We start from the raw sequence: 72,089 nt of genomic DNA, 5'->3' as shown, positions 1-72,089 counted from the left end.
CTTGATTGTATGTTTTTATTTTTATCTGTTTATTATTAGGCAGTTTTAAGTTTGTTGTACAGTTTATGCTAATTTCGAACATTGGCTTCATTAACATTAAAATGCCTTCCGGCAGCTCTTATGTCATGTTCAAATGCATACTCAACATATTTAATTTCTCCTTCACTATAAACGATTCATAAGTTCTGCCCATACTGACAATAATGGTAATGACAAATTTTAAAGTTCACTTGACATTTATATTTATTTATTTATATATTTTTAATACAACAATTATTTTTCACGTGTGTATATCATTCTGAGGAGATTTGATATTGATTTCCTAATATTAATAATAATATCATCATCATCATTTAAGGTTGGACTGTTCAACTGGAGTCTGGGAAGCCAGAAGGCTGCACCAGGCCCAGTCTGATCTGGCAATGTTTCTACAGCTGGATGCCCTTCCTAACGCCAACCACACCATGAGTGGGTGCTTTTTACGTGCCACCAGCACGGAGGCCAGGCGAGGCTGGCAACAGCCATGATCGGATGGTGCTTATACATGGATGTGACAGGTTCATATATATATATATATCCATGGATGTGACTAGTTCATACATATACACTCACACACATACAAATGTTTCTGATTCTGAAAGAACACAAGAAAATCAGTACAAAGTCAACAATGTGATGACTAATTACATTTCAACAGATCTAATTAGTGACACAATTTAACAAGGTGAAAGAAGAGCAGACATTCTTCTAAATATCTCTAAGTCTCTAATAGCTGTTTGTATATATGTGAGTGACGAGGAGTACTTAGTGCTCAAAAGAAGTATGTCTCCAATAACATAACAGGGATACATATGCAGAAATACATATACCTACGTATGTAGAAATACATACACATACACGCATATAAATACATATGCATGTAAACGTAGACACACATACATATATAAACTCATATGAATATGCAGACACACATAAACATACTAACACACAAACATATATATTCTATTGTTTCCTTTTCTTCATCTCTATGTACATTTTTAGTATATAACTGGTATATACACATACAAATACGTTTAAATTCTAAAACATTACATTTATATGTGTATGCAAGTACATTTACATATATGTATGTGTGTGTGATACACACACACTTAAATGTGTGTATATCTTTTTTTTAATTCTTTATATCTGTTGAATTGCCCAGAAGCGAATGGCAAGAAAAAATGCCAAAGACATGGCAAGCAGGAAGAGAACAACACCAAGAAGAGGCATGATGCTACTATAAATGAATGAGTCTTCAAATGCAAATTGTCGATATCAAATAATAGCAAAGAGAATAATAAGGAATGGATAAACAACCCTCTCTATAAATGTCTCTTGTCTACCCTCATTTATTGGGGGAGGCACAAATGCAGCACCGGCTTGATTTGATGTCGATTCCTCATTTCGACGAGCAAGGGAAGGTGTAATCAAACAATGGATAATGGAATTTCCCTTCACGTTACATGAACTCAATGTGGAAGTATCATTACCAAGAGCTTTCCCATTGAAGATGAAGCATACCATTTTGTTATCTGAAAGCTCTTTTCTAAAATGTGACTGTCGAAATCCTCCAATTGTATCAGATAAATATGCATCAACAATGCACTGAGTATTGTTCAAATACATCAGCTTTATTTTTACTTGTTTCTCTTTCTTTTCTTCTTTTTCTTCTTCTGTCACAGTCTCAGAAGAATTCTGGTCACTGCTCACCGGACTCTCATTAACTTGAGCTGATGCAGATTCACTTTGATCGTCACCATCTTCATTTGAAGCAAGATTTTCTGAATCTTTGTCAGCATCTTCCAATAAATTACTTTCCGAAGAGTTGTCTGTCGTGTCGTCCTTTAATATTACTAATACTTTGATACAATTGAGCACTCAATATAAATTCAGTATATAATATTCTAATTGAATATATTTAACTAAAGATTTATATATATATATATATATATATATATATATATATATATATATATATATATATATATATATATATATAATATATATATATATACATATATATATATATACATATCTCTTATTATAAAAGGCAGATTTTATCTGCCTCCCTTTGGGAGTTATACAAATCTACAATATAGGATTTCTTCAATTACAATTTACCTAGTATTTTTAAGAGTACAATGCATCGCGTCATGCCAGGTCCAGTTTTTAAAATTTAAACTCCAATTAAGCAAAATTTACAGAAAACTCACATTCTGGTGTGTGTGTCAAATGCTTTTCTTAGTCTGGTTTACACCTCACGCAAACGCACACACACAGTGTGCTACGAATAAAGTGAAACTAATTCAGTGTGTTGACAGGTAGACAATAGAATGCAATGACGACTATGACGCTGATAGATACATGAGTAAAATGTATGGGAAGCTAACACATAAGAGTGAGTGAAAATGTTCTTGGAAGAGAGTAAATAGCCAGAGAGTAATAAAGTAAACATACACTCATACATACATACATACATACATACATACATACATACATACATACACACATATACACACACACATACATACATACACACACACATACATACATACACACATACATACATACATACATATACATACATACATACATATACATACATACATACACACACACACACACATACACACACACAGTATTGAAGCTTGAGAACAATCAGATACATCTGCAACACATCTGTTGAAAATATTATTGTTCACACACATACATATACATATATACATACAGAGAGACAGACAGATAGACACACACACACACACACACACACACACACACACACATGATCCAGCATGGCCACAACCTCAAGGCTGAAACGTATAAAACAATAACAGAATATAAATGTGTGCATGTGTGTGAGAGAGAGAGTGTGTGTGTATATGTATGTATGTATGTATGTATATATATATAATAATGCGGTTTTTTCAACAGCTTGAACTAAATGTCAGAGGGGAATGGGATAAACTACTTATATTAACTTGCTATAAAAGCAGGTAGTAATTTTATCTTGTCCTTATTCATAGTGCAAGTTTTGAAGAGTGCATTTCGATTTTAACAGCTATTTTTTTCAAAGCTATATTGGAAGTAACAAAGGAGCATATTTGGCATATTTTGCTTTATGAGTTCAATAAAGACAACAACGCAACGGAAAGTACAAGAAATATTAATGCAGTATATGGGGATTGGACAATAAGCGTAAGGCAGTGTCAATGGTGGTTCCAGAAATTCCGAGCCATAAACTACAGCCTAGAAGACGAGCCTCATCCTGAAAGATCTGTAGAACTCGACAAGGACATCCTGAAAACCCTGGTGGAACAAAATCTCATCGTAACTGTTGAGGAACTAGCAGAGAAGCTTGGATTAGGTCATTCAACCATTCATTGAGATCTGTGTGCTATCGGAAAAGTCAGCAAATTGGGTCAATGGGTTCCTCACGAACTTTCCGAGTCTAATTGCATGCAGAGAGTGAATGTATGCTTTTCTTTGCTGTCACATCTCACCACTACTGCGCTATGTATATCTATATATATAAAACTGTAGTTGTGTGAGTGTCTGTCCCCTTCGATTTAGATTCCTAACTACTCCCACATTTTGCGGTGCAGTTTAACCAAATTCGGGTAGCTTATAGTCGTGATTCATATCGAGCCCGTCTGACTATTAGCACGCGTCAACGATGAGTCTACGATTTTAAAAGTAATTTAACATCATTTTTTATTCCATTTTTAATGCATAATTTTTCGTGTGTCGATGGCGGCGGAGTTGGCGTCCACGCTCACACCTGCACCTGTGGGGAAGGGAGTGTAAGGAAATCAACGTCGTAATGCGTTGTCAAGGAGACCAGCGTTCTTTTAGAACAACGACTTCATGGCTTGAAGACACCAAAACAGAAATGGCTAAGAAAGCGTCTACATGAGTCTACGATTTAAAAAAGAATTTACCATCGTTTTTTTCCATTTTTAATGCATTTTTTCGCTATTATATAAGGGAAGTAACTCTCTAAAAATGTCTACGATGAGTCAACGATTTAAAAAAAAATTTACCATCATATTTTTTCCATTTTTAATGCATTTTTTGCTATTTTTTGGCTATAACTCTCTAAAAATGCTTATATAGTTATTTCCCTTACAAACCCGAGCAACGCCGGGCGATACTGCTAGTATATATATAAATCAAAATCAAAATGAGAGTGAAAAATTGGATATTAATTTGATAACATCAATTTTAACACCAGTGGTCTAGCATATAAAAAAAAACTGAGATTCAGGAAATAGTATTTCATACATAAATATAAGAGGGAATATTTTTAACCACTATGTGGAAACCCTTATGCTAGAAGAAGATCTGCTATGGTCTTAACCACTAAGAATTGTTCTCTAGCAAAATTCAGCACACCAGAAACGTAAGTGAGCAAGACAAATGAAAAGTAACAAAAATATAGATTAATCATAAACAATTGTTTCACTATCAATAAATTATGTAATTTTACTTACACAATTTATCTGTAGATCGTCAGTATGATCGTCTATGCAGAATATAATTTGCAGAACTTCATGCCATATATCAACACGAGGTTGAAAATGCATATAGTTCTACCTATAACATTTGCGGTTTTTTTTCAATAGTCTTCATTTAGGCACGCTAAATTACTGGAAATAAATACTGCATAATAGTTCACTGCAGTAGTTTTCGCCGGTTTGAGAACATATTAATTTAAAATTAAAATCAAAATGAGGGTGAAAAATTGGATATTAATTTGATAACATCAATTTTAACACCAGTGGTCTAGCATAAAAAAGAAAAAAACTAGTTTGGACCAGATCTCCAGATGGAGAAAAACTGGAGCAAGGTCACAGACAAGGTGATGGCCATAACCCAGACCTAGTATGAGAGGATGCTATCCTTGTTAGGGAGGGTGGAGGTTGTACAGGTGTTTATAGCATCTATGATAACCTACTGCCTAACCGTTGTGCCTTGCCCCGGTGTGTGACTGGCCAAGTTGGAATGGATCCTTTTCCGCTTCTTGTGGAAGGGAAACCACCATGAGTGAGACACTCCATCAGCTGCCAGAAACCATAAAAAGGGTTGATTAGGGATGCCTTGGCTGATGATGCGCAAGTTTGTGCTGAGGCTGAGACATCTCTGGCTCTACCTGGATGGTGAACAGGTGTGGCCACTGCACATCAACTTCTTTTTTCTGCAATTAACATCCCTACAGGGTGTAGGTGCTTGGATCAAGCAAAGACCTAGAATGGGTGACTGGCAGAATGAGTGCAGACAAGCACTCACTTTGTTCTCCTGGGCGAGTAGTACCAGCAGCGGGGCTACCACTGTGGATTTTTATAGTGGGTTAGTAGATCACAAGTCCAACAAAGTCCTGGGGGAGGCTCTGGGCTTTGATGGGAACCAGCTAATCAACCCATTCAGAAGGACATTCGGGCTGAGGTACCTGGATAATTTCTAGAAATCCTAGGCTTGGCTGTTGTAGCAATCAGCCTTACCAATTCAAGAGAGTTTATCAAGGCACGGTTTTGACCCCACCCCCATGCCCGAGGTGCGTGCGCATCAGTGAAACTGTTGCACATGTCTTCGTACATTGTGAGGAATTGAGGGGGACTGATAGCCTATATCAAACAACTGATGTCGGAAACGGAAAGAGTACGGCTATCAACTGAGTCCAACATTAAGATCGTACCACCTTCTTCCTTTAATAAGGAAAGAGAGGTGTCCTTTTTTTGTGTAGTAACCATACTGAAACACACAGTATGGATGACATGTAGAAGGGGAATTGAGACAGGCAACTTTGTCTCCAGACACAGGTTGGTAAGTCATTTTAACTATCACCTGATAAGAAATATTTATCAGGAGAAAAAGGGCCTGCCTCAAAGAGTGTTCGAGAAAAGATGGATAACTGTTATAAAGAAGCTGAGATTGAATGAGGCTGTGCTTGTGTAACTGGTCAAGGTGAAAAAAAAGGAAAAAAAAAGAACGGAAAACAAAGTAAAAAAAAGGAAAAAGCCGGTGGCTTAAATAAAAAGCCAAGAAATGTGCTTATTATAATCATTTTATTCTCATTCAACTTTTCGATTTAACATACCGATTTAATCAATTTTTATCCTTATGATTGTAACCCCAGCCCTGTGTAAAGACTGTCCTTGTTTTGTCCCCTCTATGTATGCCCCTAAAGGCAAATAAAGAAATTCTTTGGACACGCCACTGACAACATGCAACTCGTCTCCAGCAACAATGTATCTGACACCAGCCAGTCTCCGCTTTCGTCTACACCAGACACCTGCCTACATCATTGCTGTATGAAGACCACACAACCAACAGACCAATGGCTGCCTCTACATACCACCAAACAGTATGCCAACTATGTCTAGCAAATAAACAGTCCAGCCTAACCACAAAGTTCTCTTATACATCTTTGTTATAACCTGTTTTATTTCATGTATGGCAATCATTGTATTTTGTAACAGAATAAATCGTCACTTACCAGTTCTTTTCATCATATATCCATTTTCACATTTACCTCATTTCACATACTCGTTACAGAAGTATAGAAAGAAATTGGAAGCAGGGTTTAACAGATTCAAAAAGTGAGCATTTAAAGAAACCAACAACAAATGTGAACATTCAAAAGAACTAACAAAGGTAAACATGGAAGAAAAGAAATTAACAACAAAGGTGAACATTGAAAGAAACACTACATAAAGGTAGGGTAACTGCAACCAGAAATGAACAAGTAGAGAAATTGTAAACAGAAATAGGAATGGTTATAAGTGAGCTAGAGAAAAAAATAAAAAGGGACAGAGAGAGAAACTGTAAATGTGGAGTGTACAGTGACAGAAAAACTGTACACATAAGTGACAGAGTATGTAATGTGGAATGTACAATGACTGAAAAACTGTACATGTAAGTGACAGAGAATGTAATGTGAAATGTACAGCAACTAAAAAACTGTGCACATAAATGACAGAGAATGTGATGTGGAATGTACAGTGACTGAAAAACTGTACATATAAGTGACAATGTAATGTGGAATGTACAGCAACTAAAGAACAGTACACATAAGTGACAGTATGTAATGTGGAGTGTACATGGATTGAAACTGTACACATAAATATGTGATGTTGAGGATACATGCACTGAAACTACAGATATTTGATAGAGTTGGTAATATTGAGTGTATAGTGAGTGAAACTGTACACATGAGTGACAGGGTGTAATGCAGTGTGTACAGGGATTGAAACTGCACACAAAGTATATATAGGTGACAATGTGTAATGTTGAGTGCACTGTGATTAAGGAATCAGACAACTGTTTTCTAAAGACTACTAATCCTTATAATGAAGCCAAAACAAGTAAAGTTTAAAAAAATTAATGGTTGTAGGAAGGGGAAGTGAATAAATCAAATATCTTTGCTATTACATCAATTAAGTTTGCGACAGCATATAGATAAAAACTATCAAATGGTATATAATACTGCATGTCATTTGCCCAGCCTTAACTATAATATACAGAATAACAGAGCCAAGTGATCTTTTCACATTTAGACATTTAGAGACACAACGTGAATATTAATTTCCAAGGCTGTCAAACACATAAAGAACCTATTTCAAAAGAGGAAATCAAAGAAATAAAAAAACTTGATGTTTTTCTTTGTTCTTTTCTTTTCTTTCAATAAATAAACCACATATCCAGCTCCAGGTTAAAAACAAGGTTTCAGTTACAGACGTGGTGGGCTCAAGTGCATATGTTGAGATAGTGCTGTCGAAGTATACTGTCATTTAAAAATATGTCATCTATTTTATAAGACAAATCCTTAACACTTTTTTTTTTATTAAAAGCCATGAAGTTGTAATGCTAATATGTTATTCTCACTGGATAAATTTTTAAAAATCACATCAACCTTGAATAACTAGCATTAAATTCAGTTCTCTCTCTATATATATATATTTTATAAGCCATTGGGGTAGAAAAACAATCTATATTGTGACAGATGTAAAATTATCTCTTTCTTACACTTTTATTTCTTCCCCTTTCTCTTGTAATGCTTAGGTAATTTGGAATTATATTCTCTAATTAAAATATGATACAAATTATAGTAATGATGAAAAACAGTAGTTTTCTAATAAACAACCCATTTAATTTCATGTATAACTTTTATTCTAACTTCACAAGGTTACAAATAAACAAAAAGGGACAAATTTTACTTCAAGTTTCAATATGATGTGATGTTAGTCCTTATAAACATTTGTAACCCCAGCTTAGACATCTATTTTATAGAATTTTAAAAAGTATCACATAAGCCTACAAATCAAGTTATTTTTAGCAATATGTCACAGACATACTTTAACTAACCTAAAGTTTGCTAATGCCAAAACACTGCTTGGTGCTGATACTGCTAAATTTCTCCTGACCTGACAGTCCAATAGCACAACTTAGTCAATGTTGTTGATTGTGTTTCCCTTTCATTACTGTATTATTTTGAGATACTCTGTGTTTCTTTCAATTACTTTAAATGTAACAAAGAATTTAGAAAAATAACTTAGTTATCATTCAGCTAGTGTTAGGAACATAAATTGTGACTAAGGTTTGGTAGAAGATTTTAATTCAAAACTTATGAAAACAAGGCATATGTACTCAGAACCCGAACTGGTTTCATCCGGGTTGGTAACAAAAGGGTTAAATTTGCCCAGAGCTACCTCTCTTTAGTATTTTTCATTGATAATGACTAAAGAGCTAGAAACAATGTGTCTGGGAATCTGATAGAGGGTGACAATGAGCAGTGTTTTTACCTTTTGAGAGACATTTATCTCCATAGTAACTGCAGAGAATTTGCCTTTAGAAGTTGAAATATGTCACAAACATATTTTAACTAACCTAAAGTTTGCTTTTAACAATCTTTATATCATATTTAAAGCATATTTACTGATGAAAGTCTTCTAAACTGCAGCATTATTTGTCTCAAGAATGCATCTCTTATAAACATGTCATAGTCTCTTAAAAAGAAAAAACAAATATACCAACAGCAGGTGATGCCACAACTGGGCAATTTTTGCCTGCTGCAGTTATATTTCAGTGCTCCTTGACGCTATATCATCCTCCTCCTCCTCCTCCTCATCATCATCATCGTTTAAGGTCCGTTCTCCATGCTGGTATGGGTTGGATGGTTTGACTGGGGCCTGGGAAGCCTAGAGGCTGCACCAGGCTCCAGTCTGATCTGGCAGTATTTCTACAGCTGAATGCTCTTCCTAACGCCAACCACTCCGAGAGTTTAGTGCTTTTTATGTGCCACCAGTATAGGAGCCAGAGGGGGCTGGCAACGACCACAATCGGTTGGTACTTTTTACGTGCCACCAGCACGGAAGCCAGTCAAGGGGGCGCTGGCATCAGCCACGGTCGGATGGTGCTTTTTATGTGCCACCAGCATGGGGATCACAACTACAAATTCCTTTTGATTTTGGTTTTGATGTACTTGACTCAATAGGTCTCCTCAAGCATGGTATCTTGCCCTATGATCCAAGGTACTTTTGAGTGGGCTGGTTATGCGACACTGGTGTAGGTTACAGCTGTGAACTCACTTTATTTGCTGGGTCTTCTCAGTCACAGCATAACTCCAGAGGTCTCAGTGTTTTGTCATTGCCTCTGTGAGGCCCAATGTTCAAAGGTCATACATCACCACCTCATCCCATGTCTTCCTGGGTCTTCCTCTACCCCAGATTCTTCCCACTGTTTGGTAGTGGCATTTCTTCACACAGATCTCCTCATCCATCCATAGTACATGACCATACCAACATAAATGTCTTTCTTGCATGTCATATCTGATGCTTCTTATGTCCAACATTTCTCTCAGGGCGCTTACACTCTATCGTGTGTGCACACTGACATTACACATCCAGCAGATCGTGCTAGCTTCATTTCTTTTGAGCCTACACATGCCTTCAGCAGTCATGGCTCATGTTTCACTGCCATGAAGCATGTCAGTTCACACACGGGCATCACACAATCTACCTTTCACTCTGATCAAGAGACCCTTTGTCACCAGTAGGGGTAAGAGCTTTCTGAACTTTGCCCAGGCTATTCTTATTCTAGTGGTAACATTCTCTGAACATCCACCCCCACTACAGACTTGGTCACCTAGGTAGTGAAAGCTATCAACTGCTTCTAGTTTCTTCCCCTGGCATATGATTGAATCTGTTTTCTGAGCATCTGTAATGTTTATTACCCCTGTGCATCTGCCGCTCATGAAAGCTATCTTCCTATTTAATCTTCCTTTGATGTTACTGCACCTCTTATATGTCCATAGCTTACACTGGGTACATCCATGGAGTTTCTACCTATACCTTTTCTACAGATTGAGCAGGGTCACCTATCTGAAGGGGTATGTGATGTGTTCGCCTTCCTACTTACAAGAACTTTGGTCTTTGCAACATTGACTATAAGGCCCTTCGATTCTAAACCTTGCTTCCACACCTGAAATTTCTTCTCTAGTTCCGGCAGTGATTCTGCTATGAGGGCCAGGTCATAAGCATAGAGGAGCTCCCATGGGCAACCTGTCTTGAATTCCTCTGTTATTGCCTGGAGGACTATGATGAATAAGAGGGGGCTGAACCTTGGTGGACCCCTACTTCTACCTGGAATTCTTCACTATACTCATTGCCAACCCTAACCTTACTATTGGCATCTCTGTATATGGCCTTACCTTTACAATTAAAAAAAATAGAAGTTTTTATGATTTTATTACAAAATCTTGAAGATTTTACCATAATTCAGAATCTCTTAAAAATAAATTTCATAGAAAACGATCAAAATCTGACTTTTCACTGTTTTCTTTTAAGGTTTAAAATTTAATGGTACTAAAACAAAAAAAGAAAAAGACACAAAGAGAATTAAGACAGATAATTAGGAGTAAACAGGATATTTAAGTGTTTCTAGAGTGAAATGCCTAGTTTCTTACCTTTCGGCTGTTGCATGCTGACTGCCGATAACGGTGCCATTGACATCCTAAGGAGCCAGTTATGCAAAGAAGGCAATAATTGTGTTTGTAATATTGAAATCGCATGTGAGTAACCATAGCAACAAGAATGAACAGACAGTAAAAGCAGTCAACAGAAGTAAACAGCAGATCTACCAACTCTATAAACCATGTTTCTAGCCTGAAAAAGAAGAAATTCAGAAATTAGTCAATAATAGAAATGGAACAATAATAATTTGATTCATTATGCATTTAACATCTATTTTCTTTTCTGGCACGGGTTGGACAGTTTGACAAGAGCTGGCAAAGCCAGGAGTCACACCAGATTCCATAGTCTGTCTTAGCATAGTTTTTACAGCTGTATACCCTTACTAATGCCAACCCCTTTACAGAGTGTACTGGATGCTCTTTATATGACACCAGTGCTTTTTACATGACACTATCATTTGTAAATAGAAAAAAAATTTTAACATTATTATTCCTAAGTAGAAGCTTTTTACAAATTGAATTTTTTTAATAATTGTAGATTAAGATGAGAGTCAGGTCAGGGACCTTATCACAGGCTGATGAGACCAGCTACTGGTACCATGTAAAGCAGTACTACATGTTCTATGGTCAAGTAGACAATGACTAAAATGGTTTCCCCTCTTTTGCTGAGTACTATTATATAATTAGTAGTAAATTATAGATCTATTTATCATAACTAGCTGGACATGTGAAAAATTCACAGAAGATATAAAAAATGTAAGCATTTTCAGGATGTTGACAAAATGTGAAGTCATGCACAAAATGGAAGCTTCCAAATCCTGTTTCCTGACTGAGTGAAAATGATTAAACTTTAAACCTCTATAACTTTTTAAAAGCACTTTTCTGGAAAAAATGAAATAACTCCAGCAATTCATTTCGGGCAAGTGTATTATTGTGCCAATGATGGAGTAACCACTGGACATTGAAGGATCAACATCAAGAAGGAAGAAATATTTACATATATTTATTTGTTTGCCCAACAGATAGTTAGAGAGACAGTAGTACTTGTAGTGATAGTGAAAATTTTTTCCGATAGTCTGCCAGTAGACGGAGAATTGTTGTCTGCCAATAGAGAGGGAAAGAGTAAGGAATGCATGGTGCTGACTAGAGAGGAAGAAAGGATAATAGTGGCTCTGCTCTGATTGGCTGTATGCAAATAAGTTCATTACTGGGGTCTGGAACTCTGGTGGAAAAAAAATTTTCATGTGCCAAGTGAAAGATAGTGTTTCTTTTTGACTCCGTGTGTGTTGTGCTTACAAACGTGTTTATATTCTTTAATGTGATAAAGTGTTGAATTAGATTATTATCCTGCCTCCAGCTTCAGTGTTGCTGCCAGGATTTGAAAAACAGGGTATATTTCTCCCCTCATTTTGTGACTTAGGGGGAATTTTTGAAAAACAGGGGAGAATTCACAGTGGTGTTCAATGAACAAATTAAACACACTACCTGGCAGTGGCTAAAGCACAAACTGATCAAGTTTATGTATAAATGTTCTTTTTATATGTTTGTTTCTTTCTAAACTACAGCTAAAATTTTTCTGAAGCAGCACCCCCCACTAATTTTATCTTTGAGCTGCCACTGTTCAGGGGCAATTTAAAAGTAGAGTGAGATGTTCTTCCTCCTGGAAGTAAAGTAGCAGCAATACCTGGAAGAAGCAACAGCCAAAGCCATTTTTTTCTCTTGTTGCACTTTGGCAAGTAAAAGCTTTGTGACAAATGTTTTGCCAGTGCCTGCAGAAGCATCAAGGTAAAAAAAATAGCCCTCCCATTTGATCAAAAACCTTTTCTAGTATAGTATTGTAGAATACTTTTTGCTCAAGCAACAATTTCAGTTCATTTTTCACTAACATATCTTGAGAGGTCTTCAATGTCGTAGGAAGTCTCACTTAATAGATATGTTGTTAAACTATCGAGTTTAGAATGATTGGTATGAGATAGTCCATATCCATGTAATTCATTCCCTTTCATAGAAACAACTTTCTCTTCAATGGCAATTAATGCAGCATTGTAGATTTCATTACTGTATTCTATTTTCGTGTGAAGACATTGTAATTGAACCTGGTATATGTAATCATTCACGAACATAATCCATACAGGATATAGGTCTTTTGGAAGTGATTCCTCCAACTTGTGATGTACCAAAGTGGTATCCATCTTCTCTGTTAGCAAAAAGCAAGGGACATTGTAAAGCATCATATGAATGATATGTTTCAGTTATGAACATGATGCTATTGTCACAATATTTCAATATTGTTCTCCAATCATAATAATAGCCATTTCAGTACACTCAGGAACATTGAATCAATGAACATGTTCTTCTGCTGGTGTTTTGTTGGCATCAATGACAACTTGAAAGTCTGCAGTTGAAGTATATTCTAAAGTGTAGCATACACTCAAGTGAAATTTCTCTCCCTTTTATTATATATAGATACATTCGAACGTAGCAGATAACAGATAACCTTTGGCTGCTATTTGGACCCTGTTGTGTCCACAACCCTGATTGGTTGGTATTAGTGCAATTTGTCTCTTACTCTGTCGCACCAATATGCAGCATAAAACCAATCAGAGCCCCTAAATAAGATTATGTGAGACAGCCTTTTCTCAACCCCTTTTGAACGTACTGTTCATTATAAAAACTCACCTTCTCCTCATCTTGAAGTCTTTGGTTCCAGACCTTTTAAGATCTAGCCACTGACTACACAAGACACAGCCAGTTCCAGCAACAATGCCAGACGACAACACCTGTCCAACAGCAAAACACCCAGGTTTCAACATAGCACTGTTAGTGAATTACTTCACCATGAATCAACAACAAATATGCAACCTGCGAGCCAGACGACAACACCTGCCCAACAGCATAATGGCAACCATCGATTTCGTCACCACCAGCTTCTTAATGGCATCAACATCGTCTCTAGGTATACAGCTCAACAAGCAACTTGCAGAGGTTCCAATATTGCACTGTTTGTGAATTACTTCATGGTTAACAGCAAATATACAACCTGCAAGAACTCCTGTACAAGTGAGCCAGGCAGCAGCATTACAGCCACAACTTCATATGACACATACTGCAACTGGCTCTGCATCACCGTCTCTTCTTGATAGAGTATTTCAACTACCGTGTACAATTGACAACAAACTGGTATTTTCTTTCTTGTGTCTACAAACATTCGTCTAACTTCTCATATTAGACTCTTTCACTTTCTTCCTCATTTTTGTTCTAATATGTAGCGCACACATACATCCATGCACTTTGTTCTCATGACAGCTTGTCTATTATTCTGTATACATGATGCACACACAGACACATGCCAACGTATCAATAAATCATCTCTCAAACATTCTACTCAGTTGTCTCTCTCTTTTCCAACTAGCAAAGTCGTTATTAGATGGTTTCACCACACTTCCATGACCATCTAAAAAAGCATACTGAACGCTTCTCACATAAGAATTCTTTTCATGATGCATTTCTCGCAGCTTAAAAATAAGTTCTAATCTTGTACCTGGACAATTCTTGATGTGATACTGTGCTTCCTTTTGAATGTCACCTATAAAATATATTTGTAAAAATTGTGGATCTTTATTCTGTAAAGGCTTAAGAGAGCCAATTCTGTGATAAATATTTCCTTGCACTTTAAAAGTTGACATAAACCCACTTTCCCTAATAATTTTTACCCTAAATGATGTTATTTGGAAAGTAGAATTGTATGCTCTAATATTTTTCAGAAAGTATTTTGATTCTGAAGCGACACCCAAAAGATGTTTTATAAGTTCTGGAGGCTCAATTATTGGTAAATGGACTTCACTTTTAGAACAACACTTACCTAATAATTCCTTGTCCCACTTCCTAGCACCACATTTTCACATGTTTTGCACATAGAGCCCAGGGAGACAAGTTTTTCAGATGCATAATTACAATCAGGAACATAATTAAATGCTACACCTTGCCTCTGAAATCGTCTATACTTTTTCTGCTGATTTTCTCTGAAAAGCTTTCTTCTTTTTAGTCATATTTTTCAGTCACTTACACTCTCTTCTTTTCTATTTATTCTACCTTTTTCTCTCCTTTTCTGCAATCATATTTCTTTATTTGTTTCATTTTCTTGTATGTTTTTATTTCAGTAATTTTCCTTCTTTCTCTGCAATCTTATTTCCCTATCTTTATCGCTTTCTTTTTCTCTTGTCCTCCTCTCATATTCCTTCATTTTTTCCAATGTTTTTATTTTTTACGATCTTCATTTTTAGTGTTTGAATTCTCATTCTTTTGCCTTTTTCACTGTCTTGTGATGTTTTATTTCCTTCTTCATTTCTTTCAATGCTCATGATTGTTTATGGGAAAGAGAGCATCGTAATGGTCGTTGTCAAGTTCGCCATTATATAATACTAAAACCTTCCTTTGCAACATTGTACAATTCACTAATGATAGCTAATTCAACAATACCGCCGTATGTTCCATCCCTACTCATGTATGTTTGGTATTCCTGCATTTTACTATTAGGAATAAAAGAACGAAAATACTTCCAATTATTGCATATGTATTCCCGAAGAATTTGGTAATTTCTGTTGTTTTTGAGCAAGAGTGACACAGCTCTGGCCATACAGTTACCATCACCCATAACTTTATTAAAAGACTGAATTAATAAATTAATGTAATTGTTGAATATTTTTCAATAAATTCAGTAAGGGACGTTATCTTCAGTTCAAACTTTACATAGTTCTATGAAGAGAACGTGACGGAAAATTACAACACCAAAAGGGATAAGATACTAAATGATAGCAAAATCCCCTTTAGAAATCTGTATTTCTATCTTTGCGATAGATGAATGAGTGATTATAATTTTGTAAATAATAAAAACGAAATTAATAAGCTACTTCACCTTCAATGTTGACTTGAAACGTGGTCTTCATGAAAGAAAAGTGAACTAAGTATTTAGCAGACGATAACTTCTTTATCAACTTTTCACAAATGGAAGAAACGGAATACTTCGGTTATTTCCGGATAATTTCGGTTTAAACGTTGTCCAATACTTGTCTAGAAATTTGTGAGTGTGTGTATGTGTGTATGAGAGAGAGGGGGGAGAGAGAGAGGGGAGAGAGAGAGAGAGAGAGAGAGACTAACAGAGGGAGAAAGACAGAGTGAAACAGACTGAGAGACAAAAAGAAAAGTGAACTAAGTATTTAGCAGACGATAACTTCTTTATCAACTTTTCACAAATGGAAAAAACGGAATACTTCGGTTATTTCCGGATAATTTCGGTTTAAACGCTGTCCAATACTTGTCTAGAAATTTGTGAGTGTGTGTATGTGCGTGAGAGAGAGGGAGGAAGAGAGACAGAGTAAGAGAGAGCGAAAGAGAGAGTGAAACAGACTGAGAGACAAAAAGAGACGCGAGAAAGAGATTGACTTTGTCGCTCACACAACTCTGTCCTCCCCTTCCCTGATATCAGTCACACTCTCTATTCCACTGCTTCTCCTCACACTATTGCTCTTGCTCCTTTCTCATTTTATCAAATGATAGCCCAACCTACCACATCGATTATATAATTCTTTTTTTTTTAATTCTTTTATTTCTTCCAGTCATTTGACCGCGCCCATGCTAGAGCACCACCTTTAGTCGAACAACCGACCCCAGAACTTATTCTTTGTAAGCCTAGTACTTATTCTATCAGTCTCTTTTTGCTGAACCATTAAGTTTCGGGGAAGTAAACACACCAATATCGGTTGTCAAGTGATGGTGGAGTGGTGGTGGTGGGAAACACATACACACACGGCGATCTTTCGTCTGTAGTAGACCTTTCCGTCGATTTCCGTAAATTTTTTTTTTTTTTTTTACATATGGGCTTGCGGGAACTTTTGAAGTAATATACATACATATACACATACACCGAGTAAAAATTTCAGTTATCTCTTTCTTTCACACATTACTCTGTCTCTTCACACACACTAACAGAAGCACTTCACTTACACAACATACTGTCTGTCTCAACATACTGTCTGTCTCCCACACCCCATCAAACACACACACACGCACACACATACACACACACACATGTACATCAATGCTTCCCCTGGACGGTAACTTCAAAAGAACTTCCCTCGTCATACAATCGCTTTCTCTTAGTCTCTTTCGCTCTCATTACTTCAAAAGTTCCCGCAAGCCCATATGTAAAAAGAAAAAAATTTTTTACGGAAATCGACGGAAAGGTCTACTAGAGACGAAAGATTGCCATATATATATATATATATATATATATATATATATATATATATATATATAAGAAATATTAAATTTCTAAATATCTCATATACGAGCAAAACGCCCCCCCCCCCTCCAATGTACGGTGGTGAGTTGTCAAACATTTAAACCAAATTTTCTCAAAACAACTTGTCCGACCGTCCCATAGGCCTCCCCTTTGAGAAACACTGATTTAACCTAAACTTGAGACACCAGCAAAAGAAGAAATAAAGATAGACTTTTTTCTATTCCAAAGAAAAACGATTTTATTCACACAAATATGCAACCGAAGAGTTTAAACTACCAGTAATGATTGACTGGCTGTTGACTGAGAGAACACAAACATGGTTTATACAGTAAGTTTGGCAGGAAAAAACCGTGCCTTTAAGCAGTACAAAAACAACAAAAAATGGAAGGTGCAGTTATGTACAGGTTGACGGAAGAAAAGCAGGACAAAAACAGCTTTATCGATCGCATTCTCACCTGGAATCGATTTCTGCAATCTTTTCAAGACTTATTCATGCCCTGATACCGTTGATATTTACACATCAAATTTGAGCACAATTGGATGGAGGATGCCCGAGATCCTAGAAGACACACACACAGACAGACAGACAGACAGAACGGATTTTATATAATAGATATAGGATGGGCTTCTTTCAGTTTCCGTCTACCACTCATAAGACTTCGGTCAGCCCGAGGCTATAGTAGAAGACACTAGCCCAAGGTGCCATATAAGATACAAAATTTTATATATATATATATTATATATATATATATAAGAAATATTAAATTTCTAAATATCTCATATACGAGCAAAACGCCCCCCCCCCCTCCAATGTACGGTGGTGAGTTGTCAAACATTTAAACCAAATTTTCTCAAAACAACTTGTCCGACCGTCCCATAGGCCTCCCCTTTGAGAAACACTGATTTAACCTAAACTTGAGACACCAGCAAAAGAAGAAATAAAGATAGACTTTTTTTCTATTCCAAAGAAAAACGATTTTATTCACACAAATATGCAACCGAAGAGTTTAAAGTACCAGTAATGATTGACTGGCTGTTGACTGAGAGAACACAAACATGGTTTATACAGTAAGTTTGGCAGGAAAAAACCGTGCCTTTAAGCAGTACAAAAACAACAAAAAATGGAAGGTGCAGTTATGTACAGGTTGACGGAAGAAAAGTAGGACAAAAACAGCTTTATCGATCGCATTCTCACCTGGAATCGATTTCTGCAATTTTTTCAAGACTTATTCATGCCCTGATACCGTTGATATTTACACATCAAATTTGAGCACAATTGGATGGAGGATGCCCGAGATCCTAGAAGACACACACACAGACAGACAGACAGAACGGATTTTATATAATAGATATAGGATGGGCTTCTTTCAGTTTCCGTCTACCAAATCCACTCATAAGACTTCGGTCAGCCCGAGGCTATAGTAGAAGACACTAGCCCAAGGTGCCATATAAGATACAAAATTTTATATATATATATATATATATATATATATATATAGTTGCGGCCAAAATGTTCAGAAAGGCATTGTTTTCGTCAGAAAAGTAGATATAAGTTTTTATTAAAGTTGTTTTATATTCTATAATTTTCACAGACAATAAATACGATATTAATTGGTATTGTCTGAGATTTTGGTGTAATTTGAGTGGATAATACAAAAGTTATGGATGATATAGTGATTTACTGCAAAACCCATGGTGGCCAAAATTATCAGAACGGTTGAAAAAATAACAAAATTATCAAAAAGTGACAGAGAATGCTGGAATTATTTCATATTTAGTGTGAAGCCCTTTAGCTTCAATCAAAGTTTGACATTTTTTACTGCATGGGGAAATTAAATTTTCAATTTCTTGCTGGGTGATCTTATTCCATTCTTCCTGAAGGGCATTCCATAATTGCTCGGTTGTTTTAGGATTTCTGGCTTTCAAACGTTCTCCTAGAATATTCCACATATTTTCAATAGGATTGAGGTCTGGGCTCTGAGCAGGCCAATCCATAACAATAACCTTTTCAGCCTTGAGGAACTTCATGACCACCTTAGCCATGTGACATGGGGCGTTGTCCTGCATGAATATGGGTGGTCGCTTAGTTGAATTTCTCAGCACAGGCAAGACATGATCTTACAAGTTGTTTATAAACTCCTGCATTTACCTTTCCATGTAATCGCAGCAAAGGGCCCACAACATCTCCAGATATCACCCCCCAAACCATGACACTTCTTCCACCGAATTTAACACTAGTCTTAAGGCATTTAGGCGACAATTTTTCACCTGCTTTTCGACGAACGTACCTTTTCCCATCTGAGCCAAATAACATAGACTTAGATTCATCACTGAAATGCACCGTTTGCCATTTTTCTTGAGACCACAACACATGTTCGGTTGCAAAGGTAAGACGACACTTTTTATTCTTGGAGCTGATCAGTGGCTTCACTGCAGGTGCTCTTGCTTGTAGGTCATGTTCAACTAAAGGACGAGACACAGTTTTTCGAGATAAAGTTTTCTTCAGTACAATGCTCATTTCCCGAAAAACAGCAGCAGCAGTTTTAAATCTGTCCTTTTTAACCAACTTTACTTCTCTTTTGGTCATTTTTCTTAGCCTACCTGTAGACTTTCTTGCTTCACACGAACCACAATCATCGTAGACCTTAAGAATACCGTGAACAACACTTTTTGACTTGTTAACAATCTTTGCAATAGACCTAATACTTAAATTATCCTTCTTTCGACGCTTAATAATCTGCTGACGAATTGGTAACGGAGTAAGTGGCATTATATTAACAAAGTACACTGCAGATATTCTTACTAATGTTTAGTAAACGAACTGTCACGTAATCAAATTCAAAACATTAGAGTTCGACGGTTAAATATACTAAAACATGGAGTAAAAGCAACCGTTCTGATCATTTTGGCCGCCGTGGGTTTTGCCGTAAATCACTAAATCATCCATAACTTTTTTATTATCCTCTCAAATTACACCAAAATCTCAGACAATAACAAATAATATTGTATTTATTGTCTGTGAAAATTATAGAATATAAAACAACTTTAATAAAAACTTATACCTACTTTTCTGACGAAAACAATGCCTTTCTGAACATTTTGGCCGCAACTGTATATATAAGGTAAGCTAAGATTCCAAATGGAATTATCAAGTACTACCTAACAGTAAGTATAGGCATGAAATTTATTCGGTCAACACAACTATGACTAAAGTAACAAGAACATGATGTTAAAAGCAAAAGATTATTCCGGAATCTAAACAAAGATATTAGTCATTGTTTGTTCTACCTAATTGTTAATTTAATTGGGAAGGTAAAAGACAAGTTTAAGCAAGTCTCTGGTTTGAGTAGAATATTAGACAATTTTATATCCTTTGCTTTTTCCCTAACTTGGAATAATTTGTAATATTCAACTTAGCAAAGCAGTTAAAGGTCGTATATCATAAACTCAGAAACAGATTCTGTAATAAACTAAAAGAAACAAGATTACCACCTTTCAGTAAGTTTCCACTAGAATTTAATCTAACTGCTATAATCAAGACTAGTGAGTAGAGGGAAGTTCGTAGTCATTCTGTGTGTCATCATTGTAAATGCTTACATTCTTCAATGCAATATCTCAGTTAAGTATCAGACAGTTTATTCATATTCTATATCACATGCTGGAGCATCTGCCTTGAAAGGTTTAGTAAAACAAATCAACTCCAGAACTTTTTTTTAATTATTTTTAAAGTCTGGTACTTATCTTATTGGTCTTGTTTGCTGAACAGGGACATAAACAAACCAACCCCAGCTGTCAGGTAACGGTGGAGGAAAAACACAAACAACACATCTATCTATCTGTCAGTATATCTATCTATCTATCATATATGATTATATATGATAGGCTTCTATACAGTTTCCATCTACGAAATTCGTATTTATTGGCCCAGAGTGGGTAATAGAAGACACTTGCCCAAGGTGATGGGCAGTAGGACTGAACCCAAAATCACATGGTTGCAAAACAAGCTTCTTAATCACACAGCCATGCCTGTATGCCTGTGCCTTGTCATTTCTTATCAAGTTGGGATGAGATATGAAGGTAGACAACATCTCGGCTAAGTTTTTTGATTCGTTTATCCTATGATGTTTTGCAATCACCTGCAAATCTAATAAGATGGAACGTCTCAGAGAATGATATATGCAAATGCGGAAAGGTCGGAACACTGAAACATATTCTTTACAACTGTTCATTAACATTGAACAAGTATTCATGGAGACACAACCTAGTCCTTAAGTTTATCTTCAATGCAATAAAGCACCAAATTGATCTCAACATCAGTGAAAAAAAAAACCGTCGAAAGTACCAACTAGAGATTTCATTACCTTCTTGCGCTCAGGACAGCGGATCCGTTTCAGGAAGAACAACAAACTTCCTGTTTGCGATAAAAAATGAAGCAGCTATTTGTAGGTGACTGCAGATTTACCAGGGTGCCAAGGACTCTTTCCCATCCTAGTTACGTAAAAACTGGACATTTCAATGTGGTGTGAAGGAAAGAAAGTTATGAATCTAGTCGAGTTAGCGGTTCCTCATGAAGATAACATGGACACCGCTCAGGTTCGAAAGATTGACCGTTATGTAAACCTTCTTGAGGAATGTGAAGACGCAGGCTGGATAGCGGAACATTTTCCAATCGAAGTCGGACGTATAGGGTTTGTTGGACACAGTGTGAGACGATTGTTGTTATTATTAGGCTGTGGATCGAATCCACTTCATGCATGCAAGATCCACTGCAAGGCCTAACTCATCGTAACGCAAATACCTATTTCTTTATTACCCACAAGGGGTTAAACACAGAGAGGACAAACAATGACAGACAAACGGATTGAGTCGATTATATCGACTCCAGTGCGTAAACTGGTAGTTAATTTATCGACCCCGAAAGGATGAAGGGCAAAGTCGATCTCGACGGAATTTGAACTCAGAACATAACGGCAGACGAAATACGGCTACGCATTTCGTCTGCTACCACCATGACCGATAGGCGAGCCACTGGATTTGGTTAAAAAGAGACGATGAGCGATGACTAGAAGAATATTGGGCTTTATTTAATAACCAGTTGATCTAGTAAGCGGGGCCTCATGTCAGTAAGTGGGACCGGTACGCACTGATGCCGTCGAGAGATAGGCCCTGAAACGGCACACATTCCCTCCTGATAACCCCATACACTTGCCGGCTTCCGGTATGTGGAGTTCTCGACTGGTAGCACTTGGATGTGCAAGTTGTTTGCAAAACGTCTTTTCTTCCTTCAAGTTTGTTTTAAGTTCTTGCCGAGTGTCTTCCCGGCACCTACAGCAAATAAACTCATTGTGTACATTGATAAGTCATACACCAAATTGTTCAATCCTTACAATAATGACAGCTACGTAACGTCCATTTTGTTCCGTGTGTCCGAAGCCTTCAGTAATTAAAGGAAAAGAGGTGAATTAAATAGAGAGTGAAAGAAAGAAAGAGATATTGAGAAAGAGAGGAGAGAGAGGGAAGATAGACAGACAGAGAGACAAGCTGCTGGTGTTAAGGAAAACAGAAGATAAATAGAGAAAGTGAAAGAAATAAAGGAATAGCTCTGTCCACGTATCTCTCTCTGCCTCATGCTGCCATGTGATCTTTGAATTCTTTTTCCTATCATACTCGCCGATACAAAACGTCTAAAATAGTTTTTACTTTAACGCTTCATGAAAACAGCGATTCAAAATGGTGTTTCCAAGAGTTGGTGTAATTCTTAATATTTACCGTTACATGTGGGTACCGTTTCAATAGCTCTGTCAACGTATTCGTTATACTTTTTGATGTCCTTTCATTCCTATTTGTGAGTCTCAGATAAAAACAGTGTGTGTGTGTGTCTGTGTGTGCGTGCAAGTATGTATGAGAATGTTTGTGAGAAAGTTTGGTCATTTTTATACCTCACGCTGTGTAAATAAGAAACCAATTTTGTCATCATAATACAATCGCCTTTCTCAATATTATGTTGTTGTTTTTCCATACTATTCTATTTAATTAATAAATATATAATTAATATTTGTCCATGGAAGAGGAACGGTCCAATTATAGAAGACCCGCAAAATGTTTGAGTCAGCAATTACGAAGATTGAGGCAAACTCAAGAACAGAAGGAAGAGCAACGTAAAAGGAATACAGAAAGATGGCGTCAGCTCCGTTTAGTGCAGTCACAGGAGCGAAGAAAGCAAATTTTAGAACAAGATGCTGCTCAGCATAGAAATGCAAGACATCAACTGTCACAAGAGCAACGTGAGCAGATTTGAGAACAAAATGCAGCAAAACACAGAAGACATCGGCAAATCAATAATAGGCTGACTCTTATTATAGCTCGACAATATGATATAGATCAGTGGTTTTCAACCAGGGTTCCGCCAGTACAGTCCAGGGGTTCCGCAAGAAGTTACAAAACTGCTAAAATCAGCAGTAATTTTTAATTCTCCTGTGCAGATATGTGTGCATAAAACTATTAAATTATTGCACAGGGGTTCCTCGAGCCAGTGGAATGTTTCCTTGAGGTTCCGCTTCAGCAAAAAGTTTGAAAACCATTGATATAGATGAACTTCTACAGGCTCCCATTGACGTTGCTCGCCATAGTTGTGGCTTCATTGAAGTACGTTGCCACCACTTCAATGCTTTGATGTTCATTGGAGAGCGTACAGGAGGAACAATCAACAATCCCAGTTTTGGTATATGCTGTAAATCAGGAATGATAAAAATCGAAAATATCCCTGAGTTACCGAACGAACTTGCTGATCTCTTCCTTTCTAATACTTCTGAAGCAAAATATTTCAAATGTAATATTCGAACGTTCAACAGCGCAATGGCAATTTGTTCTATGAAAGTAAATGACACTTCAATACTGAGAGGGATTACAAATTACAGATTACGTGGAAATCTTTATAGATTTATTGGAGCTCATAGAAACCATATAGGAACAGTCCTGTCTAGCTTACAAACGTATTTCTATGATCATGAAGAGCAAATAAGAAGACAAATGGAAAGAATGCATTTTAACAATGTAAACCAAGCCTTCGATGTAAACATATTTCGAAAAATTCATTCTGCTATGATATCTGCTGGAAATACAATTTTTTCTATACGTGCAAGAGCAAATTGACGCTGGAAATATTCCTGCTGATATGTCAGTTGGCTTACATGTGGATAAAAAACCTCATGGGGAACACTCCAGGAGATATAATCTACCAACTTCTAATGAGCTTGCTATTCTTATACCAAATAATCTTGATGAGGAAACGAATGGTCGTAACAAAATTCAGAGCAGAGAATAACCAAAAATCTTTACAAATAGCGTAGGAGTGGCTGTGTGGTAAGTAACTTGCTTACCAACTACATGGTTCCGGGTTCAGTCCCACTGCATGGCACCTTGGACAAGTGTCTTCTACTATAGACTCGAGCTGATCAAAGCCTTGTGAGTGGATTTAGTAGACGGAAACTGAAAGAAGCCCGTCGTATATATGTATATTTACTTATGTGTGTGTATATGTTTGTATGTCTGTGTTTGTCCTACCAACATCGCTTGAGAACCGATGCTGGTGTGATTACGCCCCGTAACTTGTGGCTCGGCAAAAGAGAACTTAGAATAAGTACTAGGCTTACAAAGAATAAGTCCTGGTGTTGATTTGCTTGACTAAAGGTGGTGCTCCAGCATGGCCACAGACACATGACTGAAATAAGTAAAAGAGTAAATATTAAGTGACTCGCATCGATCATACAACACAATGATGTACCCGTGTTTTTTTTTCCTTCTGGCCAAGATGGGCAGCACCTTGGATAAATGAATGAAAATGGCAACTGTCAAATTTCAATAGTTTAATTTTATTGTTATCGCATCATGAAAAGAACAGGATCTACAAATATATTGCAATTAGGTCAGCATTTGTTTCAGCAATACTGTGTAGATCAATCTTCCAAAGTACCATCCACCCGTCTACGATATGTTCGTAACAATCAAGCAACCTTAAGAGCTGATTTATTTAATGGCTTACAAGATGCTATGCTTACAGTGATACTGATCGTACAGGTTGTAAATGTATATTGCCAAGTTCATTTACAGGAAGTCCATGATATGTGGCAAAACACTACCAGGATGCAATGGCCATAGTTAGAAAGTTTGGCAAATCTACTTTATTTTTGACTTTTATATGCAACCCGAAATGACATGAAATAGTTAACGAGCTTTCTGTGAGCCAGACGGCGGTTGAACGACCAGATATCACTACAAGAATATTTAAATTAAAACAACAGCAACTATTGCACGATATTAGGAGTCCTTGGGAAATTTATTGCTCATGTGAACACAGTGGAATTTCACCTCATTGCCATTTCTTATTCATATGGTAATAAATTGATAAAATTGTTACAGCTGAACTTCCTAATACTGAAAACCCATTAACGTCATATCTTTATTCTTTGGTGAAGAAGCACCTGATACATGGACCTTGCAGAAAAGAAATTTAAATTCTCCCTGCATGGTGAATGGTGTTTGCACTAAAAGATATCCAAGAGATTACAGATCACAAACTTTAATTGGAAATGATTCTTATCCACAATGTCGTCACTGAAACCCTCGAGATGGTGGCTTCACAACTTCAATGCGTATTGAAAATAGCGAAATTGTTGTTGATAACCGTTATGTAGTTCTTTATAATGCTTGGTTGTTGCAGAAGTATGAGGTGCATATTAATCTTGAATGGTTTGTATCTATTAAGGCTGTGAAATATCTTACAAGTACATTTTCAAAGGTGATGACTATGCAACAGTTTTTTTACACAGACAAGAAGATGGCGTGCGTTTTAATGTTGGCAACGAAAATCAAATGGATGAAATTTCGAATTACGAAAATTACCGCTATATTGGAGCGGCAGAGGCTTATTGGAGATTATATGAGTTTCCAATTCAACAAAGGTAGCCTGCTGTTGAATGCTTGCCGTTACACTTGTCAGATAATTGTGTTCAATATGGCGGCGAGCTGGCATCAGCGTTAGCACGCCGGGCGAGATGCTTAGCGGTATTTCGTCTGTCGTTACGTTCTGAGTTCAAATTCCACCGAGGTCGACTTTGCCTTTCATCCTTTCGGGGTCGATAAATTAAGTACCAGTTACGCACTGGGGTCGATGTAATCGACTTAATACCTATGTCTGTCCTTGTTTGTCCCCTCTGTGTTTAGCCCCTTGTGGGTAATAAAGAAATAGGTATTTCGTCTGCCGCTACGTTCTGAGTTCAAATTCCGCTGAGGTCGACTTTGCCTTTCATCCTTTCGGGTCGATTAGATAAGTACCAGTTACGCACTGGGGTCGACATAATCAACTTAATCCGTTTGTCTGTCCTTGTTTGTCCCCTCTGTGTTTAGCCCCTTGTGGGCAGTAAAGAAATAGATGATTGTGTTCAATCCAAAACATGCACAAGAAGCTTTAGCAAAAAATAGATCGACCAAATTGACAGCATATTTCAAGGTGAATGAAAAAGATCCCCTTGCAAAAGATATTCTCTATTGTGACTTCCCACAACATTATACTTGGTGTAACAATAATAAAAGTTGGAGGAGAAGAGTTAGACAAAGTGACGATATTCCAGAAGCTATTGGTAGAGTGTACTCAGTACATCCATCGCAAGGGGAGCTATTTTATCTTAGACTATTACTTCAACATAAAGCGGGAGCGACAAGCTTTGAAAATTTAATCACAATCAACAGTGTTGTTTGCGAAAATTTTAAGCACGCATGTCAAATGATGAATCTATTAGAAAATGATCAAGAATGGGAACTTTGTCTAAATGAGGCAAGAACAATATGTTCAGCGAATGATTTACGAAATTTGTTTGTCGGTATTCTTCAGTTTTGCTCTCCATCCAGACCACTAGAATTATACATGTTTCGCGAAGATCTTTGCCGAGGTTACTCCCATCAAATGAGACAACACAATTTTTCTAATGAAGCAGCTTTGGATATTGCCCTGAATGATATGCTGTGTGAATCGGATCATCGCATGGGTCAGCATAACCGTAGTACAATATTTTTTTGGATTGCCTGCTGCTATTCATGATCTCCGAATGAATAATGTTTGTTGTGTAGAATATATGTTCAGTATCAAGTATTGAAATGGATGCGTGTATATTAGAAGAATTCTTACAAAGAAGGAGAATAAATTTAAGAACTATATATTTACTACATAAAAATATTTTTTATTCATTGGTTGTTGATGAAATATAAACAAAATGTAGAATCTAGTTGAATGAAGTAATCTATGCAGGGAAGTTCAGAAATGTAGAAATAACAGCTAAGTGGTAGTTTTCAGTCATGTGATATAGAGAAATAGACAGGCATAGCAACGACGTGAATGGCTCAGAGTCTAGTCGACTAAGAAGCAAAGAGCAGGGCAAGCGGATCTTTTCGGTTTGAACGGCAGTTTTTTAAAATAATTTCCACGTAACTAAACACTTTTAAAATTCGTATACTGGTAGAATGTGTTTATAAAACATCTTTTTTTTCTTGGCTTTATTGAGAAAATTCTATAGTTTGTAAGATATTTGTTTTTTTTCTTCAATTTCTGCAATTTCAACCAATCAATGATGTCTATTGATGTGAAAACATTCTGTGCCGTATGAATATGTCCCTCGTTTAAGAAACAGACTGGGTTTATTTACATTTCTGAAGAAAAAAAGATACCCTTAATCCTAACCCTAAAACAGATTGAAATGCAATAGATCGATGATACTAGGGTCATCATTATGGGTGACAATTTCATATGACACCGCTAGAAAAACTGCCGTTCAAACCGAAAAGATCCGGGCATTATTAATGGAACGCTAGACATTCTAGAAACTTCCAAGAGAAACGCGAAGCTTCTTGAGTAGTTAAGAATTACTTATGAAGCAGAATCTTCCGAGAAACTTATTGAAGGAGATTACTCTATAACACTGCTTGCAAGATAGATCATTCAACTATTTTAGCTACTACATGTTCTACTTCATGAAGATGAGATGGATCCAAATGCAGAAGTATTTTTCAATGCTAACATCCATATGTTAAAGAATGACCAAAGAATCATTTTTGAAAATATTCAACAGTAAATTGATAGAAATGAAGGTGGTTTGATATTTATTGATGCACCCGGGGGTACTGGCAAAACTTTTCTTCTTAATATATTACTGTCTTATGTGCGCAAAAACAACCAACTAGCTATTGCGGCACCATCAAGCTAGGTCACACTGCTCATTCTCGATTCAAGCTCCCCATACTGGTAAACTGTAATTAAACATGCAAAATATCTTTTCTTGATGTCACTGACCGTTTGCTTCACGATGCACGCTTGATTGTTTGGGATGGGGCACCCATGTATCATCGTTATCTATTTGAAGAGTATATGCATATTAAAGATTTAAATGCATTAACCACCGGAAGACTCACAAAAGAGACAGATGTTCATTGAAACTGATTGATGATTATAAGGAAATAACTAAAGTTATGACGTAACTATAGATACCACCCTTTGTTTCAGAAAAAAATGGTATATTATTTTAATGAATTTTCCTGGGAAACATTTTGATGGTATAGATTAAGTTATATTGGAATTTGTTGTGAAAAATTTCTTCATGGTAAAAGAGAGGAGTTTTAGATAATTTGCACTACTTCAATTTGTTTCTTGATAACTTTCTGGAAAAAGATTTCTTTTTTAATAAAATTTTCTACAAATATGTTTTTGACAATGCAGATGTTTACAATTATGTCAGAATTTGATATGAAAACAGAAAAAAAACTGGGGTGGGGGTGAATAATTCCCACATCTCAACTTTGTTTCCTCATTCCGTTTTGATAAAGTGTGTGAATTATCTGCCTCCACATTACTTCCTCCTTCCACTTTTTTGCACATCAAATTCTGACATAGTCCTAATCCACACCTACTGAAACATATTAGTTCAAAATTTTATTAAAATGTACATTTTTCAGAAAGTTATGAAGAAATAGAGTCGGTAGGAGTATACATATATAATTATACCAACGTTATATATATTATTTGAATTGACTGTATATATGTGTGCATGCGTGTGTGTGTATGTGTGTGTGTGTGTGTGTGTATACATGGGTGTCTGTATTATATCATTTTTATCGATAATGCAGTGAATCTATCAGGATAAAATTCTTGCTTTAGGAAGGTACCAATAAGTCATGAGGAGTTGCCTCCCTTGTTTCAAGTGCTCAAATTGTGTTCACTAATATGCATAATAATTAAATTTGAATACAATTATACCCTTAATAATTTTTTTAGAAATTCAAGTATAATTACAAACTTTTGTCAAGAAAGCAAGGAATTTAAATTAATTAAATATAAAATGCTGTGGGATAATGAGTCTGATTTTTTGGGGGTGTAAATTTGGATAAGTTTGTATCCCGTGGGGAGAAGACGATTATGGGGTCTCCCGAACATCCTTCAACTCAGAACGAAAAAAAAATTCCTTAAAACAGAAGAAATGTTTCTTTCACAAATGAAAGAACCTAAAACCTTTTGATTCCTCTTCTTCAGCCACGTAAAATTGACATGAACTTTACTGAATAATTTTTCATGATAAAAACAATCCCCAGCTTCCTTAGATTCCGTTTTTCGCATACTAGATAAGATGAATAAGATAGAAATTGAATGTATAGAAAGCAATTCTGCTGATAAGATTTGAAACTAGCAGTATAACCCGGCCTTGCCCGGGATTAAGTTACGATTATTAAGCTAATCAAGTTCTTTATTTCAAAACAAACTAAGTTATATCGACGACAAATTTGGACAAAATCTGTTGAAATTGGTTATATTATATATATCATATATATATTATATATATTATATATATTATACATATATAATATAATATAAATATATATGGGCATACATACACCTATTGCATGTTTTGTGCATGCATACACATTCATAAACAGAAACGAATGGAAAAATGTTAAAGTTGCAGATTAACACTCGCACGATTTTCACTAAGAAAAAAAATCGGGTTTTTTGCATGGAATCAACTTCTCTGGCACCCTAATATGCTACAAAACCCTTTGTGTGGTCCGTGAAACAGAGTGGGGTGGGGTGGAAGCCTCGGAAATTGTACTCATTTATATTGTGTAATTCACTGACAAATTGTTACTCACCTCTTTGTTTCTTTTTTGTTAAATAAATGGATTCTCAACAAAATAATTTTTACTCGGCATAAAATAAAAACAAAACTCTTTCGCACCCAAAGTAATGTGTGTGAGAGAGAGGGGGAGAAATATGAACGATTTAAAATAGATAAATGATTTTAAATAAATATATTGTAATTGTTGTGTGAGAAAGTATATATACTATGATTATAAAATATAGTGTCTTTCAAAAACAAAAAACAAAAACTTTACATTTTATTTTTTATGAACGTCGTCACTTACTTTCTCTCTCTCCCTCTCTCACTTTGTCTTTCCCATGAAACTCTCTGCCCCTCTTCCACTTTTCTTTATCTTATTTCTTTTGTTAGACGCCATCAAAAATTAAGGCTGAAAATAGATTATCAACGTCATCACTTACTTTCTCTCTCTCTCCCTCTCTCACTTGTCTTTCCCGCGAAACTCTCTGTCACCTTCTTCCACTTTTTTTTTGTTAGACGCCATCAAAAAGCAATGGCTGATATTTTTTATGAACGTCGTCACTTACTTTCTCTCTCTCTCCCTCTCTCACTTGTCTTTCCCATGAAACTCTCTGCCCCTCTTCCACTTTTCTTTATTGTATTTTTATTTTGTTAGACGCCATCAAAAAGCAATGGCTGATATTTTTATGGCTAAAAGCTATGGTTGAAAATAGAATTTAATGCTATCCGCGGGTACCTCGGGAAAAAAATAAGTTGACAAAACCAGATAGGATGTTGACGAATGTCCTCCTAAAATTTGAGCGACATGCGTGCTAATTTGTGGATGTGCATAAACTACAATCACGTACACACACACGCACACACATCTTGCCTTATATATATATATATATATATATATATATATATATATATATATATATATATACAGATATATATATATATATATATATATATATACAGATATATTTTTTAAATTCAAGGGAGATAATAAGAAGCTATCATGATGTCATCTGTGGTAAGGAATTTGTGTCAAGAAAATAAAATTTTCAAAATAATCTACATATAGGAAAAGCAATTCAATTATCATGTAAAAGTTGAAATGACATATTCAAAGAACATGGTACATCTGACAATGTTATGACACAATTTTTGAATTGTTTAAATAATTCAAATTTGCTATAAAGTAGTTTTTAGTATTCTTTTGGCAATCTGGAAGTTATTTTATGTGCACAAAATTACTTTCTTTAGTATTTTTTAAATTTGTAACATAGATAATGCAAAGAAAATTAGGCAGATTATTTATATGGAAAGACAATAGAATTTCTTATTATCTAAAATTTGTAGTTCATCGTAACTTTTATCATTCAGTGTTACAAGTTGCAATTAACATTTACTCTGGGGTATTAAAAAGAAACAAAGACAATTTAGCAACTATCATTCAGGGAGGTACAATAAAATAGCAAAGTTACAAACATATTCAACAAAAGACCTAAACAACTCAGCAAATTCAAGAATAGAACGGCACCGTGCTAGCAACTATCAAATTGTAGATTGAACATCCAGACAAATCTGGAACCCTCTTTCTACTCAACTTTCAACTCAGGATCATTGAGGAAGGCTCCATATTTACCAACTTCTTCAGAAAAGCCACTAGCAGAAAACTTTTTGTCCACTACTAATCAGCCTTACCTACCAGAGACAAAGCTGCTTACATGACAAACCAGAGTGCGCATATAAACAACAATTGCAGTGAAGGGACTGACAAAGCCATCAACACCAAACAGTTCTTCAGAGACCTAACCCTGAATGGTTACCCACCATTCTTTAGCAAAACAACAGCACCTAAAGAACATCAGGGTCAATAAACACTGGAAGAACCATCGAATTCCCAAGTCTGGCACGTGCTTCGTAAAGTTACCACATTTTGATGACAGAACTACTGCAGTGGTACAAGACGCAGTCCGCAGAGAAGGACGCGACATACAGAGAGTGCACACAGCCCTTCCCTGAGAAAAGCTCTGTCCAAGAACAACACCTCTCACTACTCTGAGGAGTGCTCCATCAATAACACTGATTCATATTCGAACTGCTCCATCAATGACACTGAATTGTGCCAGAGGACCCAATGTTGTATATGAGATCATCTGTGGCAAATGTGACGCATCCTACATAGGAAGCACAATAAGAAAACTGCATATACGCATAAAGGAACACATGCAGGGAGACACTTCTGTAAGGAAATATCTATGGAAATGCCAGACCCAGAAATTCACAGGGCACATCAGGGCAACAGAACAGAACAGGGCAACCTTAGAATCTCTGAGGCCATCCTCGTACACCAAAGAAAACCAAATATCAACAACGGAAGAGAGTTACAGGAAGCTAGCTGCTTGCTATAGCAACACCTTTCCGTGCATGTCCACTCCACACACGCACATGCTCACACACACGCACATTGGCAACATTCGTTAATTTCTTGAAAATGGGGTCATAACCGTGAAATATTAAATGCAAGGTAAGTACATTAATTCATGTATTTGTTTTCTTGTGATTTACCTTGCATTTACTTTGCATTGTTCTGGCCTTACTCACAATCCTTTATGCAAATATTCTACACAATGCTTCATAGTAATTATTCCATATATATATTGCTCTTTGCCCTTTGACTAAGCCATTAAAAAAAAAGATCTTAAATATTCACAGAATAAAACACATTAAGATAGAGCTAAAGATTGCTTTCTGGTATATAAAAAAAAAGGAAAATAAATGTGCCAAAATCCCATCACAAAGAGTCATTCATAAAATATATATTTTTTTTTAATTATAAATTCCATATTTTCCTGGAAAGTAGTATAACAAATGGAATTTCGTTTGGAATTCTATGAATCTTTTGAATTGTCTCAATGTTTTCAGTAAACTTGTATCTACTGAGGAACACTGATGACAATAGTATCTGCAGCTGTATTCATGTAATGATGGGTTGGAGAATCAGTTGTTTCCAGAACATCTTCTTCAAGTTAGTCAGCAGTAAATAATAGATTTTCTTTCATAGGTCTTGAAGTAGAATGATACTGGTCTGTAAGGATAGTCATTGTCTGTTGAGAATGTAACGAAATTGTCTCTGGATTGAAGCGTGTTCCCAATAACCGGACCCTGCAAAGATTAAAGTTTTTAAGTAAGTGACCAATAAAGGAAAAAAATCACTCGATAAACATTGCAATAATTTTCCATTACATGCGAAACTTTACATGTAATACATTGACTTACCATTGTACTATAAGTATGGTGATGATGATGATAGCAGATATTATATCAACTGAAACCCATGTCATGAGATATGTTCCTGGAGTCTGGAAGATAACATAAAAGAAAATTAAATATTTGGACTGTTATTATTATTAGTATTACTCAGGCAATGAGCAAGCAAATATGTATGTTAGCATGTCAAACAAAATGTCTAGCAGCATCTCTTCCAGCTCTCTATGTTCCAAGTTCAAATTCTAATGAGGTTACCTTTGCTTTTCATCCTTCTGGGGGTCAATAAAATAAATACCAGTGAAGCACAGGTTGATGCAAACAACTAGCCCCTACCCCTAAAATTGCTGGACTTATGCCACAACATGAAAGGATTATTTTATTATTATTATTATTATTATTATTATTATTATTATTATGAAGGTGGCGAGCTGGCAGAATCGTTAGCACGCCAGGTGAAATGCTTATCAGTATTTTGTCTGCCACTGCATTCTGTATTCATATTCTACCAAGGTTGACTTTACCTTTCATCCTTTCAGAGTCCCTGAAATAAGTACCAATTACATACTGATGTCAATGTAATCAACTAGCCCCCACTTCCTCCAAAAATTTTCAAGGCCTTGTGCCTTAGTGTCAGGCAAATTTCTACTGTATCACCTGCTACACCTCCATGTATGTAGCATTGTGTGTTCTTTTTGGGGGGAGTGCAAACTCTTTCCAATATTGTACTGCATTAGTTTGTTTTATTATGGGTCTAATTGCAGTCTTTCATTGTATTAGTGTTTGTATTGTGCATTTTGTGTATAGTACGAGTTGTGTTCCTTATATCAGTATTTCTTCTTCTCGATATTTCATGCTTGTTTTATTATCTCTGTGTTTCAGGTATAGATTTGCAGTGCAGAATGCATATAGTACTTCAATGTAGTTGTCATTTGTCCACTATTTTCTTTTGGCTTTGCATTTTGCTTGGGCAGTGAAATTAAGAGTCTGTCTGTTTGATGTTAACTTTTTGGCAGAACACCATCTATGGACATGTGCTAAAGCTTCTTTTGTATCATGATCACCTGAGACTCACAAATCGAAATTCACCTCTATTTGTCTTCATAGTTTTATTACTGAGCATTTCAGCCTTTTCTCTATTTAAAATAAAACATGTTGCATCCCATAGTTTTCAAAATGATTATTACTATTACTATTGTTCTTATTTCATTCTTGGATTTGGCTGTGTAAATAACAGAGTCAAGACTATTGAAAAGGTTGCAAGATGCAACGAAAATTTTAGGAAAATAAAAATAAGAAATATGGGGAAATTTTACCGGTGAGTGTTAAATTATAAGGCACAAAAAGAAAATTATTCTCCCCAGACACAACAGAATATTGTTCTTATTGTTTTCTAGTAGTTTTCTTTTTGCAGTGTGCTTTCTCTGCACTATTGAATGCAGCTGTGTGTCATGGTTACACATGGTGTTTTGCTTTGGTTTTATTATCTTTTACTGAATTAAAAGTGTTCTACATAATATGTGTGTGGTGCATAGCATTGCAATCTTCTATATGTTACACATTATTATTATATGCCAGGGTCAACTTAGCCATTCATTCTTTCAGGATCAATAGGATAAGTACCAGCTGAACTCTGGGGTTAATATAATTGGTTTGCCTTTCTCTGAAACTCTTGAACTTCTTCCAAAATTTGAAATCATCATCATTATTATCATTATTAAGGCACTGAGTTGCCAGAATCATTAGTACACTGGACAAAATGCTTAGTGGCATCTCGTCTGCCTTTATGTTCTGAATTCAAATTCTGTTGACGGTGCCTTTCATCAATGAAACAGTGGGGTCAACGTAATCAACTAGTCCCTTCCCAAAAAAATTTCAAGTCTTGTTCTTGTAGTAGAAAGGATTATTATTATCATTTGTTGGTGTCAGTAGCAGTAGCAGTATGATCATCAAAGATCATCAAAGATGCTTATTTTTCTTCATTGAAAGAAATTAAATTACTGAAAATTTTAATGCATATTAGAATGAGAAACAGATTCCTAAGAGATTTCAAACTAAATACAAAACATAAAATTAGACACAAAATTTCAGAAACTTCAAAAGAATTGGTTTAAACTTGCCAAATGCCATAATGGTTTTTCAATTTTATTGAGGACATGACATTCATCTGTTGTTACAGATTGTACACCCAGACACCAATACAGGGAAAACAGCCAGTATGAATTAACCAAGTAGACATTAGTAGTAATGTTGGATTCACGATATTGTCTGAAAACAATAAAAATGAAAGTGAATAGTCACCAGTTAGAGAAGTCTAAATATGATTTAACTCTATAGATTTATACCATAGTATATAACACATTAGTGGGTCCTATAATTAACATTAATTGGCTAACAAAGGTAAATAGCCAAACTAAACTTTTGCAGGTGCAGACTTAGTAAGAAGTTTGCTTCCCAACCACATGGTTCCAGGTTCAGTCCCACTGTGTAGCACCTTGGACAAGTGTCTTCTATAGCCTTGGACTGACCAAAGCCTTGACAACTGGTATCGGTGTGTTTATGTCCATGTGACTTAGTTGTTTGACAAAGGGTCTAATAGAATAAGTTCCAGGCTTAAAAAAACCCAAAAAACTAAGAACTGGGATTGATTTGGTTGACTAAAATTCTTCAAGGTGGTGCCCCAGCATGACCACAGTCTAATGACTGAAACAAATAAAAGATAAAAGATGAATCACTGAATTGAGATATCTTGCATTAACCCTTTTGGCAACAACCCACCAGAGACTACCATCAGTTCTATCATGTTTAACTCATTAGCGTTCAGTTTCAAATGTATTCAGATTTCAAATGTAATGCTCATTTATTCAGATTGTTTTCAATTAGTTGTGCATTATCTCATACCTTTGAAATTTTGATGATGTGATTGTTTATTGTTTGAATGACATTACAGGGTAGATGTGAGAGACTAGTATTGGCCAGTTTGAACATAAAACAGGTAGAATATTTGTGTCAAATATGGTTGGTTGAAATGTTAAAGAGTTAATGTGATCTAAATCTATACATTCCTTCAAATTGTTCTGTTAATTTATGTTCCACACACCAGCTTAATAATGATTAAATTATTTTACTAAATTCTTCATTATTTCAAAATTAATTGAAAAAATGGCAGTGTATTTTGACAGAAATACGGTACCAAGTGAGTTAACCATTCCGTTGATATATCAGTTTAGATGATTAAATATCTTTACTAGAAATCTGTAGATAGGATAGACCCAAAAAGATGTGGGACGAAGTGGCAAGAAAGGATCTTCAGATGCTGGGCCTCAATGAGGAGATGACAAAGGACCAAGACTTGTGGTGAGTTGTTGTACCTCAGAAAACACATCAAGCTACATAAAATCTCAGCCATCCATACATATAGGGATGTCCTTTATAGCCATGTCCACACTCCCTCTCTCAGCTAAAAGGTGCTTGACTTGCAGGTGCCAGTACCATGTAAAATGCACTCATGCAGCTGCCACATAAAATGCACTCATGCTGGTTCCATGTAGGAAGCACCCAGCACACTCTGTAAAGTGGTTGGTGTTAGGAAGGGCATCCAGCCATAGATACCATTCCAAAACAGACAATTGGAGCCTGGACAACTCCCCAACTGGCCAGCTCCTGTCAAGCCATCCAACCCATGCCAGCATGGAAAACAGATGTTAAACGATGATGATAATTACTATACACTACTGACTACCAGTAACATATCAAGCTATCAATAACATGACGAGTTTATTCACTTGGTCAGCTGTGATTCTCAACAGTGTAAATAACAGGTAAATACCAGAATCAAATTGGTAAAGAATTCAAAGTATATACAACATAGACATTAACTGCAGCGGCATTTTTAATGTTTGTTTGAATGTTCAAGGTAAATTAACTTAAATTGTAAATTCAAAGAGTATGAACAAGAAAATGAAATTTGAGAAGAAAAAAAAGCAAGAATAACTGAGTAATGAAACATGGGATAAATAAGTATAGAGAAAAAGAATAATGATAAATTGACAAAGCTATAAAAAAAAATAAGAAAGATTAAAACTTACAGGATTTCATCTTCACTAAGTGAATCATACCTAGCATTGAAATTAGAGATATGCAATTTTACGAGATCTTCAACTGGTAGATAACTTGTCCCAGTTTGTGTAAAATTGGTGGTATATGCTGAATGATAGACTTTTGAGAACCACCAAATCTATAAAAAGTGAAACAGAGGACAAAAGGTTATTCATAAAATTAGTTGGGATTATATTGGTTTTAAATTTTGGCACAAGGTCAGCAATTCCAGGGAAGGTGGGTAAGTTGATTACATTGACCCCCAGCAACTCAACTGGTACTTATTTTATTGTTCTTGCAAGGATGAAAGGCAAAGTTGACCTCAGAAGAATTTGAACACAGAATGTAAAGGCAGACAAAATAGTGCTATGCATTTTGCCTGGCATGCAAACAATTCTGCTAACTTACCACATTAAATTGGGATTATATTAACTACATATTGGACAAATCAATTATAGACGTAGTAGTTGTGTTTAAAAGATCTGAGTAGAATAGAAGCCTGGAAAACAAACAAGATAGGAAACACAAGATGCAAATCTTGCCTCAAGGAAGGATACTTTGTCAAAGAGAAAGGATTTGGGACAATAATAGAAGAGTAGAAACAGCGTATCATAGCACAAGCAGTTGTGTTTAAAAAGTGTTAGAAGAAAAGTTTGGTTTGATGTTTCCAAATGTGTCAGAGCTAATATTAAAAAATTACTGCCAACCAAACATCATTAAACATTATGAATACAACATTAGACAACAGACAATACCACCTCTCTACTACAAACTATTATATTAGCAAAATCACAAGCTAGGGAGAGTATATTACTAACAGTAGTTGCTAAAAATTTTACACGAAAATAAATAATTTGAAGAATATGTCATTAAAGGAAAACACTCTAGATTCATGTTATAAGTTTTAGCAATATTAACTACTGTATTTTCCAGCCTGAGAGCACATAGACTACTAGTTAGGGTGTTACATTCATGATTGTGAGATTGAGGTTTCAATTCTTAGACCATGTTGTGCATTATTGTCTTGAGCAAAACACTTCATCTCACGTTGTTCTGTAATCACTTTAACACCTGACATGAGCCTTGATTTGTTGAAAGGAGTGAGCTAATGTACAACACATACATTAGATCACTATAAACAAATCAGCTGTGCAGTTTGTTTAGCAAAAAAGCTGAACATTCATACATCATCTTTGGCAGGAGAGCCTATCATTTTCCAGTACAAAAGTTAATGTTGTATATTGTGTAAACACATAGTGTAAACATTTCATCCTGCTACATTTTGCATAGAACTTTTGGTCCTCAAAACTTGTCCAGTATAAGTTGACCTTTTTTTTTGGCTGTAACTTTTGGGTTGAAAATTCAACTTGTATACTAGAAAATATAATATGCTAATATTGCTAGAACTTTCAATTTTATGTGCAAACTTTTATCCAGGATATCAATAATGTTCGTAAAGCACTCCGTACAAAGAAGGAAACTGTGTCATCTATCAACATATAAATAACAGAAACTAATTGACATGTCAAAACTAGCATATTTCATACAGATGCAAGTAATAAGAAAGCAAAAAAAAAATCTACCTGTTTAGGAAGAATTCCAGTGTTCAGTATCACATCAACAGCTTTTTTATAAGCTGTATGGTAATAAGGATTTTCCTTGACTGGGATTTGTACGTCTATAAAAATATTCTTCCCTGTCAAGTTTGCTAAGTCAATCAATTCTTCCAAAGACATAATGGTTTGGTTATTGTAGATTTCCTTTGTTTTGTCAGTAAGAGATCCAACAACATCCATTGGATCTTCCTAATATGCAGACAAATATATATAAGAAAGCAAGATCAGCAGAGAAAACTTGAGAAAGAAAATTATCATATAAAATATGAATCTGTTTAGTAAAATTCTTGGCTTTGGGAAGGATTAACTGGTAGAAATTTAAGATTGAGAATGTAATGAATATCATGAAGTAAGCATTATCATTAAGCATTATTCATTTGTTTAGTTGTTTATTTTATATTTGGTTTTCTAAACTGGCTTAGGTTAGACATGTACTTATTTGAGACAGTATTTTATATTCGAATGCCTTTCTTGTCACCAACCTTTAATTATATTACAAGTACAGGTGTTATTTTTATATTTCACTACTTCCAAAATTCAAAGTTATGAGACTTAATGTAAGCACAACACCATATCATTATTCATTTTAATGTTGTTGTTATTATTATAATTAATCAGTTTAGATAATCTCATGCAAAGAAGTGGAAATAACAACTACCCACACATACAAATATGTACAAATACTCACACACACACACACACACACACGCGGGTGCGCACTCACACACATACACACATGCTCTCACACACACATACACACACGCTCTCACACACACACACACATGCTCACACACACACACGCTCACACACACACACTCTCTCTATATATATATATATACTTTTGCTGCTTAAAATAAAGCATATTACTCTACCACTGGTATTTGAGTACTCTTTTTTCCACCTTGTTTCACATTTATGTGTTTACTCCGGTATATATATATATATATATATATATATATATATATATATATATATTTCTCTCTCTCTCACACACACACACACACATGCACACAGGTTTAGAAATAGTTTCTGTTTATAAAATAAATGGATAATACTTAATCCTGTTAGCATTCAGATTACACTGTCAAATATAGTCCTTCCTACTAAAGGTACAAGGCCTGAAATCTTGTTGGGGCAGGACTAGATTAAATTAACCCCAATGCTAAACTGATTGAGTATTTCATCAACCCCAAAAGGATGAATGACACAGTTGACTCATTTTACTAAACAAACTCAGATTCTAAATGATAGTTTGAACTCAGAATGTAAAGCCAGAAGAAATGCTGCTAAGCCTTTTGTCCAGTATGCTGATGATTCTGTCAGCTCACCACCTTATTCTGTCAAATATAATGCTTATTTGCATTGATTTGAATTAATCGTGCATTATTTTGCAACTTTTAAAAATATAACTTATCTATGGAATGACATTGTAAGGTAGATGTGAGAGGCAGGATCTGGCCTGTTTGAGCATAAAAGATGTAGAATATTTGGGCCAGATATGGCCTGTTTAAATATTAAGGATATCATACCATAAAGAGTGTAGAACATATGAAATAAATTTAGAACAGACAGCAAAAATGCTGGAAAAAAATCTAGCAGTAAGATTAAAATAAAGCTAAATAACACACTCAAAATTCAACATAACAGAGACATGAGATACCATCCACACTTTTTCCAAACTCTATTATTAGCTGCTAAGCTGGGAAAGTATTGATTTTTAATCATGCTTTGACTGTGGTATAACAAATTGCTGGTATCAAAACTGAAAATGAGTCATATCTATAATTATTTATCAATTTCAGTAAATTTAACATGGTTAATCATCAGTTATCAGAGAAAGCAACTGCAGAATATTTAATTATATAACTAGTTTAAATGAATAAAAAGAGCCACCAAGTAGATGTTGTAAGGTGTCTAGTAAATATACTCTAAACTGCAAAAGAAATGTGATTATTTTTCAAAATGTTGGTGCAGACAGAGAGAAAGGCATCAAAGCGCAGCGCTATGTTGATCAGATCCTAAGACCTTACATCATGCCCTTCTTCACATGTCACCATAGCCACATGCTCCAGCAGGACAATGCTCCTTCCCACATGGCCAAGTTCACCATGGACTTCCTGCATCAGTACAACATTAGAACCATGCTGTATCTGGCTCTCAACCCAGATTTGAATCCATTTGAATACCTGTATGATGAAATCCAGAGATGGCTGAACCAGGTGGTCCCAAGGCTGGCAACACATGTGGAGCTGGAGGCAGCTTTCCTCAGGGTGTGGGCACAGGTGCCAATGGCTTTTGTGAACTGCCTCAGGCACTCCATGTACTGATGGTGTACAGCTGTTTTTGAGTGCCCAAGGAGGGCATACACGGTATTGAACATGTCATGCCCTACAATCTCAATGTGCTGGATTCGCCCACTACCAGAACACGTGATGATGACTCATAGATTGAGGTTAAACTGCATTCAAGAAATTGACTTTATCAGATTTATCAAAATTCATCTCTGACATAATGAAATTAAAACATATTTCACAGTCATACACGTCTCCTGTTTCTCTTGCAGTTCAGTCTACAATGATCACATGGAAATATATAAAATTCCTGGATTTGAGTTGGTACAATAGAGTTGTGTAGCATTTGGGACACGTGAATGATTTTCATCATCAATTACAAGGATGTTTCCACTTGCACAACCCTATATACATGCACTACACTAACACACACACCGCTACCCCTTTATGCTTCTTTCCAGACATGGATGCATTCAATATACTTACACCTGCACACCTACCTCTTCTCTTTGAACTCCCCTATAATATCACAGCATTCCCACTTGGTTTCTAACCCTTTGCCTATTTCTTTTTATTGAATATATCTCTTTCTCACTCCCATATATGCTTTTCCCTTTCTTTTCTTCTGATAAAGGACTAATGTCCAAAACATTAAGACACTCTCTCTTTCCAATGAAGCATTAGGCTAACATTGGGTTTGTTCAAATTTGTTCCTCCTACATTTTCCTTTTTATTGTTCACTGTGTGTGTGTATGATTCTTCTTTGAGCCTTATTTTCTTCTTAAAAGAGTTCAAGCTGGTCACTAACAAAGCAACAAAACTTTTTAGTCAAAAGAGTTTCCAGTGTTTGTAAATATGAGGTTGAGTTGGTGTGTTGGTTGAGCTGTTGATGCACCCACCCAGTTGTGTGCATCTCTTCACCTAAAGAATCTCAAATGGACATTCTTCAAAATGTCTAACAAATCTTCACTGTGTCACTAACAGACTGGATTTGGAGAATTCACATCAGTTTATTTATTTATTTATTCATTTATTTATATGTGTGAGTGAGTGTGTATGTGTATTCAAACATACATACATACATACATACAGTGGTTCTCAACCAGGGTCTATATAAGATTTTGTTGTTAAAATTTATGAGCAATGAATTGGTTATACTTCTACAATACACAAAGTGTTTTAATATTTTTATACAATTCCTACTAATATTTAATTATAGAAATATAATAGGATTTTTTAAACATCAAATGACTAGGAGGATCCATTGAGTAAAATAGGGATCAAAGGGGTCCATAAGTAAAAACAAAATGGCCAAGAAACACTGTTGTAAATGAATGTCACTGTCATACAAGCAGTGTTATTCATTTCCAATATTCCACTAAAACATGTCTGGTCATGGTGAAATATTTTTTTCTACTCTAGGCACAAGCCCCAAATTTTTGAGGAGGGAGCCAGTCAATAAGATCGACCCTATTACACAAATAGTACTTAATTTATCGACCCTGAAAGGATAAAAGGCAAAGTCGACCTCAGCGGAATTTGAACTCAGAACATAAAGACAGATGAAATATTGCTAAGCTAATGTTTCTGCCAGCTCACCACCTTAATCATGGGTAAATATTACATTGCTAGGAAACAGGTCACAGTTGGTGACAGAAAATGCATCCAGCTGTAAAAAATCTGCCTCAATAAACTCTGCCTAACCCATGCAAGCATGGAAAAGTGGATGTTAAAACCAAGATGATGATAATCATAAGAAATTTGTATTTCTATATTTATGAATATTTTCAGAAAGTATTAGAAATAATTAAAAATTATTACAAAAATAATGTCCATACAAGAAACTTTAAATACTCTTAGATAACTTACCTCTAAAAACCAGCTTCCAGCATTGAGTTTCCGCAATTCATCAAATGTAAATGTAGAAGCATCATCATCCACTCGGTCGGGATATACTTCTTCAATATTGGTTGTCCGTCGTAATGTTTTGTCATGTAAAATAAACGGAATTCCATCTAAACTGTAAGAAAATATTTCAAATGACACATGTATGATTATCTGTGGTCAAACTTCCTTACTATCACTTCTAACCACACACATACAAGAACTCCATCGGTTATGATTACAAGGGCCCCAGTTGATCTGATTAACAGAGCAGCCAGCTCATGGAATGAACATGCCTAGTGGCTGGGACCAATTAATACCATGTGTGTAAGTTTGATTCACAGAAACTGTAGAAAACCTATATGACATCTAAATGCACACATACATACCACCACCACCACTGCTATATATATATAGTCCTTTTTCGGATCTAGTTTTTTTCATTAGCAAAGTATGTATTTTTTAAAACGAGGTAAAAGGTCTGAAAATTGGCTATACTAATGTAGCCTTCCAGTCTCGTTGTTTTGAAAGTATGATGTTGTGGAGAAAAAAGTTACAGGGGCTTAAAAATTGAAAAAACTGGATATTTTTAGCCAATAGCAAGACATAAATGTGTCAACTTTAAGGTTGTACCCTGTGAAATTTGTAGTTTAGCATCTAACTTGTTCATTGTACGTTTTTAAATAAACAGAAATACCTAATTTTATTGTAGGTTTCTAAATAAACATGTATCATCTTACTGTTTCTTTTGTCTCTTCATTAATTTTATGATTTTATTATTTTTTTAATTTGTTATATTAATATATTTGTCTGCATGTGTTTATTTTATGTGTACTTCAGTATTATGTATACCTGCCATGTATTTATGTAAATCATTAATATATATATAAGTACATGCCTCTGTGTGTGTGTGTGAGTGTGTGTGTGTGTGTGTGAGTGTGTGTGTGTGTGCATGCATGTGTGTGCATGCATGTGTGATGCATGTATGTGTGGGTGGGTTTTGGGGTTTGTGTGTGAAGGGGGTTTGTGTGGGTTGGAGGGGGGGGGCGTGTGTGTGTGTTTGAAAAGGGGGTGTCCCAATTTGTCCCAAGGAAAAGAATACCTGTATCATATATGTTTTTTGCCTGCAGAATTAAAAAATAATGTCAAATTATCTGCATCACCCACAGTTTCTGTTCCACGATATCCCTCTCAGTTCCTGTAACGTGTGCTAAATCTAAGTTAAGCTGTTGAAATGTGAAGCTAACGGTTTAAGAAATACTCCTAATTAAAACTTTTATGAATAGAATTAACCTAGTGAAATCATAAATCCAGCAATCTGAGTCAATGAGTCCCAAAAATATATGAAATGAAAAATATGTAAAAATACTAAGTGTAAAATATCAACACAGACAACAGTGAACCACAACACAGTGTGCGGTTGTCATGGTAACACGCTACTAATGCTATGCTGTCTGTTGATTGGCTAAAATTACCCAAATTTCCCAACTTTAATTCCAATTAACATCATATTCTTTAATTTACGAGATAAAGTAATTGGTTGGTCGCAATCAAAATTCAGAGTTGTATCGATACACCAAAATTGAAAGCAATCTTAGCAAAATTAAGAGGGGTACTTATTTTGTGAATGAGAAAGAGCAGATCCCCTTTTTCCTCTAATATATATACATGTAATTAAGGTTCCATTTAATTAGGTACTTAAATTGAGGTACCTTACTAGGTTGGTATAATCCATACACCCAAGCAATATCAATTGGATATTGAATATCAAGACTCCATGCAGGGTTGTTTGTACCTGAGATTCCTGCCATATGTGCAGACAATGCAACCTAGCTAAGTGATGATATCCACTCCTGATATCCTGCTACAGCTATGTCAAAAGAAACAATATAAATATTTTGGGTTTGGTTATTAATGTGAATATATTAAGGAAATGGTTATATATCCTTTATGTTTGAAGTCTATGTGGTCACCTGACAAGAATGGTTTCTTTTGAATGATGTAATGTTTTCATTAATCAATTAAAGGAGTCGCTTGTAACAGCCATAATGATTTGACACCTGTACATCTTTGTTACTCATTTAATATAAGCTTATCTGTACAGATTATTTATAGAGTGCAGAGCTTCAGAGCCAGCACTCAAAGTTATGATATTTTGTATACAATTATGTAAACTATGTGACTGAAGATAGCAAAATAGGTAATGAGTGTATATGCATATTTCAAGTGTTCTTGTTTTTTCATCAGTACCACATCCAACCATCCACAAATACACAGCTTAAATACCCACTAAGTTTAGCCGTGTAACACTACTGGATAGACCAATTTACATATTAAACACATTCCTGGCAAACAGTGTATAAATATTAATTGCTAGCAAGGACACTGTATTTCGTTTTGCAATCATAATATACAACCAAGTATATTAAAGGTTCACAAGTCAATACTATCTTGCTTTTTGTTTTAACAGTGTGATGTTCTCGTTTTTAATCTTATCTCTATTGATTTTCTATAGAGTTCAGAGCCACCACTGAAAGTTACAATGCTTTGTATACAAATACATTTACAAAAACAATGCAACCAAAGACAGAAAAATAGGTAATGGTTGTATATGCATGTTTCAATGCATTTGTAGACAGTTGATGGGTTGGATGTGGTGGTAGTGGAAGAGCAATAACTCTTGAAATAGGATCACCAAACTCTATCAAGAGAGTAACTGTAATGTGTCCACGGGGATGGTATCTATGGTTCTGTAATCAACTATGATGCAAGCTCCCAATTCAAATTGATAATAATGGAACTGGATGGTGACAGAGAGTCATTTTCTGTCACTAATTCTCACCTGTTTTTAAAGGGAGTTTTCATTGCACTTGTCTCTGAAAGCATAACTGTCAAATGATTTGTTTACAGGGAATTGGCAACAGACAACAATGACTCTGGCTCAGCATATTTTCATTCAAGTGCAGAATGTAAACACACACACACACACAAACTTTGTACAGATTCCATGTATCAATTTAACTAAGAAATCATTGGTTAATCCAGGACTATAATAAAAAACACTTGCACAAATTGCTGTACAGATGGACTGAACCCAAAACCATATGGTTGAGAAGTGAACTTCTTGACCACATAGCTATTACTGCATCTTATTTAACCACAAATATTTCTAGTAGGGAAAACTGAATCACCAGTTATCAGCAATGGGTCATAACTGAGAAATAACTTACAGAATTTATATTTCAAAATGTAGAAAGAAACAATGTAATTTACCTTATTCGTACATCTGACTCAAATCCATAGACACTTTGGTTCGCAGCTAATTGGAATGCAACTAAAGTATTCTCAGGTGCAACCTTGCAAGAAAATTTTTAAAATACAAAAGAACTGAATTTAAATTTGGTTAAATATAATCCAACAGTAACATATTGAGAGATTTCTAGCTAAAAAAATACTGTGTCTAATTTTAAAATATTGGTGAACTTTATTTATTACAATTTAATTACAAGGAAACAAGAAACAGAAAAAGAAATATAAGATGGTGGGAGAGGAAGTAATGGGCCACACCCCCCAGAATAAATGGCATGTTCAGCTACATCCCACAGATATGACCACAATGGTATTGCTGCAGAGAATGGCTAGTGACACTTGCTACAGCAGCCACTTCACCTTGTAGGGTTCATTCTCATACAGGCTACCATTATCTCAATTTTGCAGACAAAAACAGTAGTGCAGGATCTGAGAACAGCTGAGGTCTCAGCAGTGACCAACACAAACTGATAGCAGCCCATCAGACCCCTGTATTTATTGATTCGTCTTTCCTTTGCATTACAGACAATCTGTTGCTCCCCCACTCCATTTTCTGCTACTTTATTCCCATCCTACTTTTTCTTCTCCTGTTTTAAATTCAAGTGTTTTCTCTCATCTTCACTGATGAATATGGCCAAGAAATGCAGTACATTAAAATGGAATGTCAATCTTTTAAAAATATTATTATTATTACTATTATTATTTATTGTTAAGGCAGTGAGCTGGCAGAATTGTTGGCATTCCAAGGCTATAGTAGAAGGCACTTGCTCAAGGTGCCACACAGAGTGACTGATGTATACTTCTATCACATTTCAATCATTTTCCCATTTCTTCCTTCCTTTCCTTTATGTATTCTGTCCTTGTGATGTCCCCACTCATCTTATGTCCCTCTTGCTAATAAAAGAAATTAGTATTATTATTATTATTATCATTGTTATTATTTACATAGGCTCAAAACTGGAAGTTTTGGAGAAGTACTCTATTCTATGAACCCTCAAAAAGATGGAAGGCAAAGTTCACTTCAGCTTTGAACTCAGGAGAAAATACCACAAAGCATTTATTCCAATATTTTGACGATTCTACCAAAACCACAACAACAATAATAATTATATTCATTCCAACTCATTGCTTTGTTTCTCAGTTATATTTGTATTTGATAGAATAAAAGATGCACAGACATATTAGATGCATCCCAATTTCAGCAGTGCATGTTCAGGAAAAAGCAAGTATCAGGGACAAAATTAGCATATGGAAGGTTCAACTCCACATATAGGAGCAGGGGTGATTTTTTGAGACATCTTTTTGGAACACAATGCATCTTATATTCCATCAAATATGGTACTTCTATTGACATGTATGATTTCAGACACATTCAAAGTTATCTCCCTTACTCACTCAACTAATAATATTTTACTTTAGTCATGTGATCTGTAACGGAAAAAATCATGAAAATAATAGATTTATTACATATATTCAGTCAACACCTCTTTATAATTACATTATAATTACTTTATAATTACATTTGGGTTAAACTATATATTATTATCATTATAAAGGCGGCAATCTGGCAGAATTGTTACCATGCCAAACAAAATACTTAGCAGCATTCCTTCTGGCTGTACATTCAGAGTTCAAATTCAGTTAAGGTCAACTGTATCTTTCATCCTTTTTGGGTCAATGAAAGAAGTACCAGTTGAGCATTGAGGTTGATGTAATGGACTGTCCCCACTCGCACAAAATTACAGGTCCGGTGCCTAGTAAAAAGGATTATTATTGTGGATGTTGCTCTTATTACTTCACTGTTTTCAATTTCCTGTTTACTCATAAAGTCTAGAAAGAAGGACAATACCCATGACCTTTGCAGCACCTTCAAGACCAGTGAGTTTCATGAAGCTAATTTTCTGTTTCTATTGTCTTCAAGGACAATGTCTGATTGTTTGTATCTCTATTTCTATGAGTATTGATGGAACATGTTACAGAGAATTGTGTAGTGATATTAATTGGTCACTGGTTCTCAGACATGCTTAATTAATAAAATATCAATGATTTTGATTTTCATTTCGTTGAGGAATTATACTGAGAAACCTAATTATCTAAGTTTACACATTTAGATTTGGCCAATAATAAACATCAACTTTTACTGTATTGTAACCACAAGGCTTACATTTAAAGTTTCCACAGGTTTTAAAGACTGTATGCCTTGTGACCCTGGCTCAGTTTTGAGTTGTTAACATGTAACTTAGTTTCCTTGATAAGCACTTTTCACCACCACCACCACTACCATCATCACCATCATCATTTAATGTCAGTTTCCCATGCTGGCATGTGTTGGATGGCCTGACAGAATTGGCAAGGTTAGGGGCAACACCAGGTCCTATACCTTGCTTTTGGCTTTGTTTCTACAACTGGATGCCCTTCCTAATGCCAAACACTTTACAGAGTGCACTGGATACTTTTTATGTGGCACCAGCACCAGTGTTTTTTACATGATACCATTACTACTGTTTTTTCACATGGAAGCATCACCACAGTTTTTTACATGGCACCATCACCTGTGCTTTTTATGTAGCACCAGTAAATTTTTACATGGCACTGTGGTTTTAGGATATCAATTCTGTTATGGAGAATGGGTCTTCTAACCTACATGTGAGTTTCTTGTTCTAATGTTCTGAAAAATTGCCCATATATGGGCTTGTCAATCAGTACTTTCTTCATAAAAATTTGAATTGCTTTCTTCACTTGCAGTTTAATGAGGTTAATAGTAGTGTCACTACAGTAGGTGAGATGTCTCCTTTACAAAAGTTGAATTTGTAATGTCCTGGCTAATGTGGAAAAGGAACTGTTATTTCATTTCTAGATAACCACACTTCTTAGTGGATCTTTAACAACTAAAAAATATTTGCCTAGCTAGGATTGGCACAGGCTACTGACTGGTTTCTTCATATTGTTATGACATGCTCGTGTTAATCAGAAAAAAACGTTTACTGCTCTTTGTAAACTAAATAGCTTGAGTTGTATTGTGTCAGATGTTGTTTGTAAGGCTGTAAAGTAATTATCATCAGTGTTGTGGTCATCACCATCATTGTTTTAATGTCCACATTTCAAAGCTAGCACGCTCAGATGCCCTTCCTGTTGCGAACCAGCACCTGTCTCCATGCAAGATATTACCCCTTGGTTAGATATGGTTTTTTCTTTCACAAAAGACAACAAATGAATCACATCCTTTGTATGTTGGTGATGCTTGTTGACAGCTATCATGTGATGTCAAGACAAACACATACACACACAATCAGATGCATGAATGCATGCATATATATATATATATATATATATATATATATATATATAGTCCAACCCATGCCAGCATGGAAAATGGATGTTAATCGATGATGATGATGATACACATGTTACTCTTTTACTTGTTTCAGTTATTTGACTGTGGCCATGCTGGAGCACTGCCTTTAGTTGAGCAAATCAACCCCAAAACTTATTCTTTGTAAGCCTAGCACTTATTCTATCAGTATCTTTTGCTGAACTGCTAAGTTACAGGGATGTAAACACATCAGCATCGATTGTCAAGTGATGTTGGAGGGACAAACACACACACACACACATATATATATACACACATTGTGAGACATGTTTTCTTAGTTTGAAATTTTCTTTTACAGTTTGCAGTCACTCTAATTTATTATAATGAATCTCTTATTTCACTTTAATATAATTATTATTATTAATAGTAAAACTGTGAACTCTGAAAACTATTACATACCACACAATAAATCAGACACTTAACAATTGTACAAGTGAAAAAGGTAAGGAGGAAGTAGCTGCAGACTATTCCAGAGTATTTTAGAGAAGGAATGGTTCAGCATCAGCATCATCATCATCAGCAGCAATTAATATCCACTCTCCATGCTGGCATCGGTTAGATGGTTTGACTGGAACTGATGAGCCAGAGAGCTACACCAGGTTCTAGTCTGATTTGACATGGTTTATACAGCTGGATGTCCTTCCAATGCCAATTTGACAATTCAAATTCTTTTTTAACAGTTCATATGAAGAACAACTAAGTATTTTGGTTGAATATGAAAGCATCATGGTCAGTCATCAAAGCAACATGAAATTTTCAGCTAAATTTCCAACAAATAAGATATCAAATTCAGGCCTTAGCATAAAATTACTAAATATGTTAAGCAGGAGAATACATGCCCACCATGTTCAGTACTCTGAAATAAACTGATTTAGTGTCCAAATGTAGTATCATATTTGTAATCATCAATGAAACAACAGCAAAGGAAACAACAGCTAGTTTAGTCAGCAGCCCTTTAGCACTTAACCAGGCCATATCCAGTCAAAATATTCTACAAGTTTAATGTTCAAACTGATCAGATCTCGCATCTTCCAGAATGTCATATTGAACACGAACAATCACATCATCAAAATCTCAAGCCTAGAAAATAATGCAGTATTAATTCAAAACGATGTGAATAAATACACATTACATCTGATTGAGTAATCTAAACTCTAAAAGGTTAAAATGGCAATGAAACACGAGCCACATCTGCAGTTACTGAGAATGACTCAATCAACCTTCTTGTAAAGAAAGACAAACCATAAGAAAACACACAATTCACTATCATGGTGGTTGTTTAACCCCAGGTCGGTTGTGACTGATTAGACCTATAACCAAAAGCATTCAAGACAGGACAATCCTGTCCTTTCAAGGGTATCTAAGAGTACATTATCCAATGTAACCTTTGGCTGCTATTTCTAGCAGGTCAAGTGACCTCATAATTCATTTAGCATTTAAACCGGCCATATCCATATTATGTTCAAACTGACCAGATGTATCCTCTGACACCAACCTGACAATATCATTCTAAAAATTAACAGTTACCTCATCAAAATCTCAAAGCTGCAAGATAATGCATGATTAATTCAAAACAAAGTGAACAAATAAGCATTATTTTTGACAGAATAATATGAATGCTAAAGGATTAGTTTGTTGCTTACAGGTTCATTAGACCAGAGTTTCTTTCAGTTTCTATGGGGTTTAAGAGTACAACACTCCTCCACTATAGAGAACTGCAGCCCATTTCAGGATTAAAACCACTTCCTCTGGGATTACTTTTCAGCTGAATGAAATGGGGCATGTGAAATGAAATGCCTTGTTCAAACACACTATGCACAAGATCAAGAATTGAACCAATGCCTTTATCAAAAGGCCACACACCAACATAATTGCAAAGCGGTCACATTGAATGACTAACTATTCATTAGTTTTACAAGTTGGGCTTATGTCTTTTAATGGGCAAAAGCTGCACCAGACTGACACCTTTGACTTCCTTAACAATGTAAAAGCTACAATAACCTCCAGCGTACACTATTTATAATGAAAAATGCTGTTCGCTGCTAAAGTACACTCACACACAAATTCAGTAAAATTAGATTCTACTCAAATTACATTCCATATAGCAACCCACCCAACTCCATCAATTTACAAGCTGAATATTGATCGAAAGACAATAAATGGATGTGTACTAACGATGTGTCTACTAACACCAAATATTCATTACTTTCTAAAACAAATAAAAGGAAATCTATTTTAACAAAAAACAGAAAAACAACAAGATACACTGAACAATGGTGAAAATACTATTAATAGATTTGTAGCAGAAGATATTCTGATATTTTTAGACTTGATTATTTAAAGTTCCTGGTTCTACAAGACATGTCTGAGACATTTGAGAACCAAACTTGATACTTTGCAATATTCAATATAAGTGTAGACATCACTGTGTGGTTAAAAAGTTTCCTTCCCATCTGCATGGTTTCAGGTTCAGTCCCACTGTGTAACATCTTGGGTGTCTTCTACTTTAACCCTGTCAATATACATATGCTTCAGAGAAAAGCATTAGTCAAGTAGAGAGTGTAATGAGAGATTACATAAATGACAAGAGAACCAGAAATTACGTTATGAACTTCATTATCTTACAGCTGTTTCTGGTACAATATGCAAGGAACTCATAGTTGAGTGTTTGAGTATCACTTTATAATAGAAACAGTGGTAACCTAATGAAGTTCATTACATCATTTCTTGTTCCTTATCATTTATATTTGTTTGTTTGTTTGTTTGTGTGTGTGTGAGAAAGAGGGAGAGAGAGTATGTATACATTTATGTCGCCTTGTCTTGACAACACATGATAGTTGTGTCACTGTCATACAAAGTAGTATCATTCATTACCAATATTCTGCATAAACCTGTCCACTGATGGGGTAATAGTGATTTGCATGGAAGCAGGTAAGGGTTGGTGACAGGAAGGGCATCCAGCAATAGAAAAATCGGTCTCATTAAGCTCCATCTGACTCATGTAAGTATTGCAAAGTGGTCATTAACTCTTTCGTTACCAACCCGGCCAAAACCAGCTCTGGCTCTTGTTTTCATAAGTTTTGCATTAAAATATACCACCAAACCTTAGTCGCAATTTATGTTCCTAACACTAGTTTAATGATAACTAAGTTATTTTACTAAATTCTTTGTTATATTTAAAATAATTGAAAGAAACACAGAGCATCTCAAAATAAATACAATAACGAAAGGGTTAAAACTATGATGATGATATTGATTTTCCATTTCTTTCCATTTGAATGTTATAAGAGATAAAATCTTCCATTTTTATCTTTCTGTAGTTAATGAACCAAGAACATACTACTAAAAATAATCATTATTTTAGAGCTTTAAAATAAATAAGCGAATACATACCCCTGACGCACCTCGGTGGGCAAATAATCTTGGTTTGGAAGGCAAACTATCTGCTGGTCGAACACATGGAGATTCAATAAACAGTGGAATGACATACAGGCCAACTAGAATTGCCATGTATGCTACTAAAGTTAACAGTTTTAAACCTATATGGGAAAGAAAACAAAAAGCAATATTATATTATTTGGTTCCATTCAATAGTGAACAAAATTACAAGGAACAACGGTAAGCTTCTGTGTGAAGGTAAATGTGCATGAATGCAAGCATGCATGCATTCATATATACATACATAGATATGTATGTACATACATACATATGTACATATACACACACATACATACATCAGTACCGGTGACATGTGACAGCAACAGCACTGGTAACACATAAGAGGCACCCATGCCACAGACACATAAAAGGCGCCCAGTACAGAGTGGATGGTGTTAGGAAGGGCATCCTGCCATAGAGACCAAGCTGAAATAGACTGGAGCTTGATACAGCTCTCTGGCATACTAGTACCTGTCAAACTGTCTTACTCATGCCAGCATTGAAAATGGACACTAAATGATGCTGGAGATGATGGTGATGATATATATATATATATATAGGAACAAGCAAAACATGTTTGGTCATGGGGAAATAGTCCATTGTTTGGAAACTAGTGACAGTTGGCAAGAGGAAGAGCACCCAGCCAAAGAAAATTTACCTTAATAGACTCCAACCAACCAATGCAAGCATGGAAAACAGGACGTGATGATGATGATGATGGTGGTGGTGGTGGTGATGCGTATGATGATGATGATGATGATGATGATATATTTGAAAACACTGAATAAGGGTGATTTTTCTGATAATTTGATGAGTAGATGTTTGCAAAGTGTCATTTTGTAAAATTCTCATCATTAAAGGAGAAAATAACTGGTTTACAGAGAAATTGAGGCAAACATAAAAATAGTTGTCTAGTCTAATTTTGGGGTGCTGTGGAAGAGGTAAACCTATGAAGATATTGGATCTTCAAATGTGGGGTCTCATGGAGGTAATGACAAGCAATTGTGACCTCTGGTGATTTGCTGTGCTTGAGAAGACTAATCAAGTGAAATCATAGTTGTGGGTATTGTTGGTGACACATAAAAGGCACTAACTAAACTCTTGGAGTGGTTGACATTAGGAAGAGCATCCAGCCATGGAAACCAAGCCAAAATCAAACTGGAGCCTGGTACAGCTCTCCAGCTTATCAGATCCAGTCAAACTGTCTAACCCATGCCATCAGGGAGGAAAGTGTACACTAAATGATGATGATGAGTATGTATGTGTATATATATAAACTAAGTCAGATTAAAATGTAGGAAGCAAGATATGGTCACCTGGCCTGTCTCAGGCCATTACAACCTGCTCTGCTCACATTATGTTGTGGCAAGAGTCACAACAGCCCCTGCGAGAATAGACTTGATTGAATCACTATAAACAGTAGCGGTCTGAGTGAAAGACAGAGAAGAGGCATTAATTGCAGGAAGTCATAAGGTTTCGTTTTGGTAGTTTGTCAGAATATCATTTGTTGATTCATGAACAGTTCAAGGAGAGTTTGTTGGAATGTTATGTTGTTACCCTGCTTCGTTATATGTTTATTGTTACTACATGGTTATAGTGTAAACAAGTATCGTCATAATTAGTGGTGATACTACAATAATTGGTGACGAGTAACTACATTACAATATTATTATCAAGGAAAGAAAGCATAAAACCAAGATGAAAATGATGATGACGATGAGGAGTGTGTGTGTGTGTGTATCTGCAAGTCTGTGTTTTTATTAACTCAATAAAATCATTACCCTATACTTGGCTATTGTTATAATTGTGTAAGAGGAGTAGAAATGGTGGCAGATTACATGCAATGCAGTGTTTAGTTGAAACCTTCCCATTCTGAAATCAAATTATATTTTATTCGTTTCTTTTTTTCCTTTTTATTTCAGTATAAATTTTGTTTACAGTTATACATGTATTCACAATTTTATGAAAAAAAAAAAATTAAAAAAGGGACATCAGAATTGAACTATGAAATCCAGAAATCCAGATGGGATCAATAGTTTACTTAGGATCACATTCATGGAGATCGGCAAAGGATCCAACAACAACAAAAAAATCTGATCTCTAAACAACTCCCCAAGTTACAGATACTCTTCTGATTGTTACAGAAGACATACTGAACAAAATAACTGGTTCATGAGATAGAAACTTGTAACCAATGATGCTATTGTTCACAAGTTGCAATATAAAATATACGGATCCTGCTTTTAATCGTTATCTTAATGCTGCTCAATCACACACGAAAGAAGATAAACTGTTGATTTCTTCACTGTTTTCTCATAATCCTATTTTCTAAACTCTATGTAAAGGTAAATTTATTTGTCAATATATATAAATATCTATTTACATGTTTATCTTCTGAACATAGTTCTCTCTCTCTCTCTCTCCCTCTATGTATGTGCGTGGGTGTGTGTGTGGGTGCATATTTATATGTATCAAGCCTAATCGCATTTATCTACATCACTAATCCTTCATTCATGGTCACTGGGACTGTTGGCAAGGAGTAAAGAAGTCACTCTCAAACACAAAATCTGTCCAGAACACATAAAAAAAGGTGAAATCAGCTAAAGACTCCCAAGTACCAGGTGGTGGTGGGATTAAACTGGTTGAAAGCCAACCACCTAAGGATCCAGAACACAAACAACCAGAACAAATCCCACAATGCATCACATCTGATGGTCTAACAACCCTGTCAAACCCCTACAATGTACTCAGAGTTTATTTTATTAACCCCTCCAGAAGGATGGAAGAGAAAGTTGACCTCAGTGAGATTCGAACTTAGGAATATAGACAGGTGAATCAAATACCATTTATGCTACACTAACAATGTAGGAATAGCAGAAAATTAGGAAAATGAAAAATGTCATTGTATTTGAGATAGAATTTAATAAGTCTGTTTTCTTTAGCAATTTTTTCAGAAATAATTTGTATATATCTGACAAAGATTTTTGAAATGACAAAATCTACTTACGGAATCGGTCTAAGATGTACCACTGTCTTATCAGAATACAAGAGAGAATAGTAAAGATCACAATCAGACCAACATGAATAAATGGACCGACTATCTGGAAAAATAATCAAAGAAAATAACTCAACTAAAAAATAATAACCGTAATAGTAAATTCATCATCATTGTTTTAACATCTACTTTTCCATGCTTGCATGGGTTAGATGCAATTTGTTAAGGCAAGCTTTCTAGTGCTAGATGTCCTTCATATTGCCAATTTCGATCCGTTTCTAAGTAAGGTAGTATTTCTCCATGACTACACATATTTCCACAGAAGATTGGAAAAGAATGATATTGCTTGTATGATGGTGCCACTTGTTTCCAACTATCACATGATGCCAAGGACAAAATGTTGTCCACACACACACATGCGCATACACACAGATGCACACTCAGTGGGATTCTTTCAGTTTCTCTCTGCCAAATCCATTCACAAGGTCATTGTAGGAGATACTTGCCCAAGGTGTCACACAGTGGGGCTAAATCTGAAACCATGTGGTCAGGAAACAAACTTCATATTATGCAGCTACATCTGTGCCTACAGCCACAACTGATACTCCATATGATATCTATGTCAAAAAAGTATCCACTATACTGCTTTGTAAAGACTTTCCTTTCATAATTGTGACAATTTGATCTTAGAATTGATTCTATAGACTATATTTCCATTGTTTTTTTTCACTTTGCTAATATTATCTATCAGCTACAATTCCTGACAGAAGTATCACCTTTTTTGTGGAACATAGTGACAATAGGAACAATGAAAATTTCAACTCAGAATGCACAAATCCAGAACTGATACTGCAAGGCATTTAGTTCAATACTCTAACACTTAAACTAATCAATCACTCAAAAGTTGACTTCACTGGGATTTGAACTGGAATATATACCATGAGGCATTCTATCTAACACTGAAACAATTTTGCCAATTTGCTGCCTGTACAAACAGAAGTATGACTTCTACTGTTGGGTTTAGAGCTCTATGTACTTTAACATCATCCAGTTTGCTTCCAGTATAATGGTTAAACTGCTACAATACTGAGTAGTATAACTAGTAATGATATACAGAGCAATAGTAGGAGAAATTATGATAAACACAGACATATTATCTTTTTTCAATTACTAATTCCACTCAGTAGAATGTAGCCATACTGGGCAACTACCTTAAAGTATTTTAGTTGAGTGAATCAACTCCAGTATATTCTTTATTTTCTTTTTTAAGTGTGATACTTATTGTATCAGTGTTTTATGCCAAAGTGTTAAGTTACAGATACACATAAACACACCAACACTGAATGTCAGGTGGTAGTGGTGGACAAACAGACACACACACGCATGCATGCATGATGGGTTTCTTTCAGGTTCCATCTACTAAATTCACTCACAAGGCTTTGGTCAACCCAAGGCTATAAGAATGTAATTCTGAAAGAGACTAATAATAGTCACAAGAAAATAACATTGCTTAATGTTTTCTATTACACATTTTCTAATCATTGACAAAATTTGGAGGAAAATGTTTCAAATATAACAGAGACTTACTTGAAATGATAGTTTCAGCATTGCCCACACAGATGGCCAGAAAGTATTCAAGGCAATTGTGTAGCCAATGCAACTCAAAAAATTGATGATTATCATCACTACATGGAATGGATGTATATGTACTTCATGTCCCATAGAAATACGATATATTGATAGACCCTGTTAATGATAGCATAAAATGGATGGAAGCATTGAAATAATCTTAAGTTACAGCATGAGGTAAAAATGGATTAAAGGGGAATTATAATCATAAAGTTTATAAAATGGAGGAATTAAAAAATAATTTATTCGTGCATAATTCCAAATGACAACTTAATGAGATCTGTTTGGTATTAGGGTCCTTAATTTGCTGCCACACAGAGTAGCTGAACCTGAACCATATAGTTAGGAAGTGAACTTCTTAAGTACACAGACATGTCCATATATAATATATATATATATATATACTTTATTTAAATAAAGCATATACTCTACCTCTGGTATTTGAGTACTCTTTTTTCCGCCTTATTTCACATTATGTGCTTGCTCCAGTGTAATATATATATATATATATATATATATATATATATATATATATATATATATATATATGTATATGTATACACATACACACAATCTCCATGCAAACACACACCTATATATATATATATATATATATATATATATATATATATATATATATACACACACACACACACACACACACACCAATATTACAAGCACTTTAGAATTCAGTGTGAATCAGGAAAAAACTGATGCATCATGACATTTCTTCTCATACATAGACTTTACACTGTTAAATATTTTAGATGATGTCAATATCAATGCAGATCTTCCTGTTGACATACAATGAATCAATATATTGTTATAAATATTTCTTTTACCTCCAATTATCATCATCATCATCATCATCGTATAACGTCCGTTTTCCATGCTGGCATGGGTTTGACAGTTTGATTGAGGTCTGGAAATCCAATGGCTGCACCAGGCTCCAATCTAATGTAGCAATGTTTCTATAGGTGGATGCCCTTCCAAATGCCAACCACTCCAAGAGTGTAGTGGGTGCTTTCTACATGCCACTAGTACAGGAGCCAGTTAGGCAGGCCTGGTATCAATCCTGTTTGGATAGTGCTTTTTACGTACTGCCAGCATGGGAGCCAGTCAGGGGGCACTGGCATCAGCCATGTTCAGATGGTACTTTCTACAAGCCACCAGCATGGGAGTAGGTCAGGGGACACTAGCATCGACCACATTCAGATTGTACTTTTTATGTGCTACTGGCATGGGAGACAGTCAGGGTGCACTGGCATCTACCATGTGTGGATGATGAATTTTGCATGCCACTGAAATGGGAGCCAGTCAGGGGCCACTGGCCACAGCTACGATTTTCATTTTACTTGACTCAACAGGTTTTCTCAAGCATATCATATCACCTGACGCATCAAGCGTACTTTTCAAATGGGCCAGACATGCAACACTGGCACTGGCCATGGCTGCAATCTCACTTTATATATATATATATATATGTATGTATATCTATCTATCTATCTATCTATCTATCTATCTATATGTACACACACACACACACACTTGTATATCTGTTACAAACCAAAGAGGGAACCTATACATGGTCACTCAACTTGCTAGATGTAGCATAGCCATCATATATCATTTACCAAAAAATACATATGTGGTTTGTACCCAACCAATGGACCTCTTTGTCACTTCTGTTTCAAATTTCTGCTTCAAATATCTAACCTCAAAATAAATGTTATAAATACCCTTTTTATACTCTTCAAATGTCTGAATCATCATTAAAAACAAATAGGTAATAATGTTAAGAAGCAACTAAAGAGAGTACCATCTTTTTTCGCTGTTTGATATTTTAAAACACTACAGTAAGATCATGGCTTTATACCCCCCCCCCCCCCGAATAATGACGTGTCATTGCAAGTGAAAGATATAAAACATGATCAACCAGCTTATTGTTTCATCAATATTTCATTTGTTTAAAAGTATCAATGTATTTTATATTATTGCGAGATGATAGTCACTTCTAACCAAACCAGTTCTTCTGGATGAATTAACATTGTATATTGTATATTATATATACTGTCTTTTGTAATAACATCATGTTTTATGGGAAAGATAACATCCTTCTGACACTTTGAAGCAGCAGCTGATTATATAGTCTATATCTTGTTGCTATGCAATGTTGGCACAATAAATATTTGATAACATATATCTATTTGAAAGCATTGTTTACAGAGGCAAGTTTTGTCACATTCTGCTGTCATAACATACAAAGACAGCAATACATTTACTTCATATTAGCCTCTAAGAGGAAAGTAATGTTGCTGAAAATTATGAGAACTTCAACTTGTAACAAAGACAATTTAATAATCTTCAAGGCCTAGGTTTAGGTAAAGATACTGAATTTAAAAAATGCTATGACTGTAACCACTGTATAAATGAATTTCTATCTTGATCTGACCTTGGACTTGACTGTATATTGAGATCATAAAAAGTCATAGCATTACAATAAACAATGGTCTATCTTTCTTCCTTCTCCATGATATTAAAACACATTTGGAAGAAGGTTGTGAACAAGATTCATAAAAATAAAACACATCGCTACACTGAGATTAAAAATAATTCCATCTCTAGCGATAAAACTTTTTCATTTTGTTTTGTATTTTTAATTAGTTTGAACAATAAAATTTGTGCATTTGTACATCTTTTCCATGCTTGTATTGGCTGCACAGAACATATATATATATTTCATTATCATCATTTAACATCCGTTTTCCATGCTGGCATGTGTAGGACCGTTTGATAGGAGCTGGCCAGCTGAAGAGCTGCACAAGGCTCCAAGGCTATTTTGTCATGGTTTCTTACAGCTAGATATCCTTCCTAATGCCAATCACTTTATAGAGTGTTTGGAGTGCTTTTATGTAGCTCCAGCACAAGTGCATTTACATAGTACCAGTATAGGTGCTTTTTACATGGGACTAGCACCTATAAGCCTATATGACTAGGAATGTACAGCTAGAGAGGGATGCAGCATTCATACCTGTATGCAAGGACAGCCACAATTTTGCTTAGCTTGATGTGTCTTCTCAAGCACAGCAAACCTCCAGGAGTCTCAGTCCCCTGTCATCCCAGAGACTCCTATGCTTATATTGAATATTGAGAATGAGTGCTCAACCATGCGTTGGTGGATGAATTTTTTTCATTTATGAGTTAACAAAGATACCAATTGTTTCATGTGAAGAGATCCTCATATTTGTTCCAAAATGGAGATAAGTACCAACACTTCCATGTGGTTCACTTTAACAACTGTGAAAATCTCTTCACTGGCAGCCTTGTTAACCTACAAATAAAGTGTGTGTGTGTGTGTGTGTATAATCACTGTAATGACATGAATGTTGGATTTTGTTATACATTGTTGATTACAATGTGCTTCCTTGGACTGTTGTAGCTTACGAATGATGCCACCCCACTGGCCAGGTGGGCAAGCCAACATTCCACCTGAATGGGACACTAGTCCACTGCAGGATTACACATTTACAGCTGAGTGGACTGGAGCAACATGAAATGATGTGTTTTGCTCAAGAACACAATGCACCACTGGTCCAAGAATCAAAATCACAATTTTGCAATCGTGTACAACACCATAACAACTGGGACATGTGGTTACACACACACATGTTTGTGTGTGTATTTATTTTCATGGCGATATGATTGAGAAGTTCACTTCCCAACCATGTGATTTTGGTTTCATGGCACTTCAGGTCAGCGTTCTCCAACTATAGTTCTGAGCTGACCAAAGCTTTGTGGGCAAATTGTTGGCCACAAACATCATCATCATCATACAAGTGATATCATTAGTTTGCAATCTTCTATGAAAACATGTCCAGTCCATATGTTGTTTGAAGAATTAAAGGAAATTTTACCTTGCTTTGATACAGTTGAGGGTTGGTGATTGCAAAAGCATCCAGCTACATATAATTTACCTCAACAAAAAATGACAGTAGTCCATAAACAATCATTAACAATGTGCTGCATGGCTGACAGAGAGACTTAACTCTGAAATGCCCAGTTCACTTAAATGCAAGTAGAAACTACTAAGTACTAGTACTATACTAAGGTTGACTGTATTAGTTCTATGACTTCTCCTCTGGTACTTATAGAAGTGAAATGGCAGTGTGTACATGACATGAGCTATGAGTGGGTTGAGTCTGTTTCAAGAGGTTTTGCAGTGTTTCAGAGTAGAATGTTTTATTGGTCATTATCAAAGTTCATTTAGATGTTGGGAATAGATACCAAATTATCTAGAAATGTTACTTATCCAGGAGAGAAGATTTCTCTGTTGTCTGTTTCATCATAAGTCTGTTTCAAGTGTTTTTGCCGTGTTTCAGAATAGAATGTTTTATTGTACATTATCAAAGTTCATTTATATGTTGGGAATAGATATCAAATTATCTAGAAATGTTACTTATCCAGGACAGAAGATTTCTCTATTGTCTGTTTAATATCATAAAGCTGGCAATATGCATCAGCCCTTTAATGTTCATTATGGTTAAAGATGTATTTACATTTTCACATTTGGTCTGGTAAGTAGACGTTTACATTGTAAACTTCATTACACAAATTGTTACATTACAACCCTTTCTCATCAATTGACCATACATCTACAGCAAGGAGTCATTACAGTTCATTATAATGCAGTACACAAAATAAAACTAAAAATTAAACACAAACTGAAGGAAACATACATAGATATATCATGAGTAAAAATGTTGTATCATGTACTCTAAATCCAGTGATCTAACATAGCTAAATTATATTTTTTTGTTGTTATTTCTGTGAACTGGAAAAATAATGTAAAAGTGAAAGCAACTTACCACTAAAATTGCAAGATACCCAGACCCAATCCCTATTCTGCACAGTATCATTGTATACCATGGTAAATATTTCAGTTTAAACTTTACTGTAAAATACCTGGAAAAGCAATAAATGAAAACTTATTAAATCATCATTATCATCACCATTTAACGTCCATGTTCCATGCTAGCATGGGTGGGACTAGAAATGAAAATAATCTTGTGGTTTGTTTTGTTTTGGCTTTTGTTTGTGTTTTTAATTGTTGAGTGTGGTGGAAAGGGCAGTGTCCCTGGCCTTCACAGGTCCTTCTATTATAGATCAGTGGTACTCAAGTGGGGTCCACATGACCCTTGGGGGGTCTACATAAGATTTTGTTGCTAAAATTATGTGTAATAAATAGATTATACTTCTACAATAAACAAAATATTTCAACAATTTTTAAATATAATTCTTAATATTATTTAATTATAAAAATATAAGATTTTTAAAACTTCAAATGATTATGAGGGCCCATCTGAATAAAATAGGAATGAAAAGGGTCTATAGATAAAAAATGCTTGATAACCACTGTTTTATAGCAATGAAACTAATACTGTTAATGTTTCTTTTGAACCTTTGTAAGTCAATGAGAAGAGAAACAAATCCAGAGAGCCAATGTCCTAGTAGGGATGAAATGGTTACAGTTATTAGTGTGCTTGGATGGGTCAAACAGAATTTGTTGAGACAGATTTTCTACAGACAGATGCCCTTCCTGTGGCTAGCTCTCACCTGTTTCTAGGCTAGGTAATATTTCCTACAGCCAGACATGTTATTCCATAGAAGACTGGAAATAAACAACATTGTGCAATGGTGATGCTTAACAAGGGTACACACACACATATGGTGGGCTTCTTTCAGTTTCTGTCAACCAAATCCACTCACAAGGTTTTGGTTGGCTCAGAGCTATAGGCACTTGCCCAAGGTGCTGCACGGTAGGACTGAACCTAAAACACATGTCTGCACCTAATATAGAAATCAAAAATATTTTCTGAGGAGTAAATTTATATTTTGAAATATTTCAGCCTAATTTACATTTCCTTAAACAATATCAGATGTGTAAGTTTCCCTTGTGAGTTTAGCTCAGAAAATATAGAAATATGATCTATTCTTTTGATCTGTACTTCAAATTGTTTTTTGTTGTAATCCAGCTGGATGCCCTTCCTAACACCAACCATTCTGAGAGTGTAGTGGGTGCTTTTACATGCCACTGGCACGAGAGCCAGTCAGGTGGTACTGGCAACGGCCACGCTCAAATGGTGTTTTTTACATGCCACCTGCACAGGAGCCAGTCCAGCAGCACTGGCAACGACCAGTATAGTTCATTCAAAACAAGAAACTGCTCTGCACACCCTCTCATACTTTAACCCTTTATCTCCTAATATAAAACCACTCTCCCATCCCCCAGGGTTCATAGTCTTGCAAGCTGCATGATGACCCCAATAAAGCTGGTGACATGTAAAAAGCATCCAGTACATGCTGTAAAGTGGTTGGTTTTAGGAAGGGCATCCAGCTATAAAAGTCAAGCTAAGCAAATATTGGAGCACAATGCAGTCCTTGGACCAATCAGATTCTGACATACTGCCCAGGAACATGGACCTTAAATGATGATGATGATGATGATGATGATGATAATATCAATAAAGAGGAAAAAGAAAAGGAAAAATTGGGAAAATGATGATGAGCCCTGACAATTGTATAATGCTGAGAATTCTGCAAAAATTATTATATTTCACTTGGGATAAAAGTCAAAATTAATATCCACAGATGGACAAAATTAAATACTGAAGGGTATTTAATGTAGTGCTTCATCATCATAATATTGTTGACAATAGTGGTTATATTCATACTTATTTTTTGTTGTTGTTCTCATACAGGACTCTTTAATGTAGCAGTTTGGCAAAAAAGACCAACAGAATAAGTACCAGATTAAAAAAACAAGTAATGAGAAGCAAACTCTTCAAGCTGGTGCTCCAGAATAGCCACAGTCCAATGACTGAAATTGGTAAAAGGTAAGTTTACTATTTATGAAGTGAAATAAAGACCTTTTATTGATCTTGGTGGGTTTACATCAACAAGCATACATTATGTTGTTATCATGTCATTGATAATGATCATGGTAAGGACCAAACACTGAGGCATGTGGCTTAATGGTTAGCATATTCAGTGCTCCAATTTTAAATCAGTCTTTCAAAACTAAAACAAGAAATATATAAAATATATTAGATATCTAAATATATATTAAAAAAGTACATTAAAATTGCCATCTGTGTATCATACAAAATGTATATACACTGTTAGAAGGTATGAATTATTGCATTAAAATCACAACTTATATAGGACTGAGATGAATATCATCACTGCAGTGACTCACCAGAACTACAAACACATTTCATCTTTGTTGAGCTTTCTCAATGCTAGGCACTTGCTTCAACAACACACACATGTGTGCATGCGCGCATGCACACGCACAAGCACATATAGAGAGGCAGGCATGGCTGTGTGGTACAAAGCTTGCTTCCCAACATCATGGTTCCGGGTTCAGTCTTACTGTGTGACACCTTGGACAAGTATCTTCTACTATAGCTTAGGGTGGAAACTGAAAGAAGCCTATCATACACACACACACACACACACTTCCTCTAATATAATTGGAAACAAATTTGATACTCACCAATTAAAATCATCTGAATAATTATCAAGCACAAGCCAGAAGTACAAGTAGAAAGTCATATAAATAAAAGTAATCAGGAGAATTACTAGTATGATTAAGTCTTTCTGCAACAAAGACAAAATAATAACATTGTGATTAGTACTTAAATGAATGGTAACAGCACAAAATTGGAAGCTGACTGAAATTTTACTCTTTACAATAAAACAATTACAGAAACAATATTAAATTAATTATATTAAAATATTTTTAAAAATCATAGGCAGGAACTAATAACATGCATGGGATAACTTTCTTCTAAACAACAACAACAACAAATGTAAATCATTTCAGAAGGAAAGAAAATTGATTTTATTATATTGATTTATAACAGGCACATGGCCACACATTTTGGAGGAAGGAACAGACCATCATTTCAACCCCAGTGGTTGTAAGGAAATTGTTTTATCAAATCCTGAATGATGAAAGACATATTTACTCTCAGTGAGATTTAGGCTCAAAATGTAAAGAAGCATAACTATGTTACTTACATGTGTGCAAATTGCACCCCTAATTTTGTGTTAAACCTTGGTACAAAGGTTGCATAGAGTATTAGTTTTAGCTTTGCCCCTCATATAAATAGGACCCTAGGTTTTCTAGTATAAAATAGTGCAAATTATATGGGTAAATATAATAATTACTACAAGGCATTTCATTCTATTGATTTTATAATATATTCATTTCTAACATTGACAGAAGGCCTCATATTTTGGAGGAAAGGTTATCATCACTTAAATCAACTGCAGTACTTATCTGCTAGTTTATTTTATAAAACCTGAAAGAAAGAAAGACAAAGTTAGCCTCAGTAAAATTTGAGCACCGAAAGTATAGAGATGCAACTGAATATCATACAGCATTTTGGCTACCCTTCTTCTAATTCTGCTAAGACAAAACTAATCAAGAATAAACTTTTGCTTTGAAGGATTGACAGAATTATCAAGAGAGCAATCCGTATGTTTTTGGCTGCAGGACAAAGGGAAGTATAGGGAGAAAATTACTTTCTTATATCAAGTAAAATTTAACTGAAAAAAGCATAAAGTTAATAGATAAAAGTTATCACACTGTAGTGAGCAAAAAAGAATATTTGAGAAGAATGTCCTTAACAGTAATGACAAATCTTATCAAGAAGAGTAAGGGAGAGAATTTTGAAATTCAAATGGATAAAAAATTAATAGAAGAGTGAGTCTGAAATTTGGGTGGAGGGCTAGTTGATTATATAGACTTCCCAGTACTCAACTGGCATTTATTTTATCAACCTTAAAAAGGTAAAAGACAAAACTGACCTCAGCAGAATATTAACTCAGGACATGAAGGCAGACAAAATGCCACTAAGCATTTTGTTCAGCATGCAAACGATTCTGCCACTTTACCATCTTTATAATAATAATAACAACAACAACAATGACGATGACGACAACGATTTACTCTTTTACTAGCCACAAGGGCTCACATACAAAATATTAATTGACATACAACGACATAAAAGACAAAAAAAAGACGATTCAATGGGTTTTCCATATATACACAATGTAATAACAATAAAAATTGAACAAATTAAAACTCCCAATAGGGGAGGCATTTTAAGGTCCTTGTGGAAAAACCCACAAAAGCCACGGGTACCTGAACAACAAGGCAAGAGCCCTACTCCTTTGATTCTCATTTTACAGGTGCATGCTCAGAATTGGTCCTTTCACACTGGACATTCTTCCGATATTCACCCACCTTCCAACAAACTTACTACAAGGCAGAACTTCCCTCTCCACCCTCAACTTCCTTTTCAAGTGAAACTTGAAAAAGTTGATGAGAGTTTGGCCAAAGAAGAAAGTGTTTGTCTTTAGCCCTTTCAAACGGGTCCACCATACTACCTTTTTTGCCAAGGCAACACTAACATCCTCTCAACAATTAGCCAGAGATGATTTTTAAAATGAAAATATCTGAAATAAACTCAACTGCCCTCACAAATGAGAACACTAAAAATGAACCCAACCTCGGCAGAATTTGAACTCAGAACATAGCAACAGGTGAAATACCGCTAAGCATTTCATCCAGTGTGCTAACGATTCTCACCGCCTGATAATAATAATAATAATAATAATAATAATAATAATAATAATTCCTTTCTCTACAATATATAATTGCCACTCATAAATAATACCTACAGTAAGATGTCTAACTAGCTGTTACTTGCTGTCTCTGTGTGTGTGACTAGGAACAGCTTGTATAAAAACAATGCAATAACAACTATGAAAGTAATAATAAATATTATTAATATCTCTTTTATTGGCCGCAAGGGCTAATGTAAAGCTACATAAAATTACATGACACAACATAAAAGACAAAAACAAGACAAGAAAAACAACAATAACAACAACAACATCGAAAAATACCTTAGGAATGAGAACCTAGGTTCAAAATTTCCCCAAGACACCTGATGAAGGCTGGAGGGTGTATCAGTTAAAACATTGTGTTAACAACAAACAAGATGAGGACAAATATCTATCAAATGTAAATAAAGTTATGCCACTTGTTTATATATTTTTTTCATTTATCATGCAATGGAACACAGCACACGCCAAATTTGTATTAGCAAGTAAGTTTTTATAGATATATATATGTATATATCTTTCTATGTATGTATAATATTAACGAGTATCAAAACAATGGCTATTATGAATGCATATTTTACAAATTTTATTACATTGAAAAATTAGAATTTCAATAGAATTTTGATTATGCTTAAACCTTCACTCCATAATTTCATTAACAAATGAAACTATTATAAAAAATACGGTGTTTAAAACTAATTGCCTCCTAACGGAAATACTGAATAAAGATCTTATACAAACTTCAAAACTCGTGTTACATAATGATAAAATAAGGACTGAAATTTGAATGATGCTTATATTTAATAATAATAATAATAATTATAATTATAATAATGAAATTATTGTATACAGTGCTCAAGTGTACTACAACTTGTCAAAATTGTTTATAAAGCATATGTAGTAATGTACAAATGTTTGAAAAGTCAACAGTGTATGAATCAGATACATGCTTGCGTTTGTATGGAGGGGAGAAAATCAGGTGTAGTGTTGGCGAATCTCAGGAAGCATGGAAGGTTTGAAGGATGCAGTGCTCTGACAACTAACAACTAATGCCAGCAGTTTGTTCCATACTTCAGCAACTCTTAGCGTGAAAAAATGTTTCCGAAAGTCATTGGAGCTATGCTGTTTTCTGACTTTGTAAACATGTCCACAGGTGTTAGACAGGTGGAATTTGAAAAGGTGCTCAGAGTTATTGTCAGTAAGATGGTTTATAATTTTATGGGTGTCTGCCAAGTCAGTTGCCAGACGTTGGAGTTTATAAAAGAAAAATTATAGAATATTCAAGAATATACCCCAACAAAAATAAAAGAAAACAAAAGTTTCAACTGAACAAAAAGTAAAAGAAAAGCAATACAAAAATAGCAAAATAGAAAAGGAAGCTTCTAAAAAGATAAAAAAGAAAAACTGAAATATTACCAAAAAGTAACATTCATAAGTAAGAAGGGAAAAATATGACATCTCAGTAAAGACAGAAGTTTACAAATATCCAAAATATTCATTGGCATCTTACCGTCGTCAGCTGATGATGCTTTGCCATGGAGGATGCTGGCAGTTCTGATGGCTTCTCTTCTGCAGACATTATAAATTAGTTTTTCGGCTGTTTATTAGAATTCAGACAGGACTAGTGTATTACACTTAACACTGATAAAAACAAAGAAAAGAGAACTTTGTCGGTTATTTTATCCAAAGACTGCTTGATGCAATGCTGTTAGATACATCAACTTCTCTCTGATATCATCCTCAGGCTGAATTGATACCGTCTTATAAAGACTGCTTTAAGATTAGGCTATTAAATGAGAAAAGTGTTCACATGTACAGTTTCTCAAGTTAGCATCTGCTTCAAAAGAACTAAACAGAAAGGCAACAAAAATATACAAACAATATCAAAGAAAAAAAACACATCCAAAGCTTTAGAAAAGATTTGTGAGTGGAGACTTTAACCCTTTCATTATCGACTGGCTGAAGCCGGCTCTGACACTGAGTACAAATGTCTTGTTTTCATAAATTTTGAATTAAAATCTTCCACCAAAATTTAGTCACAATTTATGTTCCTAACACTAGCTTAATGATAACTAAGTTATTTTACTAAATTCTTTGTTATATTTAAAGTAATTCAAAGGAACACAGAGCTTCTCAAAATAAATACAGTAACAAAAGCATTAAGATAGCAGGAAAACTGACAACCTCAACACTGTAAAAGTCATGCCATTATATTAATGTGCAGATCACAACTAGGAAACTAGACTTTTGAAAGTTTATTTATATTTTAGCACTTAATAACAGGAAATATGTGTCCCTAATGTATACCATTATTCCTGTAATTACCCCTTCATTTAAAGGAACAATGGATGGATTACATTCTGTAGTAAACAAGTATATTAGCAAACACAAAACCAAGAAGAAGAAGAGTTAATCCTTATAACTATTTGTCAGAAGTTTGAATACTAGCTATAACTATTTACCAACTATTTCAGCTGTAGTTAACTGGCACCAAGTTTAGATGGCAACACTGACAGATTAGCTTTATATTTTCATTTTAATAAGATAAGAGCTTTCAGCATGAATTTAAATATCTTTCTTTCAATATTCATTGATTATACATAGAATTATAATGATGATTTAAGTATAATTTAAAATTCTCTCCCTAATGAATAAGCATTAGTGAATGAAGTACTTTCAGGAATTGGGAATAAAAGGAATGATAGGCTAATTCCCCTATAGACACATAGTGCTCACCAAACAATAATAATGATTATTACTATGATAAAATAGGAGAGTACTGTAGTTTGCTTGAAGCATTGTGTATTGTTTGTAAAGAATAAAAAGTTTTGAATGGTACAACAATACACTATAATACAGACAATGGGCTACAAAGATTTGGATAATTTTCCAGTTTGTTCCACCGATGGATTTAAAGTATATTTTGATCATATATACATACTATGAATTAAAAATAATCACACTAAAAGTATCGAGATTTTTAAAATCTCAACAAGAAAAATATCAAAATGAAGCTGAACTAATACTTTGATAAAATGGCAAACAAAGTTTAGAATCATTTACACATGGTACAATATGGAATCCAGGGAAATTAGTATTTGTCTGCATAGGTAAAGATTAATTCCTAGATTTCATGGAAGAGTTCAATGAATAGATTTTCTGTGAGGAGTAAAAGAGTTTAAGTTCAAACACTTGCCCTTCTTTCTGCAGAGAAAATATATAAAAGTGTAATCGCTTTGGTCACAAAATTGCGAATGAAAAATGGAATAAAATGATAGTATGATGTCAGGAACGAGCAGCAATGTAGGAAGAGAGGGGGAAAAGCTGGTGACAGGTGCTATGAGCTATGAGCAAGGTAAATTATAGAGGATGAAATAAATATCAAAAAATGAGGGAGGTGGTGAGGACCAGATCAAGTGAGGTGGTAGATACTATTAAGAACTCCTAACAAAGAGAAGAGGTGGACAATACTAAGGAGGGAGAAAAGGAATGGAAGAGGAAACATGCAAAGAACTGAGTTTAATAAGGAGGGTCCAAGAACTGTAAAATAATTTATGACAGTAAGGAGTTAGCAGAATTGTAAAGAAAATTAATAGTGTCTAGAGTGGAGGTCAGTAGGGATGGAAAGAAATATATAGTAATCTGTGACAGGATGTGGGTGGTGGATGTGGGGGAATTAGAAGGCCAATATAATAAAATAGATTATAAACAAAATCCAACTACATGCTGCACACAGCGTGTACAATATGTGAAGTACATGCATACAACTGCATTCAAAATAGCTAACCATACAATACATGGACACACACACACATATATATATATACATATAGACAGACATAAGCAACACAGCACAAATAAATACACATCACACAAGAGCATTGTTTTGTTTCTTTTTTCTTCGTATTTTAAGGATGAAGGGGTTTGAAAGTAGAAGGCAGAATTAAAGGAAGCTGAGATGTAAATTCAGACCCTAAGGTGCCAAAGAAACCATGCTGAAGAAGGTGTTTTGCGGGGTATAATGAGACTTGGAGACACT

At 35.2% G+C, this 72,089-nt stretch overlaps 1 protein-coding gene and 1 long non-coding RNA gene across 2 annotated transcripts; both read right to left on the bottom strand.

Annotated features, from left to right (window-relative positions):
• Positions 1 to 29,442: 29,442 nt before the first annotated feature.
• On the bottom strand, positions 29,443 to 36,678 carry LOC118761436. The gene is made up of 3 exons (XR_004997376.1): positions 36,665 to 36,678; positions 35,345 to 35,347; positions 29,443 to 29,968 (listed from the first exon to the last, which is right to left on the bottom strand). It is a non-coding gene; the product is annotated as an uncharacterized LOC118761436 (long non-coding RNA).
• Positions 36,679 to 37,805: 1,127 nt separating this feature from the next.
• On the bottom strand, positions 37,806 to 69,629 carry LOC115229693 (glycerophosphodiester phosphodiesterase domain-containing protein 5-like). Its single transcript, XM_029800008.2, has 10 exons — positions 69,561 to 69,629; positions 65,910 to 66,013; positions 63,220 to 63,316; positions 58,313 to 58,471; positions 56,738 to 56,831; positions 53,686 to 53,831; positions 46,884 to 46,966; positions 43,596 to 43,746; positions 39,403 to 39,624; positions 37,806 to 37,958 (listed from the first exon to the last, which is right to left on the bottom strand). The coding sequence occupies exons 1-10, from the start codon at positions 69,627 to 69,629 to the stop codon at positions 37,806 to 37,808; spliced, it is 1,278 nt and encodes a 425-aa protein (XP_029655868.2).
• Between the last annotated feature and the right edge of the window lie 2,460 nt (positions 69,630 to 72,089).

The sequence above is a fragment of the Octopus sinensis genome, unplaced genomic scaffold (genome assembly GCF_006345805.1).
Source record: "Octopus sinensis unplaced genomic scaffold, ASM634580v1 Contig13531, whole genome shotgun sequence".
NCBI classification, from domain to species: Eukaryota; Metazoa; Mollusca; class Cephalopoda; order Octopoda; family Octopodidae; genus Octopus; species Octopus sinensis.
Note: the sequence above shows the minus strand (reverse complement) of the source record. Positions and strands in the feature narration are given on the sequence as shown.

Bases quoted from the DNA above. Each gene is read 5' to 3' on its own strand.
- LOC115229693 (XM_029800008.2), bottom strand. From the start codon at position 69,629: ATGTCTGCAGAAGAGAAGCCATCAGAACTGCCAGCATCCTCCATGGCA. The intron at 66,014-69,560 runs GTAAGATGCCAA...TCTTTGTTGCAG, and splicing joins AGCATCATCAGCTGACGACG to AAAGACTTAATCATACTAGT. The intron at 63,317-65,909 runs GTGAGTATCAAA...TTGCTTTTCCAG, and splicing joins TATTCAGATGATTTTAATTG to GTATTTTACAGTAAAGTTTA.